Below are 72089 nucleotides of genomic sequence, written 5' to 3'. Positions count from 1 at the left end.
CAGGATGGGGAACTGATATTGAGAGAAAATGACAGATGGCTCAGAGTGGATTTCTCCTGCCAGAACTATCATGAGTCTTGATGCTTTGACGTTGTGGGGATAAAATGCTCCACAAACACAGGGTATAACCAAGTGTCAGGTGTTACCGTGGGAAACTCAGGTCAGTTCTTTTGTTTCCAAGGGAACTGGGAAATAAAGTACATTCCAAAAGTTTCATACTTAGTCATGTCTAAAATTTCATTTAGCAATGTTATTCAAAATCAATTTGTTTAAGAGTATTATGAAAGCTGCGAAGTATGTATTGTAAAACACCAAAAATTCCAGTTCTGCTAATTGAAGTCATTTAGAAAAGGTTTGAGTGGGAAGGTACTTAAAAAAAAAAAAAAAACCTAAAATGAAAACAAAATGGATGGGAGGGGGCTAAGTATGTCAGTGATACAGAGATGATGGAAGCACTGCACCTATCCATATTTGAAAATGTTTCACATGTTGTTGGAGATAAGTATTTATATGTAAATGTAATCGGCATGCTGGTAATAAAATGTTCCCACGTGTCTTTCAAAATAGTCGCAGATCAATAGGCAGTGGACAATATCTTATTACGCAAATGCAGCTCAAATTCTTTTCTACATAGTGAGGTGTTCCCATATGTAAATATCATCTTAATAGTTATTTTTTTTTCTACTGAGGATTAAAACCAGGGTCGTTCTGTCTCTGAGGTCACTCTTCCGCCATCTTTTGTTTTTGAAACAGGGTCTTGTTAGGTTGCTGAGAGTCCTCCTGCTATGTTGCTAAAGGCTGTTCTTGAACAATAATCCCCTGTCTCTGCCTCCAGAGTACTTGAATTACAGGCATGCACCACCATGCCTAGCTTTGATAGTATTTTTAACTAAAAATTGAAAAGAGATTGATTTGCTTGTTAAAGAAATTTTTTTTGTGATATTTATGACATAAATGTTCATGTATTTATTCAAAAAAAACTATCCATAGGCCTAGTGGTAAGATATATATGTGTGGAAAGCAAGAACTTTTCTTAATGGAAATAGTTGGGGTATCCCATTTTTTAGAAATCAGAAATTAAGAAATTTTTGAGCCATCAAGTTAGAAATGATTTAACTTATAATACCAAATCCATCATTTTGTCACATTCTCCAGTTGTGCTTTGCCATTAGCACAGGTCTAATTTAATACTTTTCCCCAATTTAAGGTTCAAAATAGCCAGCTCTTATAGTAAAAAAAAGATGTCTAGCTTTTATATCTCTTACTTACTTGTTATCATGTTACATACATTGCTTCTTTGAAACTTTACTTCCTTGACGGTGCTTTTAGATTGCTTGACAATGTTATTGGTTGGATATTTCCGTTACAGGTGGGGAAATTTCTTCTTTGAAAATGTTAAGGCTCTGTTATATAATACACAAAAAGACTTATTTACTCATAAAAAGTATTATTTTTACAGCCAAAAAGAGCTTGAAAAGTATATATACACATATATGTATACATGCATACATTTTTTTTTCCTTGCAGGGATGAATTGCACCCATTGCAAATCAAGATCCCAGTGTGCCCAGCTCTGAGTGGTACTTCTAGGACCATAGTATAATTCTGTTGCTGGCAATAAGGACTGGGGGAGGTTTAGAGGGACGAGAGACAGAACCCGGGGGCCAATTCTTTATCTTTGCTCTTAACTTCATTGCCCAGGATAGAAAGCACAGGTCTAATCATGAAATGTGCATACTTGGCTAAGTTGTTGAGAGAACCGGCCTCCTGGTACTCACTTTACAGCTGTTCTCTCTGCACTCTACCCTTGAATACCATGACCATTCACCATGTTCTTAGATGCCCAGGGATCCTGTGAAATGTCCCTTTCTCTTGTTCTTTCTCTAACTTAGTGTTTGGTCTGAACTTTATTTGCCTAAAGTTCTGTTTATTTATACAATTCTCTAAAGTATAGCCATCCCTTTTTATCCACAGAGGACTGGTTCCTGGACTCCCCACACCTAATACAATCCTGAATGCTCAAATCCTTTCTATCAAATGGTGAACTTTCTACATATAACCTATGCATATCCTCCTATATACTTTAAGTAATTGCTAGATGATATATACTCACGAATACAGTATGAATACAGTGGAAGTATTTATACTGTGTTGTTTAGGAAATAATGACAAGAGAAAAAGTCTGTACATGTTCACTACAGACATAATTCTGTTTTTCTGAATATTTATGTTAAATGCACAGATGCAGAACCCACGGGAGGGCTGTTAGTAATAGTCACATGTGTGATTATACAGTATACATTCTAGAGCAGTGCTGTACCATAGAACGTGGTGTGATTATGGACATTCTCTATCTCTGTGCTCTCCAGTGTGCTAGCCACTAGCCACATATGGCTAGGGAGTAGCTGAAGTATAGTACAATGAAGAAACTGAATCTATAATTAATTTTAATTAGTGTAAATGTGAGCAGCCACATGTGACTAATAATTGCTCAATTAGATAGTATTGTAGAGATCTAGAGACCTTACTGCAAAAGGTGATGGCTGTGGGGAACTGTACTTTGGCAGGGTGTAGGTGAGTCTTTGGCTACTCTGAGCAAATGCTCCATCTTAGAAAGCCATCTCTGAGGGGAAGCCAAGCCCTCCCCAACTGACTCATCCTACTTGATTGCTAGCAGCAGACCACACCCAGTAAGCGATATCTCAGGGAGAGGAAAATGCTCTCTAATGACTTGGATACCTTGATACCATTCTCATCCTTTTCTCCCCGCCCTTTTTCCCTCTTCAGGTTTCAAAAGAAGACTTTTTGAACTATTATGCTGGTGTTAGTGCTTCTATTGACACTGATGCCTACTTTGTTCTGATGATGAGAAAATCCTGGAGCTTATGACTGTTGTCCTAAGCATTTTCAGCAATCTGGAACTTGTGGAGAGTGGAATGAATCTGAAAGGAAATCCAGCACCATGGGTTTGATGAGATGAGAGCTGAAGTGTCTGAAAGACCTGACAACTTTAAAGCAGCAGATCTGCAGTAATCTTGCTTAATGACCGGAAATGCACTTATTTCCATAAATACTTGAGGATATAATTTTAAATCAGAAATAAAGGAAGAAAGGAAAGAAGAACTGAAGAGGGGAAGAAGGAAACTAAAGCTGAAAAGTAGTTCCCAGATAAAAATCGTGCTCTTGTTGTAGGTGTTTCTCTTGTAGGCACAATTGTAGATGTCACAACACACCTTCACTTTATTTGCTGTATTGGGATTCTATAGGACAAGGTAATAATGACAGAATTGGAGGAATGTCTGCCTTAAATTTTCTGCGCTGGCTGGGCTTGGTGGCGCACGCTTGTAATCCCCGCGCTTGGGAGGCAGAGCCAGCTGCGCGTGCTGGCTTAGGAGACCCTGTTTCCAAATAAAAAAATGTAAAAATAAGTCTGGGAGTGTAGCCCGGAGGTAGAATGGCTTCCAGGAACCCCAGTACCACCAAAAAAAAAAAAAAAAAAAAAAAAAAAAAAAAATTTCCTGCGGTTACTTATTTCGATGTTTCTCTTGGTGAATATAAATAAAAGAAAATTTATTCTGAAATGCATTTTTCTTGTTTTGTCTTCAGATTTCAATGCAAGGATTTAAATCCCAATTTGCATGAACAAGGAGTGTAAGGGCCCCTGGTGGGGACAGGAGGCCGAGCCCAGTGGGACAACTGGATTGAAGGCTGGGCTTTCACGGAGTGGGCCTACTTATTTTGTCAGCCTATTAGGATGAAAGAGAGGGCAAGGGAAAGAGGAAAGGCCAGCCGTGAACCTTGGGGGTTTTCTGGAGCTTTAGGGTAAACTGGAGAAATGAATTTCAAACCTGTTTGGGGAAAATTGGTTGGAGTCACTCCTAGGCTCCTCTAAATTTCATATGATGTCACTGATTTCTCTTTGTATACTAACTGCTTCTCAGGCAACAAAACCAGCTGTAAGTTGATTGTATATACTCAGAGTCCTTTCATCTTGGAGAGGGCTAGAGGGAGGGTGGGAAAGGAGACTAAGGCTGCAGCTGTGCTTCTAAAACTTTGTTGAGCCCACACACCACCTGGAGAGGGAGTTAACTGCTAGTTCTGATTCAGAAGTCTGGGATGGGGATTAAACTTCTGTCTGTTTAACAAACTTTCCTGTTGATGTTGATGAATGTCTCTGGTCTTCAGATAAAACTTTGAGTTTTGAAAGGTAAACAGATTCCAGCTTGTCTATTTCCACGTCTATTTTTGGGGTGTGTGTGTGTTATGGTTTGGATTTAGAATGTCTTCCCAGACCTCATGAATGCAAGGCAGCCATGTTGGAGGTGGAGCATGGTTGTTGATGAGGGTCCTTGGGAATGTATGAGGGTTCTTAGGATATATATATATATATATATATATATATATATATATATATATATATATATCTCATACAGTCTCTCCTCCCCTTGCTCTCTCTCTTGCTTCTGGCATCCATAATGTGAAAGCAGAGCCCTTGCGTGGGCATACACACACACTCTCTCTGCTCTCTGTGGCATACCCTGAGCTCTACACCTGGACTAACATGTACTAAGCTCCTGAAATCTCCAGAACTTTGAGCAAATAAATTTCTCTCCTCTAAGTTGTGGTGGTCAGGTCCTGGGGATTATAGCAGTGAGAATGCTGACTGGAATAGTTTGTGAATATTGATGGCAGGACCATCCTCTCCTCTTTAAAGTCATGAAAGTATGAAGGCAATGCCACATTTATACCTTCCAGGCATATGTATAAGAGAAATAATCTTCCAACTGAAGAATTACTCATAGTCTGGGACTGAGATATGCAGATCCCTAGCCTCAAAAATTTCAACGGTCAGTTGACTGGGAGTAGGTCTACCTCTCAAAAAAGACCTACATTGAGCAAGCTCATAGCAATTGATGCTAAAACTAGAACCTAAGCCACAGATTTACTGTGCTGACCACCATTCTCATGTCTCTGACCAGAGTGAAGAGCCTCATCTGAATGTGAGGATTTGAGAGGTAACAGCTTAGTTCTTAGTTCATGTTTTTTTTTTATTGGTTTATTTTTTTATTTTTATTATTTATTTATTTATTTATTTATTTATTTATTTATTTATTTTTGGTGGTACTGGGGTTCCTGGAAGCCCTTCTACCTCTGGGATACACTCCCACGGGCTACACTCCCAGACCTATTTTTTAACATTTTTATGTGGAAACAGAGTCTCTTAAGCCAGCGAGGCTGCCTTCGAACCAGCGCGATCCTCCTGTCTCCGCCTCCCAAGCGCGGGGATTACAAGCGTGCGCCACCACGCCCGGCTTTATTGGTTTATTCTCAGACACTGCTAGGCACAGCAGCATTACGATATGCCCATGGTAATAATGGCTGGTAGAACAAATACTCAAATTTATACAAGCTCAAATATAATATATACTTATTGTCTCACTTTTGAAACAGTATTATATATTATATGTTGATGTCAATGGACAGCTTTCCTCCATTCTAGCTGTTTCCTAGGATGTCATAGTCAATTATATCTGTGTGACCAAAGAGAGAGGCAGTATTGAGAAGGCTGAAAAGCTACAAAGCTTCCTGGAAATGACATGTGTACTTTATGCTTGAATTTCATTTGATGATAACTTGTCACATGATTACCAAATGCAAAGGGGACTAGGAAATGTAATCCTTGCAGGAAAGTTTCTTGCCAGTGAAAATTGACTTAATGGGAGCAAAGTATACATTTTGGTGGACAAAATGAGTAGTCTTTGGTCCTTGAACTCATGGTTCCCATTACCTTTCATTTTCTTATGGGAACATGCTTGCTGATTTAAGTAGCCCACATGGAGTAAGATACCTGTCAGACTGTATAAGTGTAGAACTAAGGTCTCTCTATCTGTAGCTATTTTAGTAACCAAGGAAACAACTTATACCGTATAAGGTAATAATCTTCCGTTCAGCAAGGCCAGTCGTCAGGGTCTCAGTGGCCTTATTTCAGGCCTTGAAATTTGTGACACAGCCACATGGAGGCAACTCATCTTTTGATCTATCATTTTACGATACAGGGCTCTCTGACCTCTGTATGCCAAGGAGCTTTCTGTGGGGAGCTGACATTATGTCCTGTCATACACGTTGCAACCAACTTATTCATTCATGTTGGTAAATTAGAACAATTTTGTCCTGGAGGTAGATCTCTCTTTGAAAGACTAATTATAATCGTGAGGTTATTTGGTCATTGGACTCAGAAGGGTCATGAAGATTAAAACACTGAATGAAAACACTAAGTATCCCAGTTGGCTTCTGATAGCTTAATTCATGTGTCTTGCTAGGGAGATTATTATACTCATTTCACAGTCTCTGGAGGGTATCAACAAAGATGACTTTTCTTTTTCAAACCTCCATAGCTGAATAACTACATGTAGGGAATACAAGCTCTTCACTTTAGGTTAATTAATTATATATTTTAATGAAATAACTTGGGATCTGGTCTATCTTGTCTACCTGAGGGTAGGGACAGGTTTGTCTTTTTAAAGTTCTTTAATATACCTTTTGTTATGATATAAATTTTGTATTCCTCCTCCAAATTAATACTTTGAACTCCTAACCCCCACCCCAATGTGATGGTATTAGGAGGTAGGAATATTTTGGAAGGTTATTAAATCATAAAGGTGGAGGCTTTATCAATGAAACTAGTGCCTTTTTATAAAATAGGCCCTACAAGCCAGATGCGGTGGCACAGGCCTATATGGTCCCATTACTTTGGGAGGCTGAGACAGGAGGATCACAGGCTCAAGGCCAGCCTCAGCAATTTAGTGAGACTCTCAGCAACTTAGCAAAGCCCTGTTTTTGAATAAAAAACAAAAAGTGTTGGGGTATAATTCAGAGGTAAATAATGTCCCTGGGTTTAATTTCAAATACAAAAAAAAAAAAAAAAAAGCCCCACAGGGCTGCACACTGCTTCCTCATGAGAGGACATAGCAAGAAAATGCCAACCAGAAGACCAGTACCTTGACCTTGGACCCCAGCCTCCAGAACTGTGAGAAATGAATTGCATTGATGAGCTGGCCAGTCCCTGGCACTTTCTATAGAAACCAGAATGGACTAAGACCGTCTGTTCTAATTCACTGCGTATGAAGTGATCACAGTAATCATGTTTCTCTGAACTCGATTGTATTTTCATGTTCTTTGGTGTGTACTGCAACACAGTCCTAATGATCTGAATACAGAAATGAGATGCGCCCTCACTGTCATATAGAGAGAAAACCCAATCAAAGGAGAATGATTTTGTCTGGAGATTATTAATTAGAATAACTAATCAAGAGGATTCAGTCAACTATAAGAAGGAGACTAAAGGGTTCATAATGTAGTAAACGTATAATTAAAGTTGGATATGTTTAAAAGTGGAAATGGTAGGTGAAAACAGAATTGAACAGAGTTAAACATAAGAACATCTTTAAGATAGTAGATCTAACACATATTGTCAGTTACTTAAAAGTGTGGGATGAAAGATTTGATGTTCTTCGGTTGCAAGAGCCCAGATAATAGACATCTGTCCATGTTTCTTGCTCTTATTTCAACATCAGCACATCCCAAGTGAAACTCACCATTCCCTCCCTGCCCGCCACTGACCCTACCCCATCTTCCACTGACATCATACATGCTTCTAGGTCTTAGGCTCTGAGCGCTCATCTTCCGACTGCCTGGACTAAAAACCCAAGGGTCTTTTTTTTTCTCTTTTTTACCAATAGGTAGAATAACAATGGTTAATTTTATAGAACAGGGTCTCACTAAGATGCTGAGACTGGTTTCAACCTGTGGTCCTCCTGTCTCAATCTCCCCAGTACTGGGTTTATAGGCATGCGCTACCACACCCGGCTTTCAGATCATATTTTAGATGACATTTCTCTTGCCCTCCATGGTACAGTTTCAGTTTGTCTCACTTCAGATATAGAAATAATTCCCAAGGGATTTTCTTGGCTATGGCCTTAAATCTCTCTATTTCTTGCACTAAGTTCAGAATAACTTTTTCTTTTCCTCAAGTTTACTTAAATCATTTCATTTCCTAGGACTTTCAATATCTTCCTAATCCTCACTTGTAAAGCTAGACATCTTAGTTGGCATTTAAATCATCTACAGTTTCCCCTGGCAGATTCCCCTGGGTCTCCCATGGCATTCTTCCCCCTTCCCTTGCTTCAGTTGTATGTGTGTGTGATGAACAAGCTTTCTGGGTTTTGTCTTGGGTTCTTGGCAGGGAGCTTTAAACATTTTTGGATTGCCCCAGTGTCTTTGTTATGCTAAGGTGATGAGTAAGGGTGAGAACCTAGATAGGACCAGAAAGCGGCCACTCACCAACATTCTGTTTGGTAGCTTGGAACTTTATTTTATTTTATTTTAATTAATTAATTAATTAATTAATTTGTGGCACTGGGGATGTAACCCAGGGGCATTCTACCTTTGAGCTACACTCCCAGGCCTATATTTTATTCTTTATTTTGAAACAGGGTCTCACTGAGTTGCAAAGGGCCTCACTAAGTAGCTGAGGCTGGCCCTGAACCATGATTCTCCTGTCTCAGCCTCCTCAATGTTGGGATTACAAGTGTGCACCACTACTCCCGGCTTGGTATCTTGGAACTTTAGACCAGACCAACCCCTGCAATGGAGATGGAATTCAGTCATACAGACAACCATTTAACCATTCACCTCTACAAAGTAAAACTCCAGTAAAATCTCTGATTCTGAGGCTAAGTACCCCTTCCTGGCTGTTGAATACATTGATGTGCTGAGTTGAAATGTCTTGATTTCAGAGAGAAGAACACTGCATTTCTCTCTTAGACACTGCTGTGCCTGAGTATTTGGTGAATCTTCAAGTGTGTATCCTTTATAGTAAAACCATAAGTTTCTGTAAGTTGTTCTAGCTAACCACTGAATCCTAGGGGATATAGAAATCTATACTTCTAAAGCTGGGCATGGTGGTGCATGCCTGTAATCCCAGTATTTGCGAAGCTGAAACAGAAGGATCACAGGTTTGCAGCCAGCCTTAGTAACAAAGTGAGACTCTCCACAATCTAGCGAGATCCAGTTTTAAAATAAAAGATAATTACAAAAAAGGGCTGAGGGTGTAGTTAGAAAGTAGAATGCCCCTGGGTTCAGTCTCTAGTAACACACACACACAAAAAAAAAAAAAAAAAAAAAAGAAAAAGAAAAGAAAAGAAAAGAAAGAAAGAAAGTGAGAAAAAGAAGCCTATACTTCTAACCAACTGGCTATACATTCAAGATTGCAACAGAAAAACCCTGCCTGTTTTCAACTTGCCTGGCCTGCCCTATAGAATCTGAACTCAGAACTGTAGTATCCATACCTGAATCCCCAGCCTGACTTGCTGAATAGATTTCAGACTTGCCAGCACTTGCAATCATATGAACCAGTTTCTTAAGGTAAATCTCTCTCTCCACACACGCTATAGGCTCTGGTTCTCTGAAGAACACTGACTAATACAGAAAAGGGAATGACCTGGGGTTCCCCAGGATAAGAAGAAAGCATGTGAAGCCTTGCTGGGGATTGTTCTCTTTAACTTTTGGAGTTTGTTCTAACTCAGGGTGGCTGATTTTAGAACTGAATTGCAGCAAACCCATTTGAGTTTGAAGCAGAGTAAAAGTCATCATTCAATAAAGTCATATTTTAAGGCCTAGTTCAAAAGCTAAAGCCTTTACAAAGCTTCTCAATCTTTCAGCAGAATCTGCTTGCTGTGTCTTTTATTCTTCTATGCCCTTTTTTGTTTGTTTTTGCAGTACTGGGGATTGAACCCAGGGGCATTCTTCCTCTGAACTACACCCTCAGCTCTATTTTGTGTGTGTGTGTGTATGTGTGTGTGGTACTGGGGTTAGTGGAAGCCCTTCTACTTCCGGGCTACACTCCCAGACCTATTTTATATTTTTATTTGGAAACAGGGTCTCTTAAGCCAGTGTGGCTGGCTTCGAACCTGCGCGATCCTCCTGTCTCCACCTCCCAAGCGCGGGGATTACAAGCTTGCACCACCACGCCTGGCCTTACACCCTCAGCCCTATTTTTTATTCCTTATTTTGAAGTAGGATCTCACTAAGTTGAGGAGGGCCTCACTAAAAAGCTGAGGCTGGCTGCAAACCTGCGAGCCTCCTGTCTCAGCCTCCCAAGTACTGGGATTATGAGCGTACACCACCATGCCCTGTTTCTATGCCTTTTTTTTTTTGATGAGTGTATATGTATTGCTATATCATCGTTCACTTGTCAGATGCATAATAGGTATTATTTTATTTCTCTAACTGGCATTCAGACTTTGAATTCCTACCCATCCTGGCTGGTTGATAGAAGGTGGCCCAAGTCTTGAGATGCTCACCTGAGCCTGCATTATCATTCTTGGATCTGAAGCAGGTCTAAATGCACAGGAGGAGGGGGAGCTGTGTAGCTTTGATTTACACAGGGTTTCCCTGTGATATCACTTTTTTTCTTTGCAAGGACCCTTAAGTCCACTGAATTTTTTTTAGAGGGATATTGGAGACTGAACCCAGGGGGATCGTACCTTTGAGCTACATCCCTAGTCCTATTTTACTATTTTATCTTGAAACAGGGTCTCACTGAATTGTAAAGGGCCTTGGTAAATTGCTGAAGCTGATCAGACATTCCTCCTGTCTCAGCTCTCTCTGTCTCAGAGGAGATTACAGTCACGTGCTATCATGCCTGGCTCAAGTTCACTAAATTTTATTAATTTCCCTACCATACCTGAGAAATACCAGTTTTGAAAAGTTGCTAATGGGGTAGATGAAGAACTTAGTTTTGAGATGTTTCTAAGATACTTAAGTGAGAAACCCACTATGTATTCACTATGTATGCCATTATTTATTCATTTAGTTGACCAACAAATATTTACTGAGCAAATATTAGGTGTTACCAGTGAATAGTGTTATGGCTCCTGGGATTTAGCCTTGAACAAAGAAATAGAATTTATTTTCTCATGGAAATTCTACCTAGCAGATATGATTTTAAAGTTTAAGGTATAGGTTAGATAGGTCAGAAAATCTTGAGGTTAAGAGTCAATGAACAGAGTACACAAAGCAAAGCCACAGGAGAATCAGCTGAGTGTGGAGGCAGGGCTCTGGAGTAGAGGGAAGAACAGAATGAGGGTCATTAAAGGTTGTTTTGGACTTCTCCAGACGGAAGGACATCTGATTCTTTGACTAGGGAAAAAGTTGGTTGGAGATTTAGGGGGATTTTAGAGCTTGTAGTTGAAGATAGGGAATAGAGGGGAAACTTGAGTTACAAAGTTCGAAGCACATTCTCAGTTTTTTTTTTTTTTTCAAACTGTAGGCAAAATCATTTGCTGTGAAGGGAGGGCTAGATTCATGGAGACCTTGAAGCAAAAGATGGAGTTCTGATAACAATCATAGAGGTCATTGGGAGAGGGTGCTGCAAGCACAAGTAAAAAGGAAAACTTGAATTTATATGGACATATTTGACAGCGTCATGAGATGTTTTGCAAAGACAGTGCAGTGGTTAAGGTGCAGGAGCAGAGACCTGTATAACAGGCACATGCTGTGTGAACTTATTCCATATGTCTGTTGTTGCAATGTACACATATGAGGTACTCAATAAAGTGTGATGAAATTTAATTATTAAAAGAGAGTAAGATAGAATCTTGAAGTTCCCCGTTGAATTATCTATATCACACAAAAATCAGATTATGACTCTAAAACAGCAAAATCTCATTTGTAACCAAAGAAGTCAGTATTGAGATTATTTTACTAAAAAAGAGAAATGTTAATTTCAATTAATAATTATATGGAAACACTTTATTCTTTTAATTATTTCTATAATAATAATATACCTATAATTCCTCCTTCTCCTCAAAATGAACATGAAGATAAACAATAAGTGGAAGTCCTCTACTTTCACGTATCTACCTACCATCTAATTCTTTTTTCCAATAACCACTGAAAAGATTTTGAAGTATTCTATTCCAGCTCTTTAAAAAAGAATTCTCTGATTCTAATATTTTCTCTTTATTTCTAATTAAAAGAAGTCTTCCAAGTCATGTATGGTGGCACATGCCTGTAATCCCAGTACTTAAGAGGCTGAGACAGGAGAATCACAGGTTTGAAGCCGGCTTCAGCAATTTAGTGAGACTGTCAGGAACTTAGCAAGATCCTATTTTCAAATTAAAAAAATAGGAATGGAGATGTAGCAGAGAGGTAGTGTCTGGGTTCAATCCTCATCACTAAAACAAGACAAAACAAACAAACAACAACAACAATAAAAACCAAACATAAAAACAAATCTGCCAGTCATGCTGGCACATGCCTGTAATCCTAGTACTTGAGAGGCTGAGACCAGGAAGATTGCGGGTTTGATGCCAGCCTTAGAAACTTAGCAAGGCCCTCAGCAACTTAGTGAGATATTTTTCAAAATAAAAAATAAAATATGGCCGGGGGCATTGCTTAGAGATAGAATGCCCTGGGTTTAATTTCTAGTTTCCCTCTTTCTCTTTTTCTCTTTCCCTCTCTCTCTCTTACACCAATTCTTTTTATAGTAGACATTTTTTTTTGTTTTTCCAGCATTCTTTGTTTTCTTTCTTCTCTGTCACCCCTATTTTGGCTAGGTATCTATCTCCTCCCCAGTTTCAGAGACAATGATCGGTTTCCAGGCCAATCAGTGATCATTATTAGTTCAGGGACGGGCGTACTCCAGTTGAATCAATCATGTTCAAGGGGAAACTTCTATTTCATGATAGAAAAAATGTAAAAATTTAAATGTAATAATTTCTGTAAGAAACAATTATATTTTTTGCTATTAGATTAAGACTTTCTTGAATATTGAAATTCTTCTAAAATTCAACTATTGTTGTTGTTTCACCCCCACCTCCCAAGGTTTCCCAATCCAAGTACAGACAAAGTCATTTCATGGTGGCCATGGTCTTTCTGCAACACAGATAAGACAGGAGGAATTTTCTTAGGTGGAAGGCAATGCTTGTGATATCCTTTAGTATGGCCTGAGCTGTCTGCAAGTTTTACTGTAGGAAATTTCACTGATGGCTTGACTCTTTCTCCTTTCTCTTATCTACCCACTTTATCATGTGGTTTGAAATTTCCTCATAAGAGCGATTCTATTTTTTTCCCTTGATTCTAAGTTTGGTCATATGACCAGCTTGGCCAATAGAATAGTTGGAAATGATGGGTGAGACAGCATTGCGTTTTTCTTCTTATTTTCTTGCACCTCTGCCATGAAAAAAAAGAATCCAAATTAGCCTGCTATTCTCAGGAGAATGATAGAAGATTCACAGAGCAGAGGCATTCCCCCAACTCCTGCCAAATCCTATAGTTTCAGATGCCTGAGCATCTAAATGGTGGTGGCAGAACCATCCAGCAGAGTCCAACCTTGATCATTTGAAATTTTCGGCAATGCATGTTGCTTAAGGCTTCTGGGTTTTGGTGTGGCTTGTCATTGAACATCAATGTGGCAATAGCTAACAGATACACGGCCCACTCTGGATTTTTCTCCTTATGAAATGAGAAAGGAAGGAGTAAGAAAGAGGTAGAGACTTTTGGAAAGTCTCATTTTCCTAGACACTTTCAAAAACATGGCACAGACACACTTCTTTATAAGACTATATTATAATACTCTAGCTCTTGTCATTTCTTTGTTAGTATTCCATAGCGTGGATATATGACTGTCTATCTAGATTAATAATTTTCCTCTACTATAAGTGTGTTAGATTTCCATCTCTGTGACAAAATATCTTTGATAATCAATTTCAAAGAAAGAAAGATTTATTTTTGGCTCATGGTTTCGGAGCTTCCAGTTCATAGTTGACTGTCTGCATTGCTCTTGGGCCTGTGATGAGGCAGAACATCATGGTGGCCCCTGCACAGGGCAGAAAAGTCGTTCATTTCATGGTGGCCAGGAAGCGAGCAGAGTCAGATGGGTCTGGGTCCCATAGCACCATCAACGTCATTTCTCCCTGTAGGCTCCACCTCCTAATGTTTATACCACCTCTCAGTAGCACCACAGGCTGGCGACCTACCTTCAACACATAAAGATTCAAGCAACAACAATAAGCAATGCTACATAAGTATTTTATACACATATTTTTGAAAACCTGTGAGATTGTTTCTGGCATAGTGGTACACATCTATAATTTCAGTACTTGGGAGGCTGAGACAGAAGGATCATGAATTTGAGGACAGCCTCAGCAAGTTTTGAGACTCTCATCAACCCAGCAAGACCCTATTTCAAAATAAAAATAAAATAGGGCAGAGGGTGTATCTTGGAGGTAAAACGCCCTTGAATTCAATCCCCAGTATTTAAATGAAAAAAAATGGAATTTCTGAGTGCATGCATTTACATTTTTACTACATATTTCCAAGTTGCCATCTTAAAAATTTGTACTAATTTATATTCCTACCAACATGAGAAACTTTACACTTCCCAGCACTGAAGTTTAGCACTCTTTTTCATTATTGCAATTTAAAAAGCAAAACATTTTTCACATTTACTTCATTTGCATATTTTGATTCTGAATGGGATTGACGTATTTTCATATTTGTAAGGTCAGTTTCAGTTTTTTTTTCTGTAAGCCTATTGTTAATATGCTTCATTTATTTCCCTCTTGGACTTTCAATTTGTGAGACTTTGAAGGTTAAAGATATTAGCATTTTTTTTTGGTCACAGGTTTACTAAATTGACTCAGCTTATTTTTATCTTTTCTTCTTTGTTGCAGATTTTATAAAAATTCAGTGAAGAAATTATCAACATCCTGAATTTTATATAATGCATTGATCTTTTTCTTTTATGGATTCTGGTTTCATGTCTATTTAGAAATACTCTCTGTATCCAAATATAGGATGATTTACTCATGTTTTCTAGTATAATTGTTTTCATTTAAAATTATTTATACCTTTAATGTTGGATTTATTTTGGAATAAGAAGTTAGATTGTATTACCCTGTGCTCATTTATTCAATAGTATACTTCCACACACTAATTAAAAATAGGTAAATTTTTTATAATTACTTGGATCTGGACATACAGGTTTTCTATTCTATGCCAATGATTTTTTTTGTGTGGTATGGAATTTTTTTTTGTGTGGGGATGGAATTCAGGGGCTCTCTGCCTTCGGGCTATACACTCAGACATATTTTATGTTTTATTTGAAAACAGGGTTTCATTAAGTTGTGGAGAGACTCACTAAGTAGCTAAGGCTGACTTTGAACCTTCAAAATCCTCCTGTCTCAGCCTCCCAAGTACTAGAATTACAAGCATGTGCCACCACACTCGGCTCTGCCAATGATTATTATGTCTACTTCTGTTGACTTGAATTTTAAAACAATTGTATAGCTAATCTCTTCTAAATTATTATTTTTTGGATTGTGTAGGCTATTACTGAACATTTGTGTCTTAATGTGATATTTAGAATAATAATGTATGTGTTTGTCAGTCTTATGCTATAGAATTTTTAGATTAGAATTCTGTGTAGCAAAGCTAATGATTCTGTAGGATCTAAAAGTAGTATTTCACTTTAACAACACTGAATAAGCTTAATATGAAAATATCCTCTGATTATCTTCCATCTTTTTTTGGCCTAATGCTTAGTGCAGTTAACACTTTGCAGAAGTAATATTTGGCATAAAAATGTCCTTTTTAGTCTCTACAAATTCTGCCACTCTTGATGAGAAATTGTCATCTAGAATAGAGGGAAATTAGCTTAACTAATTTACAGTTGAGGGATCCTCCAGATTAATTCAAGTATTTTAGTAGAATTCAACATCTCAACTTTATTATTTTCTTCTTTTTTTTTCAGTACCGGGGATTGAACCTGAGGCCTAGAGCATGCTAGTCAAGTGCTCTGCCCCTGAACTATATCCCAGCCCATCTCAACTTAATTTTTCAAGCCTCAGGAGTTTTGTCTGTTGCTTGCTTTGCATTTGGTTTTTAGCAGTATCTCAAGGTGTGTTAATGTGTTCCCTGTACCCATCAGGTTGTACACATCAAACTATCTTTGTTTGAACAGCTGTGCCATTTCAAATTATACACAAAGGCCACAAATCATTAAAATTCAGAAGTTAGAGTAAACTGCAGTGTGGATATAAAATAAACCAAATACACGAACAAACAAAATTATATGCAGATATTCATCAGAGAAGTGAAGCTTTGGAAAATTCTCACCCCACCCCTTTTACCTTCTATCATTTCCCCACTTTTGTGGTTATGGTGGTTAAGGGTGCAGCTGGCCAAGGAGCTGAGGATGAGGAAGGCAACCACCTCCTGGCATAGACGTGCTACTCTCCCAGCGAGGGAGCGCCTGCCTCAGTCAGAACGGGCTCGTTTGGCATTCTCCTGTCTTGATGGGCTCTTGTAAGTGATAAACAAGTTGGCAAAATAACCTTCTACTACTGTATTTATTCTTTCATTCTCTTGTTCCATGTTTATGATTGAAAACACGCTCGATTTTAGGGGCTGTGTTTGCAAGCGACGGCAACCCCAGGAAGCATCATTCTCTTATGCCGGAATTCTTAGAAGTGCTTTAAAGATGCCAGACAAATCAAGTATTTATGAATCAGTGTGGTTAGAGGAGGAGTAAGCATAATGCCCTAGGAAAGCACAGATGAGCCATCTCCTGGCTTATAAGAGAATGCCTTCCCTGGAGAAGGCAGAGAGGGACTAATGCACTAGCTGAACAATGGGAGTTAAGTGCAGAGGTCAGTGCTTGAGCGAGTCCTGGGCTGAGAGTCAGCATGGCAAGAGGGGAAGAAAGAAGGGTAGGCAGGAACTAGGTAAAGGAAGCAGAACAATGACCCACAAAGATGTCTGTGTCCCAATCCCATGGACATAGATACATGCTCCTCTGCATAGCCACGGGGACTTTACAGATGTGGTTATATTAAGAATCTCAAGATGGAGAGGTTATCCTTGATTGGCAGGGTGGACCCATGTAATCACATGCATTCTTATTAGAGGGAGGCAAGAGGGCCACAGCAAGGGAAGGCACTGTGACCATGGAAACAGAGGTTGGAATGATTCACTTTGAAGATGGAGGAAGAGGCCATCAGTCGGAAATGCAGGAGGTGCCTAGTAATGGGAAAGCAAGGGTTGATTCTCTGGAGCCCCCAGAAGTTACACAGCCCTGGTGACACCTGAGTTTAGTCCTACACAGCTCATTCTGGGCATTTCACTGCCTGATCTATAGAAGAACAAATTTGTGTTGTCTTAAGCTACTAAGTTGGTAATAATTTGTAACAGCGGCCATGGGAAATTAATATAACAAATCACTTCTTTGCCATGCTAGGTGTTAACCTCTACAAATGTGGTTCTTAGTATTAACTAGGAGAGTGATGTGATCAGGTTTTCTCTTTAGAATGCCCCTGTCCCCGAGGAGGTGGGGATAGAGCATATGAGAGCCAGGCATGGGCAGGGACAGAGGAACTTTTGTGATTCTCTACCCACTTTGAAGATACTATGACCAGGACAAAAGTGAGCCTAAGGCCAAGAGAAAGCAGATCTTTGTGTCAGCTTCCTCTCCTATCAGAGAAGCAATTCATTTTCTTTCTCTCTTCAATTTACTAGTGCTTACTAAACACTGCTTTAATCCAAGAATGAAAGATGGAGGAGCTTGCCTGGAACTTGAATTTTGGAAAAGATAGTCAATAACAACTAATAAAAACAAGTAAGGTAATTAAGATTGTGAAGTAGATTTTGGAGGAAATAAACAGGGAGTCCTGGAAGAGAATTACAGGAGAGTCTTGTTTTTGACAGCCTGACCTCTGTTAGGGATCACATGTAAGCCCAAACCTGAAGAATAAAAGCAGGCAGCCATGCAGTCAAGCGCTGGACAGAGAACAGTGAGTGCAAAGAGCTTGTGCCTGAGAACTCTCTGATTTTAAGTATTTGGAGCATATGAGGTGATTTTTATGTAGGCCAGAGTCTGAAAGTCATTGCTTTGCCATTCTCAGTTTTTGTCAGTGAAGTGAAAATACTGGTGTTTTATGTAAGTTAATATTTTACTAATTGATGAATAATGGGCAGTGTGTGCTGTGTTTATTTCCCAGGCCCATAGAAATTCAGCATTTGAATTAAGAATTGTATTCTAGGCACCATCATAAACCTGATGGCTGCTGCAAAAATTTTAAATATATGTTGAAATTGCAAAGTACCTTCAGCCTTTATAAAAGTGGTTCTCAAGCCTGGATGAACATATGAATCACATAGAGGACTTTTAAATTAATATGGATAATAATTTGGGATTCCCACCGGACCAATTAAATCTGACTCTTAGGGATGGGGTCCAGGTACCTCAGCAGGCAAAAAGGTAGAGTTCAGGGTCCCAGGGAGGCGGTTGAGGGAAGCAGGAGGTCAAGAAACATGCAGTGGAGACTATAGTACAATCCCCCAAACATGTGTGCATGTACACACACACACACACACACACACACACACACACACACACACACCTGTCTATCTAGTGTTTGAAACTAGGTATAAGGAATGCACTGATGGCTAGTTAGTGTTAGCCAGGAAAGTAATGAAAATCAATGAGAGCTGGATAGACAGACATCATTTACTTTTTCCAATTCCTGGTTCTGGAGGGTCTGGATCAAAGAAGAAGGAAGAAGAGGGAGTGGAGGAATGTGAGAGGGAAGAGGAAAAGCAGCTCCTCAAGGCTGGCACCAAGGCAGCAGGAGAGAAATAGCCAAAGAATGGATGGGCATTCTCAGAGATTCTTGGGTACTCCCCAGGGACACAGGCTCGTAGCCAAATCTTTCCAGGCTTCAAGGAGCAGAGGGGACTGAAGGATGAAAGAGACCTCACGGACAGTACATGGAGACCCAGTTAACTGTGTGAGGATTCTGCAAATCAAATGACATGATGGGGCCTCATACTTTAGCACCAGATGCAATGAAAAGGACAATATCCAGGGGCAAGACTGGAGACCCAGGGCTCCGGGGAGTCCAGAGACGTCACATGGCTCCAGGTACCTTTTTCTCAGTACTGTGTAAACTAGTTTTCTAGGACTCTTATAATCAAGTGCCACTGGATGGGTGGCTTCAACAAGAAAAATGTACTGGGGGCTAGAAGCTTGAGGCCAAGGTGCTGGCAGGGTCAGTTCCTTCTAGAGCTAGGAGGGAGTGTCTGTGTCATGATTATTTCTTAGCTATTGGTGATTTACTGGCGATCTTCAGCTTGTTGTTCTTTCTGGTAGAAATATCACCCCTGATCTTTGCCCTTCTCTTCACATGGTGTTCTCCCAGTGTGCATGTCTGTTGCCAGTTTTTTGTTTTTATAGGAACACCAGTCATACTGAATTAGGGCTCACCTTAACAATCTTGTTTTAACTTCACTGCCTCTGTAAAGAACCTATCTCCAAACATTGGATGTTAGGATCTCATATGAATTTTGGAAGGACACAATTCAACCCATAATGCTATGTGTATAAAATCCTAGGGAAAATGGAAGGAGAAGAAAGCTGAATTTTTTTTTTTTTCTTGGTGGTACTGGAGTTCCTGGAAACCCTTCTACCTCCGGGCTACACTGCCAGACCTATTTTATATTTTTATTTGGAAACAGGGTCTCTTAAGCCAGTAAGGCTGGCTTAGAAAATGTGCGATCCTCCTGTCTCTACCTCCCAAGCGTGGGGATTACAAGTGTGTGCCGCCACGCCCAGCAGGAAAGCTGAATTTGACTGAAGAGTTTACAGAGAGACCGTGTCAAATACATGGATACTTACATTAAGATTTGTCTGCAGACTGTTCTCTAATGCACCTTGGACACCTGCTCCCTCCAGTGACAGGGGAACTCACCTGAGTTAGTGATCTGTGTCCCCAAACTTGTGGAAATCACTAGAACGTGTTATTGTAATTGTATTATGCAAGCAACAGTAATGTGAGTATGCAAGGAAAGACAGCTATTGTTCTTTGAGAACTACTTCAGAAGACTTGAAAAGACTCCATGACGGCATATTGAAAGATTGTGGCTGACAAATTAGGGTGGAAAAGTGATGGTAGAAGATATAAAGTTGGGAATCTTTAAAAGTCTAAGTCTCTAATTTAGATAGATTTCTTTGCAAGTGTCCTTCAGGACTTCAGTTCTTTCATATTTTTTTAATTTTTTTTATTGGTGCATTATATTCATACAACTTATTGGGGTAAAAAAACTTGTGTGTACAAACATGTACTCATCGCTGATTTAACCCCTACCCAAATCCCACCCCATTCTCTCCCCGTCCCTCCCTCTCTTGCTTGGCTTAGTGATTGACTTCGATATGTTTAAGTACATTGTGAGCTTTAGAGATTTTCCTCTTTCCCCTTCATTTCTCCTCCTTTAGGTTGTCTTGTTTGCTCCTCTTTTCTCCCTAACTCTCACATATTAGGGAAAGCATCTGATTTCTTATTTTTGTGCCTGACTAATCTCACTTAGCATAATGTCCTCCAGTTAATTCTATTTCCCTGAAAATGATGTAATTGAGTTTTTTTTGATGGCTGAGTAAAATTCCATTGTGTACATATCCCACAGTTTTGTAATCCATTCATCTGTTGATGGACATCTTGGCTGGTTCCATAGTTTGGCTATGGTAAATTGTGCAGCTATGAACATAGATACACATGCATTAGTTTGGTAGTTTGGTTTCTTTTCTTTTGGGTAGATACCCAACAGTGGTATTGCTGGATCAAATGGTAGGTTTGTTCCCATTCTTCTGAGGATTCTCCATACTGTTTTCCAAAGTGGTTGCACTAATTTTCAATCCCACCAACAATGTCTTAGAGTTCCCACTTCTCCACATCCTCGCCAGCATCTGTTGTTGTTTGTGTTTTGAATGATGGCCATTCTAGTTGGAGTTAGGTGAAATCTCAGGGTAGTTTTGATTTGCATCTCTCTGATTGCCAGTGATGTTGAGCATTTTTTCATGCATTTATTGGCCATTTGAATTTCTTTTTTTGTGAAGTGTCTATTTAGTTCATTTGCCCATTTTGTTATTGGATGCTTTGTTTTCTTAGTGTTGAGTTTCTTGAGTTCTCTGTATATTCTAGATATTAGTCCTCTATCAGTGGTGTAGGTGGCAAAAATCTTCTCCCATTCTGTTGGCTCTCGATTGAGATTCTTGATAGTTTCCTTTGCTGAACAGAAGCTCTTCAGTTTCATGCAATCCCATGTATTGATTCTCCTTTTAATTTGTTGTGCCTTTGGGGTCTTGTTGAGGAAATGTTTGTCTGTGCCTATGTGTTGTAATGTTGGACCTATGCCCTCTTCAAGGAGCTTCAAAGTCTCTGGTTTAATTTCCAAGTCTTTGATCCATCGTGAGTTGACTTTTGTACAGGGTGAAAAAATGGGATTAACATCCAATTTTCTGCATATGGTTAACCAGTTTTGCCAACACCATTTGTTGAAGAGGCTATCTTTTTTCCAGTGTATGTTTTTGGCCTCTTTGTCAAAATTCAATTGGCTGAAAGTGTGTGGACTTGTTTCTGGGTCTTCTATTCTGCTCCATTGGTCTATATATCTGTTCTTTTGCCAGTACCATGCTGTTTTTATTACAATGGCTTTGTAGTATAGTTTAAAGTCAGGTATTGTGATTCCTCCTGCGTGGTTTTTGTTGCTGAGAACAACCTTGGCTATTCTGGGCTTTTTGTTATTCCAGATAAATTTAAGGACTGATTTTTCTATGTCTGTGAGGAATGATTTTGGTAGTTTAATGGGCATTGCATTAAATCTGTAGATCACTTTTGGGAGGATGGCCATTTTAATGATATTTATTCTGCCAGTCCATGAACATGGAAGGTCTTTCCATCTTCTAAGATCTTCGATTTCTTTTTTCAGTGTTTTATAATTTTCTTTGTAGAGATCTTTTACCTCCTTGGTCAAGTTTATTCCTAGGTATTTTATTTTTTTGTGGGAGATCCTGAGTGGAAGTGTTTTCTGAATTTCTTTTTCAGTGGATTTATGGTTGGTGTACAGGAAAGCTTCTGATTTTTTAAGATTGATTTTGTATCCAGATACTTTGCTGAATTTGTTGATCAGTTCTATAAGCCTTTTGGTTGAGTTTGTTGGGTTTTCTAAATATAGTATCATGTCATCTGCAAATAGTGAAAGCTTAAGTTCTTCTTTTCCTATTTGTATTCCTTTGATTTCCTTTTCTTGCCTTATTGCTCTGGCTAGAGTCTCTAGTACTATATTGAAGAGAAGTGGTGATAGTGGACATCCTTGTCTCGTTCCAGTTTTTAGGGGGAATTCTTGAAGTTTTTCCCCATTTAATATGATGTTGGCAGTGGGCTTATTGTAGATTGCCTTAATAATGTTGAGATATGTTTCTTCTATTCCAATTCTCTGCAGTGTTTTTATCATAAATGGATGTTGAATTTTATCAAATGCTTTTTCAGCATCTATTGAGATGATCATGTGGTTTTTGTCTTTGATTCTGTTTATATGATGAATTACATGGATTGATTTTCGTATATTGAACCAGCCTTGCATCCCTGGGATGAACCCTACCTGGTCATGGTGAATGATTTTCTTGATGTGGTTTTGAATGCGTGTTGCTAGTATTTTGTTTAATAGTTTTGCATCCAAGTTCATCAGAGATATAGGCCTGTAGTTTTACTTCCTTGAACTGTCTTTATTCGGTTTGGGTATTAGTGTGATGTTGGCTTCATAGAATGTATTTGGGAGAGTCCCGGTTTTTTCTATTTCCCGAAATAGTTTGAGTAGTATTGGGATTAGCTCTTCTATAAAGGTTTTATAGAATTCACTTGGGAAACCATCTGGTCCTGGCTTTTCTTTGATGGTAAGCTCTTTATTGCTATTTCAATCTCTTTGATTGTTATTGTTTGGTTTAAGTGTTCTATATCTTCTTGACTCAGTTTAGGAAGGTTGCATTTATCTAGGAAGTTGTCGATTTCCTCCAGATTTTCCATTTTGTTGGAGTATAGTTTTTCAAAGTAGTTTCTGATAATTCTCTGGATTTCTATGCTGTCAGTAGTAATGTCTCCTTTTTCATCCCTTATATTCATAATTTGGGTTGATTCTCTCTTTTTTTTAGTTAGGTTGGCTAGTGGTTTATCAATCTTGTTAATTTTTTCAAGAAACCAGCTTTTGGTTTTGTTGATTTTCTGTATTGTTTTTTTATTCTCTATTTCGTTAATTTCTGCTCTAATTTTAATATTTTCCCGTCTTCTGCTGGCTTTGGGGTTCAATTGTTCCTGCTTCATCTAATAAGTTTGGGTTTGAAGTCTAACTTGTCTGATATCATAGTTGCTACTCCTGCTTGTCTTCGAGTACCATTAGCATGGATTACCTTGCTCCAGCCCTTTACCTTGAGTTTGTTCCTATCTTTACTTGTAAGGTGTGTTTCTTGTAAGCAGCGGATGGATGGATTCTGGCTTTTAATCCATTTTCCACTTTATGTCTTTTTATTGGGGAGTTGAGGCCATTTACATTCAGTGTGATTATAGAGAGATAATTTTTAATTCCCAACATGTTAAGGTCTTATTTCTGTTTGAGATACTGTTTATTCTTCTTTGCTTAGTTGTCTGCTGGATGGGAATTCTTGTTTCTTTGGTTCTGGCGTGTATTACCCATTTCCTTTTTGCAGTTAATCTCCTTGAGTATTTTCTCTAGCCCTGGTTTTGAAGACATAAATTCCTTCAGTTGCTGTTTGTCATGGAAACTTCTTATTTCCCCATCTAATTTGATAGATAGTTTTGCTGGGTAGGAAATTTTTGGCTGGAAGTTGTTTTCTTTCAGAGTTTGGAATATGTTACTCCAAGCCCTTCTGGCTTTCATAACTTGGTTTGGGAAGTCTGGAGTGATTCTAATTGTTTTGCCTCTGTATGTCACGTGGCCTTTTGTTTTTGTTGCCTTTAAGATTCTCTCCTTGGCTTCCATACTGGTCATTTTGACAATTATTTGGTGTGGGGATCCTCTTCTCTGATCCTGTCTAAAGGGAGTTCTATAAGTTTCTTGGACCTGTGTATCAACCTCTTGCTCTATGTTTGGAAAATTTTCTGCTATTACTTCCTTGAAGAGATTGTTGATCCCTTTGGTTTCACCTTCTTTTTCCTCCTCTATTCCAATTATTCTTAGGTTAGCTCTCTTGAAATGGGCCCATATTTCTTTAATGTCAGATTCCTGCTGTCGGGTTTTTTTTTTTCTAAATGAGAAACTATGCGTTCATTTTTAGAATGATCATCTTCAAGAAGCGAGATTCTATTCTCCATGTGGTCTAATCTGTTGTTTATACTTTGAATTGAGGCCTTTACTTCATTAATTGCATCCTTTATCTCTTTTTGACTCTCTCTAAATTCTGTTCGAAAGTCCTCTATTATTTCTAAAGTTATTTTCCTAATTTGATCTTCTAGAGATCTTTGGATTTCTGTGTTATCAGATTCTGATGTTGTGGGGTTGTTGGCATTCACTGCTCCATGTTATTTCTCTTTCCCATGATTTTGGAAGTTTGTGCCTTCTCTGGGTTCTTCCCTGAGTCACTATGAGTTCACTTAAGATGCTTTGGATCTCGAGTCTGTGGTATCTCAGTCACCACTACTCCTTAACTAGGTTGTATCACAAAGTCTCAGACCCAGGGAATCAATCAAGGCTGCTTAGACCGTAGGGGGTGCCAAGTTGGGCGTTCTCCAGTGGGGAGTTGTGACTATGGTATGATATCTCTGCCACTGCCACTCCCCCACTGGGCTGCACTGCTAAAATCTCCGACCCAGGGAGACTATCTGCGCAAGTCCCTGGGAGTGCAGTACTGGGATTTCTCCCCTAGGGGCCGCAATTTGACTCACGGTTGTTGAGTGCGCTGATGGGGCTGTAGTGAATTCAGTGGATTCGCTGCTGCCGCCACTGGCAATATGGCACCACTGCCACGCCCTCGGCCGTGATGCAGCATATTTCTTCTCTGGTTTTGAACTCCGCTCTGAGTCCCTGCCAGGTGTACTGTGCCCGGCCCTTGGGAGCTTTAGATGTTCCCTGCACCAACAAAACTGCTGACTGCCGCCTGGCTGTTCAGCACCTGCTCACCTCGGCTTGCTGTCCACCCCTCCTCTCAGGCACCTGGTGGCTGGTTGAGTGGGTTGGTCTAGGGCCGTCCGGTGAACTCGCCGCTGCCGCCAGTAGTAAGACGCTGCTTCTGCATCCTAGGCCGCGAGGCCAGAGTACCTCCTCTCTGGATTTGAGCTCTGTTTTGATTCTCCCTCCTCTCTGGAGCCTGGTGCTGCTAGGGGAGATGTAGGCCGCACCATTCCGGCCGCTCTGCGCTGCAGCTCTGGCTGCTCCGCACCACGGGTCTGGCCACTCCGGCCGCTCCGGCCGTTCCGCGACGCGGCTCTGGCTGCTCCGGCTGCTCTGGCTGCTCTGCTCGGCTGCTCTGAACCGTGGCTCCGGCTGCTCTGCACCATGGGTCTGGCCACTCCGGTCGCTCCGGCCGTTCCGCGATGCGGCTCTGGCTGCTCTGGCTGGTCAGGCCGCTCCGCTCCTCGGCTCCCCCTATCCGTGCTGCTCCAGCCGCTTCGCGCCACGTGGGCGTGGCAGTTTGGGCTAGTTTTTTTCTGGTGTCTTGTTTTTCCAGCCCTTTTTCTCTGTCCCTTATATTTACCGTTTTTATTTCTTTGCTGGTGGTGTTTTCTGGCTCTGAAAGGCGCTGGTTTTGTGGTAGTAGAGTTGGATTGTTAGCGGGACTTGTAAGTGCCGCTTTCCTCCATCGCCATCTTCCCGGAAGTCCCAGTTCTTTCATATTTTAAAGAAAGTGAAATCAGAAAGTAGATAAGTTATTTGTAGGTATGAGCTAAGAAAGACAAAGAAGAAATATAATCAATGACCTTATGTCCCAAAGAATGGCTTTGGCCTATGACATGCTATGATCTCCATTTTTGTGTCCTCTCGAAATTCTTACGTTGTAATATTAACCCTAAGGTGATGTTATTAAAAGGTGGGACCTTATAAAGAGGCCTAAGGGTGCATTTTCCCTCCCACTCTTTCTACCACTGAAGGATACACTGAAAAGTCCATAGTCTGCAGTCTGGGTGTAAACACTTCAGGACCTGACAGTACTGACATCCTGATCTTGGACTTTCCAGGTTCTAGAACCTCGGGAAATAAATTTCTGTGACTATGGCATTTTGATACAATCACTCCAATAAAGTAAGACATAATGAGTAAATGATTAGTGATATACTGACATGTTTTAAATTAAGGTAAATGTTCAAGATAAACAGATTTTTTTGGAAGTACCCTTGATCTGACTTTCTGGAGTAATAAATAATACATTACTGTTCCCGAGTGAGACAACTAAGGACAGTCACCTGCCGTGCTGGTCACTCCCCAGCTGTCCTTTTCTCATAGCTCCATGATTGTGAACATGATTGTGTCAGGGGAGCCCTCCCTGCCCTGCTGGCTGTTAGCTGGCACACTTTGACTTAACCTCACACTCTGCTGTGAGGCACACGCTGATGCCCTAAGCCACAGTATCAAGTGTCATCTCCCTCGCGTTGCTTCTTCTTGACCTTGTTCCCCTGTTGCATCCTCTCCCCATTTTGGTTCTCTTTCTCTGATGAACCTCTGTTTTGTGTTTTGGAAAGGTCCCACTCCAGCAGTGCCTTCCCCTTACTGTAGATGACACACATGCCATTTCCTCTCTTCTCGACTACCTAATCACTAGGGTCCGGGCGTACTGGTAAGGCTTTATGGTCATCAACTACAGGCTTCCATGCTGCCTTTACCCCAGCAGCCAGCGAAGCTGCTGGACACTGCTGAGAAGACACAGTGGCTGGCTAGGCGGCAGTGGCAGAGGGGTTATTTTCTGATTCTAGAGGTGACCACAACAGAAATACAGGTGCCTCTGTGGCTCTCAAGACTGGCTCTTTGACCTTCCAAGATATTCTGTAAACCCTCTAATAGCCTTTAATAAATTCTTCTGCTCCAAATGAGCCAAAATGTGCTTTTATTGATTAAAGTTAAAACTCCTGACTGATAGTTTGTCTTCAAGCAATGGCGTGCCATTCTAAGCATGCCTAGGTATCTAATAGTGAGCTGAGAATGTCTCGTTTCATCTCACTAACCCTAGCACTTAGCGCAGTGTGAAGTGCTGCAGAGAGAATCCTTAACAAGCTGCTATTGTTAACTACTTAATTGATGAAAAAGATTTCCCTGGAAATCCAAGCCAAAAGATGATAGCAAATGACATCAGAATGTTTTCAGTGGCTGAGGGGAATGTTGGTCCATTCTGAGTATCCCTCTAGCTATAGTTTTCACAGAAAATAGCACAGACATAAAGGACACCATAGCATTTAATTAAATATGAGATAACACATATTATATACGTATACAAGTAGCAGCTCTGCAATGTTAGTAATGGATGTAAAATATAGTCAGACCAGAGACCTTCACTGTAGTGAATGATAGATATTGTTAAGAATAACCCCAAAGGAAAACCACTGAGTTGGCAAATCTAATGTGTGTCATTTCCAGGCTCTCTTCCACATACTTTCTTAATCTTCTTGGCCTTTTCCAAGCCTTGTAGCATTTCCAGAAGAGCTAAGAAAACACAAGCATGCACAATTGAAATAGCCAGCACTTGGATTTTCTGAAGTAAATTCCCATGGAAACCACGCTGAATAGAGAGTAACAAAGTTTGTAGAAAATCAACCAAATTATCCATGGTCCTCTGCGCACCCAGGTACAGTTGTTTGACCAAATCAGTTGCCAATTTCTCAGCTGCCTTTTCATCCTGTGCTATATGGAACTGGTAGTTGACATCTCTGGTTCTTCATGAAATCCTAAAGGGGGTTGGGCAGAACCCACTAGCAATCTTTCATTATAATATCACCCTTGAGTATATAATCAAGTGTTAGCAGCAGTTATGATTACATGAGTATAATAAATGGATTTTAAATGCCTTTAGTAACAGACATACACACACTAAATTCAAATAATGACCAATGCCAAACAATGCTGAAACAGGATTTTAGAGCTGAATAAGAGCCTCAATGATTCTTTAGAGTTATCTCCCCCTTTCTTTAAGAGATTGTCTACTTACTTCAGGGATACAAAAGTATGGTTCCCAGTTTTCACCTAAGGTGTGAGGGTGAATAACTTACCTGTTATCTGTGTCCAATTTCCCCACAAACCAAAAACAACAACAACAACAACAACAACAACAACTGCAATAACAATAATAATAAATCCTTCAAAGAACCTTTGTAGATAAGGTATCAGGGACCAAGGTTGAACATGAGATTTTGGGTGACCTCCTCTTTGAGATCTTGGCTTCCACATATACAAAAACACCTGCCCACCCAAAGGAAAATATCTTTTGCTGCTTATACACCAGGTAGATTCTACTTTTCCTCCAGGCAAATTTGTTATTTATTTATTTATTTATTTATTTATTTATTTATTTATTATTTATTTATTTTTGCTGGTCTGCGGATGGAACTCAGGGATATTCTACCTCAGAGCTACAACCCCAGCCCTATTTTCTATTCTATATTTTGAAACAAGGTCTCACCGAGTTGCGAAGGGCCTCACTATGTAGTTGAGGCTGTTCACAAATGGTGATCCTTCTGTCTCAGCCTCCCAAATGCTGGGATTACAAGCCTGCACCACCACCCCTGGCTTGTTATAGCATTTTGTATTGCTGTAATAATTTGCTTATAAGCTGTCACTTTGTTAAATTTCATACTTTATGAGGCAGAATCCCAGTCTCTGTGTCCTCAGATCTCCTGTGCCTAACACTGTGATTGGTCTATAGCAAGTTTTCTACAAATGCTTGTCAAGGAGATGAAAGAGAATGCTTATAAAGTGCTTTGAAAAAAATCACAAAAGCACCAAGCAAAACTAAGTATTTATGGTATTAGGTTCATTCCTACTAATACAAAGGAAAGTACTTTGGAAAGCAAGCCTTTCATCTAAAGAGTAAAATGGTTATTACTAGGTCTTTTTAAGTCAATTGGTTTTGTCTGTTAGTCTACAACTTGAAACCCCATTCATAGCATAGAACAAATATAAAAAAAAAATCAGTCTCTCTAAACAGAGTAAAATCAGAACAAAGAAGAAAATTTTAAAAACTCCAAAGAAAGACCTGAACTTAGGTCCTTTTTTACTTCTCTTTGCTGTATGCTCTGTGTGGTTCCATGGATCGCCAGGGTCTGGAGGTCTGTGCGAGAGGGGTTAGTTGACATTGCTTGACTTGGTTTGAACTGGCCATTAGAAATGTATCTCCACCAAAAAAGGCAAGAGGACAAATGTCAAATGTTAGCGCGATCTTCTCTGTATCCTCAAGGATGTAGCCACAGTTGGGCACTCATGGTAACATCCAAGGGTATGGAACTAGGGACCATCAGGGGCAGTGTCTACACATGCAGGAGGGTTTGTTCCTCTCCTCATCCATCAATGTACCACTGTCTAAGGCCAGCAATAAATTTTCTGTCATCCTGGATAGATGCAGTTGGGTGGTGGCAGCAAAAGCATTGTGATCTTGCTAACTAACAATAAAAATTCCAGACTTCTCATTTATTCCATCTTGAGCTCATTTTCAGAAAAACAAAATCAAACGGGCTTTGTGTCTTCTACTTGCCTTCTTCCCCACTTTTGTGACATGACTGGCTAGGGTCGTTCACATTTGTCTGTCAGTTTCTTTTTTCATGGCCTTAATTTAAATTAAGGTGAACAGAGGTCCACATGTGTCTGGCACCATCCCCTTTTATGCTTGTTGTTCTAGAGTGATTATTTATAACTTCCTTTTTCACTTTCATAAGTGATCCAGTTGGAATAATCAATTATATAATCACCCAATTGTTAGAGAGGTTTGGCACTTAAGAACACAACTACTAGTTCAGAGAAAGGCTGAGGGCTCCAGGTTTCAGACTGCAGGGAGGCACAGGAATCAGATTTCAGCTCTGGTTATGGACATAACACTCTGAATGCAGCTCATCTCTGATCTTTGACACTAAGTAGGATTCAGCCTGGTCAGAGCTTGGATGAAAGATTTCAGGTCCACTCTGCATTGAGTGAGCAGCTGGGACAAATTACTGAAACCTTAATTCTTAATTTTACCATTTATAAAACAAAGAATAATAATAAAAATAACTGTACCCATTTCCAGGATTATTATGAGGATAAAGAAAGACAAGTTGTGTAGACCACTAGACAGTTAAGCCCCAAAGAGTAATGATGATTCTTATCCTCCTTCCCATCTTTCTTCCTTTGCTCCCTTCCTGCCTTCCTCACTTCTCCATTCTTTTCTTCACTCTTTTTAAAATTTCTTTCTGCTCTTTTCTCCTCTCAAGTAATTAATTCACTGGGTCACCTGAAGCCCTTATGACCAAATCAACCAGGCAGAAACAGGATGTTCTTGTCTCATGTTGAATGCTAATGAGCCAGGAGGTCAGAGATATCCCAGAATCCTGTAGAACGCATAGTGGGGTTGCATAATGTTGTTTTCTTTGTGCTGGGAGGGAGAGAAAGCACTTTAGATGACTCCTCAGGGTCTTTTTTTGTCAGTTGTATTAGAGACAGTCTTGGGCTTCTCACTGTTCATTGATTTTGGTAAAAGCTGGACATGGTGACATATGCTTCTTCTTGATTGGGTCCCAGGGAAGTGAGGATGGGCTGTCCTTGGGGGACTGGGGTCAAGGTCAACATTCTTGACTGGAGTCGAAATGGTGGGGGCAGGGTGCTGTTTGTTGTTCCAGGATTAAGCAGCAAACCCTGGTACACATGAGGCTCGTTCTTTCCACCCTCCCTGCCTTCTGGGGACCTGGGGGAGAGGAGTACAGGGACATCACTGACATTCTCAGCCAGGCATCTGATGGGAGAATCTCCTCTGAAAGGTTCTGGGATAATGGCTGCAGTCTCAGCTGGCCAGTTGGGGCCCTGCACACCCGCTTCATCTTCCTGCTTCTCAGGTTCCTCTAGTTGTGCAGGGGGAGTATCTTGGAGAAAAGCTTCTATTTCATCTCTAGCTTGAATGCCATCCACTGCATGAATCTGGCAGTCCAAGAAACTTTCAGGATTGAAACTCACATTCAGGTTCTGCATAGAAAAGGAAAGAGATATTAAATGGCACCAGAGTACTGTTCCAAATTTCACTTCAGGGAAAGGTCTAAGGAACTTTCTGATGAGTTTACTTGGGGATGTCAGAGAACTGCCCATGTGTTCTCCAGCCGCCTTGACACTTCAGGGTTTGAAGTGGCCACTGGTTGTGCTCCCCAACCATGAGAGGCCTAGACGTTCTGAGGTTTGTATCTTGTTTTAGTTCCCTAACTCTGGGGATTAACAGCTAGGATCTTACAAGGAACCCTAGTCATGGGATGCAAACAAGGCCCAAAATTGAGGTTCCTATGTTATTCCTGGGATATCATTCTTGGCTACTGGGATGCCACCAACATAATGCTTCTTTAAGGAGCAGATAACTTACCTTTTTTGGTTTTTTACACAGTTGCTCCAAAGTCTTTTTATGATCAGGGAGACTGGGCCATATGATAGGCTTAATCCTGTAATCAGAGGACACTGCTCAGTGAATGGCCAAGGGAACATACACAGTTGATCTTTCTACTTATTCTGAGCCAGGAATCAGAAGAGCAATGTTCTGGTCTTGGCTCTGCTACAACCAGTGGGTGACCACTGACAAGTGACATGCTTTCTCTGGGCCTCAGCACTCTATCAATACAGAGAGGGATTAGATAAAACATCACTCTTATTAGTCTACTCTAAGACATAACAATGGTAGACCTTTGGGAAAAAGCCCCAGAGAAGAGGGATAATGAGGTTTGAAATTTGCCTTGATGTAATTATGAAACTAAAGTTTGACCTGATCATTTATTTCCAGTGTAGATGTTGACATTTTATTCCTTCTCTTCACTGGTGGTAACTCTTTTGGTCTCATTTTTGTGGAAGTGAGGAATATGTTCTAAGTTATTTCTGGAAACTGCATTAAGGCAGTGCTTTTGAAATTGGGATATTTGCAATCAGGGGATATATAGCCTCATGCTGAGGGCATTTTTTTTTTGGAACATTAAGTAACTTTGTTGCTTTGTATTTAAAGTTAATTTTATGATGAAACATTACTCTTTTATAGGGTAGAATCCTAAAGTCCTATGGGTTAATGTGCTGAATCAAGTCAAAATATCAAACACATTCTGCACTGTCATGGGTGATCGCTTCTATGCTGTTTAGGAGGCTTTAGAAGAACAGTTTGGGAAACACTGGTTAAACAATTCTTATTTGGGCAGGGTGTTTGCTTTATGTTCAGATTATACACTTTTTTTTTGCTCCTTATGAAACAAACTGTGTAAATTTACTGGCATTTGAGAAGGGGATTGTGTTGGAAACTCTAACTCCTCAAATGTCTAATTTTCTTTTGCAGTTCTTATCTATAAGTGGGGCTCAAGTTCTAACTGTCTAGGATCCCACACAATCACCCTCTTGATTAATTAAAGAAAGTCACCTTTTTTCCCATAACAACACACAGGATAAGATGACCAACAGAATCACAGAGACAAAACTCACAATGCCGAGAGTTAGTAAAACAGGATTCATTTCCCCTGTAATACAGGAAGAGATCATAGTTCAGTAAGCATGCAGTGGGGTAGACTTTCAGGATGCTTTTAATTTATTTAGTAACAGGGATTGTTTATTACTTTTTTGAAAGTTGTTCTTTAGTAAATAGGATGATGCACCTGACTTAAGTGGTACCAACTTAGGTGACCAGGGCAAGAATATCAGGCACTTGAACTGTGAAAGTAATGGAGCATCAAAGGTCCACCACCCTCTTCCTGACTCTTCCCACGAAGGAGAAAGAGCCAAAGCAGGGAATGATGAGATAAATAATCACCCTCAAGTTTTTAGTGAGTCCAGAGTGAGGCTAGGACACTAGTATGGTAGAAAGTGTCCTAAGGTCTATGTGAGTGCACTGGGAACCTTTCTGAGCCATATTCTCTGGCTCCTCTGACCATTATTATATCCTGGCCCCATGGATATCTTTATTCTTCTGGAAAAATAGATGTGGGACAGCCACATTGGCCTGCCTACTTGCTGCCAACAAAATTTTTCTTAGAGGGGGCCTTAGAGTGACTTCTAGCCTAAATTGGCAAAAGAGAGGATGTGGGTGGGACTTCTGTTCACAATTAGTAGGAACTCCCAGGCACAACTGAGGCACTAGTGTCACAGCAATTGGTACCAGTTATCAGCCACCAAGGACCCTCCTTCCACTGCTCCTTTATTCTTTATTAAAAGGGCAAAGATGGCAGGCAGACCATTCTCCAAAGAACATGGAAGGACCCCATCCAGGGGAGTCCTAACCTGTAGGCTAGTTGCATCAATCTCCTCACTTCATTCCCACACTGTGACACACTTCGGGAGAACAGGGATCCTCCAGCCCCTCCTCACCTGCAGGATTGGCCTCCGGAGTTCTGAAGTGGGAACTTGGACTCCAATCACTCCAGAAGCCATGAAAATATTCATTGGGAATGGATCGAACTTTAATCTCATACATTGCATTGGGTTGTAGCTTCCTTTGCAGGAGCATCAGCTTTGTGCTGGATAAATTCATGTGCTGAAGAATAAAATTTGCCATGACATTTTTAGGATGGAAAAAGAGGTGTTGACTAAATCTTCCAACCCATTTCAAGTTGAACTTCTTTAGCCATAGAGGAAACCTCTTGAAGTCCTCTTATATTTGTTAGACTAAGGAGCTTAGCAGGAGAATCAGAGGTAGAGTCTATGAGCTCAGCAATGATGTCATGGATGCCCAAAGAGACCAGTTATAGGTGATACTGGGTCTTTCTTCAGGTGAACTGAGGTCTCCCTCAGTTTTCAGTTCCCCCAGGCTCCCACCTTTCCACACTCCAGCATCAGCTAGTGTAGACGTGACAAGCGGAGATGAAAAGGGTAGGCTATTGAGCAAGAGTAATTTCTCTCCAGAAAGACACCATTTTACATTGTGAATGGTAAAATAGAGGTAAATCTCTCCAACACTGTATTAATCTTAAGGAAGGAAGAAAAAGGCTCTAGCAGTTGTATGGGTAAAAAGTACAATTTCATTGTTATGTACATATATTTATTTGACTAGTTCTCAACTATTTATAAAATCTATATATTTATCTATGAAAATTTCCCAGGATTTTTGCTCTTTTCCTATTATGGTATTTGTCTCTGTTAATTACTTATAAGAGCTATGTATATAGATAGTAACCATCCATCAGCTATCGATTAACTGATTAACTGATTGAAAGTTAATTTTTAATTTTCCTATAATTTTGATTATTATATGTTTTGACACAGATAAGTCTATAGTGGACTTTTAACTTATTTTTTCCTTGGCAGTAAATTGATTAGTTTGGAATCATTTATCCAATCCTTCCTTTTTCCAAATAGTTGCTTTTTCATTAGTACAATCTTCAGATGAATAATGGAAGAGGGTAGGATCAAGGCCATCCTATCTATCTATCATCTATCTATCTATCTATCTATCATCTATTTATCATCCATTATCTATCTATCTATTATTTATCATCTATATATCTATCTATTATTTATCTATCATCTATCATCTATCTATCTATCTACCTATCTATCTATCATCTATCTATCATCTATCTGTCATCTGTCTATCATCTATCTATCCATCTATCTATCTATCTATCTATCTATCTATCTATCATATATCTGGGAAAAGGAGGGAAATGACAGGCAGAATATTTCTGTAAGTAGCAAATTGCAAACACACAAGGATGATCCTGGCTTGAGCAAAGAGAGTGGTAGGATAAGTGAGTATTCTTTCAGCCTTGAGAAAGAGAAATCACCATGTCTTTAGTTTGTGTTAAACAGAAATGACAGAAGTTAGGCTAGTGGGTTAAAAGAAACCTAAGAGACTGGAGTACCCTACTTTTCTAACATCTCCTCAGCAAAATAGATTTCACAAACAGCCAGATCATTCCAACCTCTGCCAAACCATGAAGAAAGAGATTGAATATCCATTTGATTATGAAGAGTGAATATTAAGTTGTTACTTCAGTGACTAAGACTCTGAACTCTCAAATAAAAACAAGACAGAATCAAATTTTATGTCTCCTCTTCTCTTTACTCATGTTCCTCTCACAAGTCCCCAAAAGAAACTGTGGTCACGCTTTGGTGCTACAAACCCACAGGTGTGTTTTGTCTGATTTATGTAAGAACATCGTGCTTTTTTTTTGTGGTCCTGGGGATGGAACCCAGGGGCCTCTACTTCTGGGCTACGCCCCTGACTTATTTTATATTTGGAAACAGGGTCTCACTAAGTCGCTGAGAGCCTCACTACGTAGCTGAGGCTGGCTTTGAACCTGTGCAATTCTCCTGTCTCAGCCTCCCAAGTAGTGGAATTACAAGCATGTGTCACCACGTCCAGAAGAACATTGTACTTTTTAAGAATACTTTTGGAGGCCTTTGAATAGTGAAGATCAGTATGATCTCAATCTGTTGTTATCTAAGGAACATTGTAAAGACAAAAAATAGAGCCAAGGGAAACGTCAGAGCTAGATTGGGAAAGGCAGGGAAAGATGCATGTTTCATGGGGGCTGAAGCTGATAAAATATTGGGCGCTGCTCTCAGTGAAGGGTATCTGCAGAAAACAATATCATTAATCCTTCCCAAGGCAATAAAATATACAATATAATAACAAACTATATAACATTAGAAGTGTTTATTGTGGAAGAGTAAAACATAATGACATTAAAAAGTTTTCATTTCATAAACATGACTGAGATACATACCACCCAGTTATTTCCATCTTTCTCTCGGCGGTAGGCCACATTATGCATTAATTGCTTTACATACTTCTTTTGTGAGTGCGATGTATTAAATGTCACCTCAAAGTCATTTGCTTCCTCACGATAGGTGACTTTTATGTCAAAAGGAGCCTCAGGTTTAACTGGAAAGAGAAAAAGAAGCCTGTCTATAGATTCATCAAGGAAATAATTATAATTTTAAAAAGGCTATCCCCGGTGAAAATCATTCTAACCCTTTTTGGGTCAGAATGTAACTGAATGATCAGAAAGCTATCTCTTCTTTTTCTCGGGTTAAAATCAGGACGAGCTGGGCGTGGTGGCGCAGGCTTGTAATTCCAGCCCTTGGGAGGCTGAGACAGGAGGATCGCACGGGTTGGAAGCCAGCTTCAGCTACTTAGTGAGGCTCTCAGCAACCTAGTGTGACCCTGTTTCCAAATAAAGTATAAAATAAGTCTGGGAATATAGCCCGGAGGTAGAAAAAGCCCCTGGGTTCCACCCCCAGTACCACGAAAAAAATAAATAAATAAAATCAGGACTACACTTCCCAGACTCCTTTGCAGCCGGGTGTGGCCATTTGAGTGACTGCACCAGCTCCAGTCCCCTCCTAAACCCTCTGGTGTGTGATTCCCATGCTCAGTCCCCTTCAGCCACCTGGGGACACATGTTGAGAATGGAGGAGCCTCAGGATGGAGGGAGCCCTAAATATTAGAGAACTGTCCACAAGGTAGGAATATCCACCTGGGCCCTGATGGGATAAAGCAATAAAACATTAGGATGTTAGATATAATATGTCTTAGGGCTTTGTTGTTGTTATAGCAGTGCGTATTGTTAATTTCATATTAAAACACATTCTATTTGCTTTTGGAATACTAGAGAACTTGTTACTAACTATCCCCCAAGCAGGAATACTTAAACTCTGAGCTTTCATTCTTCCAATAAAACCACATTATAACAGCATCTTTGCACTTCATCTTGGCTACATAGAAGTGAAGGGTCTGGCTAGCTCCTGACTTCCACAGTGGCCTCAAACCATCTCTGTCACTCTCATCCACATTAACTCTGACCTCTTTGGGAATCTCTTTCTTCTGCCTGCCTGCCTCACAAAGTAGTTGTTAAGATCAAATGTGCCATGTAGGACAAGCCATAGGAGGGAGGGAGGTATTATCTCAGGTAGAAAAAAAAAAAAACAAAAAAAAACCAGAAACGAGTATAATTTCCTAGGAAAGCATCAGCATCAGGCCCCCTCCCACCTTGGGCCTGACACCTCCTTGTCTTGGTGGTAGCTTCTCTCTTATTAGTCTGGAAAGTTAGCTGTCTAGCGATAGATGGGGGCTCTACTTTATTGCATAACTGATTTCAGCACTGTTGTTAACAAGAGGGTGTGTGCCCATCACTCAGTAGACTGAGCTGGATTCTAGGCTACCCCAGCCAGACTTGAGACTGACTTCTTGGTTCAATCAAATAAACCCCTCTGGTGGAGCGCAGTCCAGGTATTGTGTTCACCTGTGCTCTTGTGGTGACTGCCCACATTTCTTCTGCAGTGCCCTAGAGGTAGTGATAAATGGCTATTCTTTGCCATTGAGTATCTTGTAGAAGGGGCAATTTATCTCTTTTTTATTAGATGGACTATATTAAGGGAAGATGCTCTAGAGGGAAGCAGGAGGAAAGGCAGTCAGTGTAATAGAAACAGCCCAACAGAGAATCCCTGGGGCCCCTTACATCCATCCTTCATGTCATTCTCAGCAAAAGCTTCTTTGACTAATTCATGTGTGGGCTTATCTCCCAAGTATTCTCAATACCAATGGGGGGACTGAGGGAAGAACAGAATAGAATAAACATTGATTGCATCCCTACTGAGCACTGAGTGCTTTGCTTATCCTGCCCTTCTCAATTTTTTTTTTTATTGTTTCTAGGGATTAAACTCAGGGACATTTTATCTCTGAGTTACACCCCAAGTCCTTTTTACTTTTTATTTTTGAAACAGGGTCTCAGTAAGTTGTGGAGGGCCTCACTAAGTTGCTGTGGCTGGCCTTGAATATGTGATCCTCCTGTATCAGCCTCCCGAGTCCTGGGATTACAAGTGTGCACCACTGTTCCTGGCTCCTTCGCTTGTTTTCAAACAATAGTTGCTTATCATCACTATACTGTGAGGGGACTGAGTCTCCGAGAGCTTAATTAACTTAAGTTCTGGCCTGTGTCCAATGGTTTAGTAAGATTTAAGTCCCATGCTGTTTGCGTCTAGGGTTCACCCATCTTCCTTTAGCTCTGCTTCCTCGTCCCATTATCACACATCCCCTTGCCTAAAGCCTTCTGGACAGATGCCTCTTTCCTAAATGTGTCTTTGAGCCAATTAGGAAAAGTTCCTCATTCCTCAAGCACCATTTATAAAGATAAATCTGTTCTTGTACAATCTGAACACTCATCTCTCTCTTCTTCCAAGCGATGTGGGGGAGCAGGAAGCTGTCCTCTTTTTGGGAAGGGGGGCACCCAGAGAAGAGGAGCAGGAGAGGGAGCAGGGCTTGCAGGGGGCTATGGATCTGGGATTCTTAAGTTCAAACACACTGAGTGTTGTGTGCATGTATGTTTCCCTCACACTGAACCTCAACATGATGTACAATTACAGTGCACCAATGAAAGTATATTAGAAATAAAGTCAGTTAAGTGGTCATCCCACTAGGGCGATGTCACGTTAGGAGCTGGGGCAGTGCAAAAACTCAACATCTATCCATAGAAGTCTGGTCTCCATATGACCAAAACCCAGCTTGCTCGTGCCCCAAACTCAGAGATATCTTCTTATTACCCAAGACAGCACTTCCTTACCCAAGAGATCTCTTGGGTAAGAGATATCTTACCCAAGGCAGCACTTCCCTGCTGCGCCCAGCATTACTGTGTGCTCAACACGTGCAAACATCTTCTAATGTTCCTTTTTTTAAAAACTACTTCTGCTTCCTCCCTCCCAGATAGTTATTCACACATGGAACTTTTGGTTTCATTCTTTGTTCTGTCATCTTGGTTATGCAAGGCTGAGCTAGGGTTGTTACTCTCTTGTGTCTCTAGTCAGTATTAGAGTATTACTCTCTTACCTTTAACTTTCTTTTTTGGGTAGCGAAGGGGGTTGGGAATAAGGAAATAAAGAGCCACAGTAGCCAGGCGTGGTGTCACACGCTTGCTTGTAATCCCCGCGCTTGGGAGGCGGAGACAGGAGGATCGCGCAGGTTCGAAGCCAGCCGCGCTCGCTTAAGAGACCCTGTTTCCAAATAAAAAATATAAAATAGGTCTGGGAGTGTAGCCCAGAGGCAGAAGGGTTTTCAGGAACCCCAGTACCACCGATAAATAAATAAATAAATAAATAGCCACAGTATTTAAAACTAGCAAAAGAATGCATCTTCTCAGGCATTTTGAACAATCTCCCAATACATATTGTTTTATCTGTGAATCTCCAGAGGTAAAAGAGACACAAATAGATAATTTTTTATTATACCAATTCAAATTGTAATTCATTTAATATGTATTTTTATCATCCATTTTTAGCAAAATGTAAGATGTGCGTGCTATTCAAATCAGATTTGGCTATGCTTCACTGCTCATTAAGATCCTTATGAAGATATGATAAGTTGGCACTTAGCTAGGTTATGGCGCTCTGTTGTTTGGCCAAATACCTACTAAGGGTATTGTTAAAAATCCATCATTTGAGTGAAGCAGATGACTTTCTATAATGTGGTGGGCATCACTTAATCAGCAGAAGGTCTTAAGGATAAAGACTAAGGTTCCCTGAAAAAGTGTTTCAAGAATACAAGATGGAAGAAAATCTGTCTGTGTCTTCTGTCCTGAAGAATTTGGACTCAAGACTGCAAGATCCACTCTTATCTGCATTTCCAGCCTTCTGGCTTACCCTTACAGACTTTACATTTGCTAGCTGCCACAACTGAGAGTCAATCCCTGAAATAAATCTCTGTCTTCTAGCTATCTCTCTATCTCTTTCCCTATCCGTCCATCTCCCTTCTACTGGTTTTCTTTCCACTAGAGAAGTCTGACTAATATGAAAGACATGTTTACTTTGTAAAATAGCTTGACAATTTAACTTAACACACTCAGAATATTGTGTGGCTATATGGAGAAGGAAATCAGGAGGAGGCAGGTTGGGAAGGAAAGGACATGCGTGGGTGGACGAAGGAGGCTCGGCCACAGTTGGACTCTTCATACTGACTTGCTCTTCTCTGAATCTGTAGGTGTCAAACACACTCTCACAGCTCAGCTTGAAGATCCTCTGAATTCTCTAGCAGTAAAAATTTGTCGTGTGTCAAATTTTTCATCTATTAAAACTTCAAATTGCATCAGGGAATTTGCTGTTGTTTATTGCAGATCATTTCCACGATTTGCCTACTTTTAACATACAGAGATCTAACATAGCGTCAAGAGATATGCAAAGTAAATGACAACCATATCCCCGCATGCCACTTCTTACCTATATTGATTATTTTCATTTGTTTGCAAATTTTATTCTTTCTTCCAAGCTTCACACATACATTACTGTCTCCAAGAAGTAAAAACCTCTGTGTCTTGACGAAATATTCTTCTTGCCGCTTATTGAAATTTAGGCACTGTATCCCCACAAGGTCCCCGCTATAGAAACAAAAAAAGCAATCGGTCTTGATTCAGGTAGGAATCTTGGTAGAAAAATGTGCCTCTGTGTAAGTGTGCTTACACACACACACACACACACACACACACACACACACACACTTAAGTCATAAAGACTGTGTTCTAGAAAGGTGTAGAAGGTATGGATGTTTTTATGTGAACTTGATGTGTATATACTTTTCTCTGCATGTATTCATATGAGTCCTTTATAGGACAGTTTCTGGACTCTGTACAGAAACAGGAACATGTGTGTGTGTGTGTGTGTGTGTGTGTGTGTGTGTGTGTCCAGCTTCAGGATGGAATTTTGTACTCTTGGACTACTGTAGACTTTGAGTGAGTGGTTAAACTCCTGCGACTACAAAAACCAGAGACTGGTGAAGAAATTATAAGTAATTGATTGAATGTATTTATTATTTGTGGAACATTACTTAGAATGACCTCTCCCACAGCTGGGTGTGGTGGTGCACGCTTGTCATCCAGCGTTTGGGAGGCTGAGACCAGAGGATCGCGGTTCGCCGACAGTATCAGCTACTTAGTGAGGCCCTTCTCAACTCAGTGAGACCCTGTTTCAGAAATAAAAAAAAGACCCAAACAAACATAGGGCTGGGGGTGTAGCTTGGAGATACAATGCCCCTGGGTTCCATCTCCAGTACCGCAAAAAAAAAAAAATTACTTCTCTTTCTTCATTATATATGCAAATATCTTGGTAAGCCACCACCTTCTTGGGTTTGCAGTTGTTCAGGTTTTGAAAAGTGTTGTGTGTGTATTTAGTTTCTAGAAGAATGTGTCCTTACTGGGCTTTCCCACTTGGGATAAAGTGAAAATAGCAAATTTTAAGGTAAGCTAAATGGATACCAGGGAAAAAGTTTGAAGGAAATGTTGGGTGCAAAAATCTGAAGGTGGAAACTTTGTCACCAGGAGACGGATAAGGGTAGAAGGTGACTAATGGGAGTAGGGCCCTAATTCAGGGCCTCAATTTTAGGTACCTCTGTGACGTGGAGAAACCAAAAGGACAATGGCTTTCAGTTCAATCCTTGAGTTTAGATTACATTAAGAAGTCAAGCATATGTGACTATTCAGTTACGGATCCTAACCTGTAGTACGTTTCTGGTACTTCAGGAGTTTAAGAAAGATTGAAAATGGTAGCTCAGCTCATTCCTGGTTTTCAGAGAATGACATCAGAGGATCACTGCATGGCTGTCTGGTGAGCCTGAGCACCCTTTCAGGGCTGTTGAACTCCAGAGCTGCCCCCTTATAGAAAGCAAAGTTAGGCTGTGAAACTAAGATAAGCCGAGAAGATTACAGCAAGGCAAAAAAGATGCCTTGCTTTGAACCACTGGCCCTTATTTCAAGTGGTTGGAAGAAAAAGTATCTCTGTGAGAAGTCTTACTTAATCCAATTCTATCCCATTCAATTAAAACAATTTACCTGCTTGCTAACTGTGTATTACTTGAGTTAGGATTGTTCTAGGGCTTTACTATCCAACACAGTAATCAAGCTTGAAATATGGCTAGTACAAATCGCAATGTGATCGCCTAGCGTGGTAGCCCACGCTTGTAATCCCCGCGCTTGGGAGGCTGAGGCAGGAGGATCGCACAGGTTCGAAGCCAGTCTCAGCTACTTAGTGAGGCTCTCAGCAACTTGGTGAGACCCTGTTTCCAAATAAAATATAAAAAAGTAGGTCTGAGAGTATAGCCCAGAGGTAGAAAGCCTCTGGGTTCTACCCCCAGTACCACCAAAAAAAAAAAAAAAATTGCAATGTGATCTAAGTGTAAAATATATACTAGATTTTTGAAGATTTAGTATAAGAAATAGTATAAAATATTCTACTAATATTTTGTTCATATTGATTAAACATTGAAATGATAGTATTCTGAATACATTAGGTTAAATAAAATATATTGTTAAAATTAAAGTTTTACCAATTTATTTTTTCTTTTTTAAAAATGTGGCTACTATAAAATTTAAAATTACTTACATGACTAACAAATCTGTGGATTACATTATATTTCTGTTGGTTGTAGCTATTCCATGGTGTGTGTGTGTGTGTGTGTGTGTGTGTGTGTGTGTGTGTGTGTGTAGGGTATAGCAAATATCCAAGTAGTAATTGGCTGGTAAATTTGATCCTGTAGGATCTCCCTAGGAGACATTGACCCTGGTCCACTCATACAAATCTCCTGACTGAAAATAGGGTGAGACTCTTGGGAACCAGGTAACTTGATTTTTTTTTTTTTTTTTGTGGTACTGGGGGTATAACCCAGAGGCTTCCTACTTCCAGACTATACTCCCAGACTCATTTTATATTTTATTTGGAAACAGGGTCTCACTAAGTTGCTGAGAGCCTCACTAAGTAGCTGAGGCTGGCTTCGAACCTGTATGATCCTCCTGTCTCAGCCTCCCAAGTGGAGGGATTACAAGCATGTGCCATCATGCAGGGCAGGTAACTTGATTTTTAACTCCTCCTCCACATCTGCCAATCTTGCTTGTATGGTTTAGTACAGAAGATGCATTTCTCTTGTTGGCATGAACAAATTGGCATGAACTTCTTTTTTATTTTTTCATATGAATCACACTGAGATCGGAAACAAACGAGTCTAACCTCAAAATAAAAAAAATATTCTTTGTTTTGTTTCTATATTTACTTTTATGTGTACAACCTTTAAAACATATTTTCAGCCGGGCGTGGTGGCGCATGCTTGTAAACCCCACGCTTGAGAGGCGGAGACAGGAGGATCACACAGGTTCGAAGCCAGACCCGCTGGCTTAAGACACCCTGTTTCCAAATAAAAAAGTATAAAAGTAGGTCTGGGAGCATAGCCCAGAGGTAGAAGGGTTTACAGGAACCCTAGTACCACCAAAAAAAATTATATATATATATATATATATATATATATATATATATATATATTTATTTATTTTCAATGAAAATCAAACCGCACCCAGAAAATTAAGTATGTTTTACAGGCACCTATCATATGGCAGATGCTCACCCCTTGTGTCCCAATGCAAGGTAATTGTTACAATGGTAAACCTAAGTATTTCTCTGGATCACAGAGCTGGTTCACTGTTGCTAGTTGATTCTATCCCAGGTAACTTTTTCTAGAGCCTCTGCTTTGACACTTGAGGATTTTGAGATCTGGCTAGAGTTTTGGTGAATAAAAATATTTTGGAAAAAAATTGGGGGGGCAGTTCCCAAAAGATGAATTTATATTGATATGCCATCCACTGGTCCTCTTGGTTCTCTCAAACCTCTGCACTCCTCCCCATTCGCACTAACTCTCATAGATCCTAAGCCCAGCGTGAATATTTATATCTTTAGGATTATATCTGTCAATGTGAAGTAGTCAAACGATGGGCTGGTAATCCAACTCTGTGAGCTTTATTAGTCCAAGTCCATCCATGAAATCAACTCACTGAATTGTAACTAACTCAACTTCTCAGTCTGGGAGACTGGTGGCCAGATCAGGGCAGGTGGTAGATTTATTGCCTCCTGAAATATGGCACCTGGCATCTACCAACAGTTTTACTAGTGTAGCAACTTCATCAGCATGTATTACTTACAGCAAATCCCAATTTTTTATTTACAAATTTATATTCACAGGAATAAATATTCCCCCCAACGATAGTTTCATTGTGGAAAAGAAGCCTAATTAGCAAATACACTGCTCTGTTTAGGTGAATTCAATTGCTTGTTCTGAACTGTGGAGGTGCTCAAAACTCCTGCCTAAGGTACAAATTCCTCTCATGAAGATGTCCACTCTGTAGAAGTACTTGATTTACTGAGAATTTCATAGTTACTATTTCACACTAACATGCCCTAAGGTAATTCCTTCCCAACATAGATATCTGAATCCAATTGGAATACTCAAATGGATGTTCTTGAACAGACTAAACTGTGCTGGGCGTGGTGGTGCACACCTTTAATCCCAGTTGGGAGGCTGAGATCAAAGGATCACAGATTTGCAGCCAACCTCAGCAACTTGGCGAGGCCCTTTGAACGTTGTGAGACCCTGTTTAAAAATTAAAAAAGCCGTGCATGGGCACATGCTTGTAATCCCCGTGCTTGGGAGGTGGAGACAGGAGGATCACGCAGGTTCAAAGCCAGCCATGCTGGCTTAAGAGACCCTGTTTCCAAATAAAAAATATAAAATAGGTCTGGGAGTGTAGCCTGGAGGTAGAAGGGTTTCCAGGAACCCCAGTACCACACACACACACACACACACACACACACACACAAATTAGGGATAGGGGTACAGCTTAGAGGTAGAACACTTCTGGGTTCAATCCCTAGTACCACCACCCCAGCAACAACAACAACAACAACAACAACAACAACAACAACAACAACAGAATCAGACTTGCTCTCAGAGGAAGTAGGCAAGTTTGTTCAAGAGAATGAGGAAACAGTCAAATACCATGAATGAAAGTGGATAGAAAGGGCAGCCTCTGCTTGGCCAAGAGAAACCATGGTGATCATCAGCAGTCTACCCACAAGCTGGTTGAGAAAACCAAAGTCAAACCTCTGTGTAAGAGGACATTTTGCCCATAGAGTGAGCTCATCATTTGAATGAGACCTTTAGCTGTTTTAGCATAGTCTAGTTGCAGTGTGGATGCGGGAAATTGTAGGCTGTCATCTCTGGAAAATGTTACAGATGTAAGCCAACAGAGGCCAACTGAGAACACTCCACAGTATCCCCATTTGTGACCACATTCACCCAATGACTGCATAAACAAATACTAAAAACTGTAAATTAAAGTGAGATGCAAGTCAGAGCTTATTTGGACTGTGTATATGGTGAGGAGTTGCCTCAGCACCTGTGGATTTTAAAAGTTCTCTTTTAGCAGGGCATGGTGGCCCATGTCTGTAATTCCAGTACTTGGAAGACTGAGACAGAAGGATTGCAGCTTTAAAGTTAGCCTCAGAAACTTAGCAAGTCCCCATTTCCAAGTAAAAAATAGAATAGGGCTGGGGTGTAGCTTGTAGGTAGAATGCTTTTGGGTTCAATCCCAGCACCACACACACACACACACACACACACACACACACACACACACACACAAAACAAGGCTGAGAGTGTAGCTCGGGTGGGTGGGTGGGAAAGTCCTCTTCTACTACTAGTGGATCTTGATTTTCCTTATTAGAAAAGTAACTAAAAATTGGGTCATCTTAATGTAAATATGAATTTGAAGAGCCCTTTTTTATCTTGGTAGTAAGTTGTGACTTACTTTCCTTACTGGAAATGAACCAGAATTAGGGTCATCTGATATGAACTTGGAGATAACCACAAGCTAAGATTCATGTGATAGTATATTTTTCCAAGTCACCAAAGATAGCAAAACTCAGCAACACAAGATGATTGGGGGGGAGGGAGCAGAGAGGAGAAGGTAAGTTCCTTACCTACTGGCAAACTGAATGCTTTCTTTTTCTTTTACTTTTTTTACCCTGAGGCCTTATTAAACCCAAAGCCAATTTATTCCTGAAAATTTCTAGAAAATTTACATTGAGTGAATCATCCGAATCCAAGCTATGTCAAGAGGGTAAAAGTTTTAGGTGCATATTCACAGAATTATGATTTAATGCCTCTTCTCCATTACTCATTATATACTAGATGTTTATTCTGAGTACTATACATGTATTGAACTTTTTAATCTTCATAACCTTTCTATGAGATGGTTTTCTGATTTTATAGGTAAAAAAAAACCCAAGGTATACATTAGTGATATAACTTGCCAGGTCAAGAAGTTAGTAAGTGCTGGTACTGGGATTAGAAACCAAGCAACTTGCCTGGAAAATGTAACTTGAAGATACCAGCCTGCCCTAAATTGGGCAAATATATTTTGGGGGAGGGCATTGAACCCCGGGGTATTCTACCTCTGAACTATACTTCCAGTCCTTTTTAATTTTAATTTTTTGAAACTGGATCTCATTAAGTTGCTGAGGACCTTGCTAAGTTACTGAAGCTGGCCTTGAATTTGTGATTCTTTTTGCTACTTTGCCTGGCACAAATAGATTTAAAAAGAATATCCTAAGACAAATAGGATTTAAATTTTGCTGTGACACTAGGAGGGATATGGAATCTCCAAGATCTGTAGTGTTATTTGGCTGTAACAGTCTTGGAAACTGGCAGGGAAAGAGTGAGCATTGCTCTTTTTTAGTCTTTTAGAGAAAGACAAAGTATTCTAGGAGACTATGGGGAATTCATTAGATTTTAACATTTGATAATTAGGACAGATATTTCTTCCTTTGCAGCTACTGAAAAGAACACATGGAAAGAGGGAGAGGATTTATTTCTAGGCACCGTGGAACCAACTTTCTCACCATATTTCAAGTTCCAGATTGGTGCTGTTGATGTCCCGGTCATCAAAGGTGCAGGTTAGCACATGCTGGAATCCATCCACTTCTAACTGACTGTAGCAGGAGAATGAGTAGTCATCCGATTCTGCGTCTTCCAAGTCTCCTGAGGAAGAACAAACACGCAGCTGTTAATGAGGCAAATAAGTATGTTCTTTTAACATATGCTAAGACCTTAATAAAATGGCAGACATAAACAGATGACTATATTTTAGCCTAAGGAAGAAAATTCCAAAGGCAAATACAAGATAAAGGTTTCAGAACAAAATAAAAACAAAGATCCAGTGTTCAGTGTTTTCTAACAGAAAAAAAGTTTGTCATAGTTAATAACGTTCAAATATTTTAACCATTGAGTTACTACATTAGAGAACTAGAAGGAGGCACTGAAAAGACTCCTGTATTTAAACTAAAGTTTCTTCTACATTTGTTGCATTGGAACATTTGTATAGCTCAGGAAAGACACACTGGAGTCCCATCATTCAAGTGCGGCCTAATCTAACCTTTATTATCCAACCTTTATTGATCCAGTTTCAATATTAGACTCTATTACCATTTTTATTTATTTCCTCCCAAGTATTTTTTTAAATAAAAAAGATACTACCTATCTATAGTCAGAAGTTCACTTGTTTAGAGGAATTTCTTCTCTTTGCCTACAAAGGCATCTCAAATAAAAGAAGTATTAATATCTGCATTGTTTCACAACTTAATACAACTTGTCTTGAACTACTTACCTTGGCAAACATATTAGGTAAAATTAGATCCTGTGAGTGTTATACACAATGCCTCTGTTCTTATATACTTTTTAGAATTAATATTATTTCTTACAATGTCTGGGATAGTAATATTCCAGAAGAAATTGAAGATTCAATCTTTCTTAATCCATTTTTGGTTAAGTACAATCTACAATGTTTGATTTCTTAAGCCTAGAGTAGTAGATCCTATGACTAAGTTGACATCTCACATGTATATTTTACAATATTTAATAGAAAAGTGAGGCTAAAAAATCTTCCAGCATATATACCCCAACTAGGGCCACAGGAAATCCAGAGTAAGCCATCCTCAGAGGGCCTAGTTTGTGAGCCAAGTGTGACTAATTCTAAATATTTTAATCCATCAATATTAGACATGTGATGCTTCTAAGACTTTAAAATGTACCCAGAATATACTAAAATGGGACCCCCGGTGAGTTTCCCAGAGACCCTGGGAAGTCCAAACTATACTCTTTCTACTTAAAGAACCCAGTAACCCTGTGGGAAGGTTAATAATCTGGCTGTGAATGGGCCAGCCAATTGAGTGACAGGCCAGTTCAGTCAAAGCAACAAATCTGCACCAGGCCAGTATGAGGGGGGCTGTGGCTGCTCCTCACGTCCACAGGCAATTCTCTTTCTGACCATTCCCATTCCACTGGCTCCTGGTGACAGTGCCAAGTGCTCAGCCATGTTCATTTCTAATTCGATAGATTTTGTGTCTTTCCCTAAGAGCCGGCCCCTTCCTAAATGGCATGATTTGGGGTGGTTTTAGCCTGCCTTTACCTAGCAGTTCTCGTACACTGTCTTGGTCTTTTCTCTTCTCTGGACTTTCTACCAGTCCTCTATAATTGAAAACAATTATTTGAATTCAGACATTTTGTGGGTTGGCTTCATCTCCATGATTTTTCAATATATAACATAAACCATAAAGAACATATATTAGCAGAGAACCAGGCACTGGGCAGGTAAAAGGAGTCCCACTGGCCTTAGCCATCCAGTCTGACAAAGAATGTTTGCTGTATATCCAAGTCACTGCTTGTCCATATTTTTCTGCACTTAAAATGGCAATGTTCTAAGAAGCAACTCTTTGGCTCTTTAGCAGGTGTTACTGGGCGAAATATCTTTGTAACCAAGAAAATTCCCTCCACCTACTTGTAAAGTTGCATGGCACTGAGCACACATTCTTGATGTGAAATGAAAATTTCTTCATGGAAAGTAGTATAGTCAGTGGCTAATAATTTTGGTGTCATTGCTGGACAGATGTGGGTTCAGCAATGACGTAAAAAGAAAACAACCCTGGCTAGTCTGAGTAGCTGGTTCTCTGTTAGTTCACCCAACTTCCCAGAGCCTCAATGTTCTGATATGTAAACTTAGGTTATAGGAATTATTGGATGGATCTATACAATGACTTAAAGTACAGTAAGCACTCAATAAGAGCTGTGACCAGCATTGTATTTTTGAAAAATAAATAATGAAAAAGCAAAATAGGAATTCTAATTCTAAAAATGAGCATGAAACATTTGGAGTTCTCTTGAAAAGAGATAGTGGTGGTCTCACTATGGTTTTGAAATTACATAGAACTTTTAAACATGGAGTTACTCTATTATTCTTTCAGTGCTCTAAAACCAATGTTATTAATATTAAGTAAATACCCAAGGATAAAAATTAAAAAGTTCTGATTATGGAAATGTTATCTTTTAAATATATATTATAGACAGAGTTTAGAGACTTCTCTGCTGAATAAAATTAGCTGAATAATGGTTTAAGTAGTTTGGATTTCTAAAAAGTATACTTTTCTTCCTTTGATCTTTGTGGTAATCAGAGGACTAACTTATCTTTCAACAAACAGCAACTGATTATTTTGTGAATTCCATACAGGCTGAACTGGGAAGTATTTTGATATGATCATTTTCATGAGTCATGATGTTTCTAAAAAAAATTTGAAATTTTAAAACTTGAAATGAAAATCCAGCTTATAATTCTTTCTTTCTTTCTTTCTTTCTTTCTTTCTTTCTTTCTTTCTTTCTTCTTTCTTTCACCAAAAAACATTTTTATAAAGAATACCCACTAGAAATTTTACAAATATACATGCAGCATATATATATGTGTGTGTGTGTGTGTATATATATATATATATATATATATATATATATATATATATATATTGCATTTGCCTTATCAGTAAATTTTTAGAAAGTCTGGTTGGATTGATGCTATCATGGTAAATAAATATCAACAAAAGAATTAATGAATGTCCACAAGTTTAAAATATTTAAAAATAATATTTTCAAATTATAATTTGTAGTTTGTACAATTTTTAAAAAGGGAAGGGAAACAACTTTCTTTGAAGCCTAATTTGAAAAGTAGTGTTCATGTTTCTGATGCATCTGTCTTTGTGCAAACCCATGGAAACATTTAGCATAGGATAATGCTCATCCCTTACAAAGTGATTCACACATGGTCACACTGTCAAAAATATCACCCCTCTTGCCATTCCCATCATGAGAAAATAGAAGGGCTTTCCATCCTTGGCAATTAGCAAGTAAATTGACTCAAAATAGCAAAACAAAAGAAGCATGACTAAGGAAACATTTGTGGACAAATGACTTGAAATCTCTAAGCTGAGTCATTAGGTTGGCGTGTTGATATTGTCTGCAAGGAAAATATTTCTTAACTCTTAAAGTGAAAGGGCTTAACTGGTAAAAATGAACTGGTGGCTCCTGCTGCTACCAGATAAGTTTGTCTACAGTTTTGTTTGACTCACCATACATTTATTAAATAGTCTGGATCTGCTTCTAGGTCCTAAGCATTTTAAGCATTACAAAGAGAATTATTACATATGATCAATTTGTTGCGTATGGAGGCAATTACATGTATTTCAATGAGACAACTCATTCTAATGTCTGTTTAGTTGTTCACAAAGAATCTCACACAAATCTGTCAAAACCATTTTGAAGAAATGGTCACATGTTCATCAAATGACTACTTTGTTCCAGACTCTGACTTAGGTGCTGAGATATAGCCTTAGTCAACGTATGCAAAGCGATTGCTCTGAACACGATTGTTCATCATGAAAAGTTATGCTTTCAGAGAATCTTAAAAAGCCAAACAAAACAAATCCATCTTGATTTCCTGACAAGGTTAAATTTTGTTATAGATTTCTCAGTAAGCCTAATTGTAGCATTGACCTGAATATTCTAACAGCAGAGTCATCAATCAACATTGAAGATCTGAATTTCCAGAGTCCAAAACATTCCTTTCGACAGCCATGAGGTGTTTTAAACCACCCACAGTATTGTCCCCAGGATGGAGGTTAGAACGTACAAAATGACTGGATACATGCTAAGTTCTTAAATTCCACAAAGACCTGACACCTAGCTCAGGTCTCCCAAGGAACTGAGGAACCCAAAGCACACATGAGAAATAATCTACAATCCTTAAAAAAGACAAAAATGACTCACCGTTCTGCTCATAGCCACTCTCTCCAGAAACGACTTGAAGAAAATAGAACACCATGCCAAAAGCTGTACTTAGAATTGTCATTCTGAGAGCGAAAGACAGAGACAGAGCGCACGCAGAAGTGTGAACCTGTGTGTACAAATGAATGAGAGAAAGAGAGGGAGTCTAGGTCTGCAGCTCTGTACTTACTTAACCACAGACAGAGGGAAGTATAAACACAGCATAAAAAAAGGCAAGTGCTAGAAACAGGAAGTTTGAGGAGAAGGACTGCTGTTGTAAGCTGAGTGAGAGGAAATGGAGAGAGAGAGAGGGAGAGAGGGTTTTGAATGACTGTACATGTCGGGGTATTCTTTGTAGCGCCCAGCCTCAAAGTAAGGTGGTAGCTTTCATATCTAGCTTCAAGTGACCGAAGGCTAGAGTTGTAAAGGCTCATGAGGCAAAAATCAACTTACCAATCAATTGGTTATTTGGGAGTAAGTTTAAAGAGAGATTCTAATCTCTTTAAATAAAAGTAATTAGCTGGGTGTGGTGACACAAGCTTGTAATCCCAGCATTCAGGAGGCAGAGACTGGAGGATTGCGGTTTGCAGACAGCCTCAGCTACTTAGTGAGGCCCTTCGCAACTCAGTGAGACCCTGTTTCAAAAAATAAAGAATAAAACATAGGCTGGGGGGTGTAGCTCTGAGGTAGAATGCTCCTGGGTTCTGTCCCCAGTACCGCAAAAATGAATGAATAAATAAAAGTAATTAAAATGACTTCTTTAATTAGAGTTAAACAAAAATAAGAATAAAATTAAATTAAAAATTTAAAGTAATTTATTATGGGTTTATTTTAAAAAGCTTACCTCCAACTTTTAAGTTTCACAAGAATAGCAGTTTTTTTTTCTATTTTTGTTCTCTGTGCATTCATAGTTTTTATTCATACTTTACTCCTCATAGTAAACATTCAAGAATTGTTTAATGCAGGTGTTGGGAAACCATGGCGTAGGCTCCAAATTTGGCCTAGCACCTGTTTCTGTAAATGACATAAACATTTGGGACATAGTCTCACACATTTGCTTATTGCTAGCAGCTGCTTTTGTGCTCAGTGTCAGAGCTCAGTAGACAAGACAGAGATTCCCTGATGTATAAATAGTAAAATCATCACCACTTGATTCTTTGTGGAAAACATCTGCTGATCTCAGTTGAAAGAGAAAATAGTTACTCTCTCGTCATATTTAAAACAGGATTCGAGTTGTGAAAATTGGATTTCCACAAAAGTTTTAAGGAATGCAGAGTAACTACAAATCATGTTGATATCTAGGTATACAGGGCAGAAGCCTGATACAGTGGTATAAACAGTTCAGACCTCCCTAAAGCTGTGTGTCAGCCATGTTGTGTGACCTCATGGCTTCATGGCTCCAGTGGTGATGTTTGTCAAGCCTGGCTAAAGTCTTGGTAATTGTTGGATTTTTTTTTTAAGCCATCATCAAGACTATTAGGGTCATAGTAGTCCTGTTGTTAACAGATAATGCTTCCCATAGGACACACTTCTGCTCAGATATTCAAAAGAATCCTGCAACCTGGCTTTAGGTCACAAAGCAGTGTTCTCTTGATTCACAGTGACTCTGTTTTAGAAATAAACTGCAAGAGTTGTCATCATGAGACCATGAGTTCAGACCAGCTGAGTGGAAGGGAGCCATGAACTTCTGTTTGATCCATGTCATTGGTATATTGGTGCTCCGGGCCTATAAAAATGGCTAAATGAATCAAAATGAACAATATTTCTCAAGATGTGAAGAAAAATAGTCTCTGGAAGTCTCATTATTAGAAATATTCTAATGTTCTAATAAAATGAGAAATCAGGGGTAGAATATTTGCACCAGCTTCTGGAAACTACTTGTCAGGTTTTTTTTTTTTTGAGATGCTATTTTTTATTTTTTATTTATTTATATTTGCATTTTTAAATTTAAATTTTATTTTTATAAGTGGAACATATTGAGAGTGGTGTACATTTACATTGTGCTTCATGCCCTTCCCCCTGCCTTTCTCTCCCCCCCAATAGAGAGTGTCCAGGTTAATCATGTTGTATTTATGCTATTACACATATTCGTATGTAGCTCCTCCATTGAACAACCTCAGCTTTCTTCCTCTCCTATCCTTCCATTCAAGCTTTGCTGAGATTTCCCCTCCATCATCTGGAGTCCCTCTGGTATTACCACTACTCCCTAGCTTGGACATATTAGAGAAAACATATGTCCCTTCTCTTTCTGTGCTTGACTAATCTCACTTAACATAATATTCTCTAGTTTCTTCCATCTTCTTGAAAATGCTATTATTTTATTTTTCTTTATAGCTGAATAGAATTCCATTGTGTGTATTTCCCATAATTTTGCAATCCATTTATCTGTTGATGGAGATATAGGTTGGTTCCATATTGGCTATTACAAACTGTGCTGATAGGGGGCTAATATCCAGAATATACAAAGAGCTCAAAAGACTCTACACTAGCAAAACAAACAACCCAATCAAGAAATGGGCAACTGAAATGAATAGACATTTCACAAAAGAAGAGATACAAATGGCCAATAGATACATGAAAAGATGTTCAACATCACTAGCCATTAGGGAGATGCAAATCAAAACTATGCTGAGATTCCATCTAACCCCAATCAGAGTGGCAAACATAAAGAAATCAAACAACAACAATTGCTGGTGAGGATGTGGGGAAAGAGGAATTCTTTTATACTGTTGGTGGGAGTTCAGAGTAGTTTAGCCACTATGGAGATCAGTATGGAAATTCCTTAGAAAACTGGGAATAGATCCACCATTTGATCCGGCTATACCACTCCTGGGTATCTTTCCAAAGGGGTTGAAATCAGAGAACTACGTTAACATATGCATACCCATGTTCATAGCAGCACAGTTTGTACTTGTCAGTTTTGAGGCAGACTCAGAGACAGATGTGGTTTGTACCTTCATTATCCCACACTGAATAGCAAGTCCAAGGGATACTTCAGAGAAAGAACCCAACTAAAAGAGACATATTCAATCTCTTCCATTTGTTTGGACTTTTCTTTTTTAGGCATTTCAAAACACCTCTTAAATCAAACGAAGAGTGATGATTTTGTGCATATTATAATAATTTGTGCCCACCTACCTAATCTTATTTTGAAAATTTGGTTAGAAAAATCATCAGCTTTATTCACAAAAATCGGTATGTCTTGTGCATTTAGCTGAACATCCTTTCTAGAAAGCTGTAATTGTATTTTCCCATGAACTAATTAAGCATTCAAAGAGAAGTCACAAGTTATATTTATCCAGTGACCCAGATCTCATGTACTACTCTAGGATTGCCACTCCCTGGATGAACAATGGGGTTGTATCTCTTTAAATTCTCTTGTTTATCATTTATGTGGACTACCATTTTGATTGTATCTCTTTCCTTTAGTTGTAAAGATGTAAAGGAACAAAGTCAAGACACAATATTTTGGTACAGCATGTGCTAGTTTGCTCAGGGGATTTCCACTGGTGTGCTTACCCTCTACGGGTGGGGCAGGAGATGCTGAAAGGGCCTCGGAGAGAGACCTAAATTAAGTGAGGTGAGCTCAAAGCAAATGAGAGGCACCACTGACTGAGTCTTCTAGAGACTGTCGAGGGACCAAGGTGCTGGCTCTTTTCCTCCAGCTAGGACTTGTTAGTCCTTTGAGACTTAACAAACCCGAGGAAGAACAGCCTGGCTCCATTTGTTCCCTAGATGCAGGCTATTTTCTATATTGCTTTGTCATTACTATTTGTGAGAGTAGTGCTGGAGAGGGACAGACAGACAGACAGACAGGATTATGAAGACTGCAGGGCCTGCAACTGTGAAGTCAGAACCTGGCCTCAGACTGTGGGAGAAGCAAGTCCTTGAGCATGACATTGCTCCACCATACAGCTTCTGCTCTCTCATGACCTGCTACTCCTCTTTCCCTTTTTTTTCTTTATTTGTTGTCTTCTTTTGTCTCATAAGTTCCTTGATGTGATGAACCATTACAAATGAAATTTATTTTATTGCTTCTCACATACAATCAGAAAACACTGGTCATAAAAGTCCTAACTAACCAATAACAATTGTCTCCTTTTCCCTCTTCCTCCTCGTCCTCGTCCTCGTCCTCGTTCTCGTCCTCATCTTCCTCCTCCTCCTCCTCCTCCTCCTCCTCCTCCTCCTCCTCCTCCTCCTCCTCCTCTTCTTCTTCTTCTTCTTCTTCTTCTTCTTCTTCTTCTTCTTCTTCTTCTTCTTCTTCTTCTTCTTCTTATCTTCCTTATCCTCCTCCTTCACTTCTCCCTCCTCCTCCTCCTCCTCCTCCTCCTCCTCCTCCTCCTCCTCCTCCTCCTCCTCCTCCTCCTCTTCTTCTTCTTCTTCTTCTTCTTCTTCTTCTTCTTCTTCTTCTTCTTTTTCTTCTTCCTCATCCTCCTCCTTCACCTCTTCCTCCTCCTCCTCCTCCTCCTCCTTCTCCTCCTCCTCCTCCTCTTCCTCTTTTCTTTTCCTTTTGTATTGGAAAAGCTTATATGGTATTCCCATATAACTGGTAGGGCACCAAAGTGATCAGAAAGCTGATCTGTTAGTGATATTTCAGGTCCTGGCATGTCAGAAGAATGTGTGAATTCTTTATTGATTGTTTGTTGTTCATTGTTTGCTAACTCAAAGTCTAGTCCAGAAACACCCAGCTCCTCAATCTTTTCCCCAATCAGTAAGGGCAAAAGCTTTCCTGGGTAAATTCACGTTGAGCATCTTTAATTCTTACTAGTCTTTACCATTTGGACGTATCCCTCAGGGACAGAAATTTCATTTGTTTTCTTTACAGAAGTTATAAATTGAGTGGGCTAGATAGCAGCACATTATCCTTTATAGCACCCAGAGGAAGTGAACTGTTGCCAGAGCCCAAGTAATTTTCCGAGTCAGTTTTCAGGTATAGTTCAGGTTTAGTTCATTAAGTGGCCCTTACACGGTTAAGTAACTTGTCCAAAATGGGAATGGTTGATAATAAAGTGAGCTATTGCAACAGAAATATCCTGGGGAAAATCTAACATTCAAAAAATACTCAAAAATTCTACATTCTATAAAATTTGAGTTAAACTGGGCATGGTGGAATACACCTATAATCCCAGTACTTGGGAGACTGAGACAGGAGGATTACAGGTTTGAGGCCACCCTTAGCAGTTTAGTGAGGCAGGCCCCATATCAAAATAAAATATAAGCAGGGCGTGGTGGCGCACGCTTGTAATCCCCGCGCTTGGGAGGCTGAGACAGGAGGATTGCTCAGGTTCGAAGCCAGCCTCAGCAGGTTTAAGAGACCCTGTTTCCAAATAAAAATATAAAAAAGGGCTGGAAGTATAGCTCAGAGATAGAATGCCCCTGGATTCAAGCCCCAGTGTCACAAAATACATACATACATACATACATACATACATACATACATACATATGTCAATAAATAAATCTGTGTTAACTGTCCAATCCTACTGACAATTTACTTTCCTTAGTTAACCGATTCTCTACTTAAGGTAAAAAATATCTTAGGTAGCTCCCTTCCTCCTGGGGGTGCAGGCTTGTTCAGTACAGTGAATAGTGATTCCCCCCAAAAAGAAACACAGGCTCCCAAGATGTCTCAGTGAGGGAGGCTGCAGAGAAACCTCCTGTTCTTGCCATAGTTGTGTCTCTGATTCCGTCAGTGTGTGCTGAGTCAGTCCCCAGGGTGCGGAGGGGGGGCCCCCGCACGCTCAAGTTTCATTTCCAGGAGCACAGCGTTTTCCTTGTTGTGGCTTGTTTTCATTTCCCTTTCCTCCTTACCCCACGACTTCAGCCCCAGGTCTTGCTGATGTTTGTGTTCTTTTGGGGCAGAGTTTTGAAATGTCACAGTTGTTTTGCCTTTAGAAGATGTTAGCCTCTATCTTCGATGCAAATACGATGAAATTTTTTTACTAGTTGCTGAAAACATTACTACCAGAAAGTGAATATTTTGACTGCAGAGCATGCCCAAATTTTGATAAAAATGTGAACCAGAGAGCTGGTCCATGGGGAAAGCAGTATATCCAGAGAGAGAGAGGCCAAATCTCAGTGCTCCCGTGGGCAGCTGCCGTAGGGCTGGGCGTCTGTCTAGCTCAGTCTTGGGCCCTTGACAATGCTAGTATTGGGCATAGCACCCCAAAGTGGTTGGGGGAAAAGTCTTGGCTAAGTGACTACAGGCAGTGCAAGGGCCTGTGACCCTCCCCAGGGTCTCTTGTCTGTCCTTCTAGAAAACACTTGCTGAGGGATTACAGCTGATCATCACACCTTGCAAATCATATCACAGCCCAGACCTCTGGGAGCATCCACGGGAGCCCCCAGTTCTACCATCTTGAAACTCAACACTCTGTCCTAATGGGAGCCTCCAGAATAGCTCTTGTATCCCATAATTTCCTGAGAGAGCTATGCAGAATTAACATTCAAAGTGACCCAAGTGAAAAAGCTCATGGAATTGCCACAGAGAATCAGCATGTGTCCCTAAGACAGAAAGAACAAGGGATGGGTCTGATGCCACGGTATATCACCCTGAGCTATGTTCTTCAAATGCAATGGTTTCAAGTTTTAAGAAACTGAAACTTTCCAAGAAATCGTGTAGTATTGCTTTCCCACATATAAACTTTTATTATTTTATTTTGGTCTCAGGAAACTTCGATTTATTTTTAAAAGTTTATTATTATTATTAGGTATTGGGGATTGAACCCAGGGGCATCCTACCTCCAAGCTACACCCCTAGCCTTTATTTTTTTTTTAACTTTGAAACTTGCCTTGCTAAGTTTCTGAGGCTAGCCTTGAACCTTTGACTCACCTGTCTCAGCTTCCAAAGTACTGGGATTATAGGTGTGTACCACTTTGCTCAGCTTCAAAATCTTTTTAGTTCAATATAGAACTTTTATTGTTGTATATTTTAGCTAGGCAATGCTGCAGAAACAAGGAGACCCAGAACTACAGAAGCCTTAACAAAGATGCAAATGTCTTGCTTTTTCATAGTATATGATTTTCAAAAGTGGGCAGCTCTATGTTTCTTCAATTAGCCCTGGTGGTTGCCCTTGTCTGCATACTTGGGGTTGGCTTATCAGCACCATAATCCCATTCCAGTCTTGGGAAGTAGGTCAAGGAGAAAGTGAAGAGAAACCAGCTTCCTTTTCAAGGACATGATCTGGTAGTTACTTCTTGGTCATAACTCCCTAGCCAGAAGGTAGACGTTATGGCTGTTTCAGCTTCAGGGGAGGGAAACGTAATCTAAAGAGGGGTGTCAATAGTCCTCTCTGAAGCTGGAGCAAAGGGTAGAGTGGCTGTTGGAGAACACCCAGCTTCTGCAAGGACTGTCCACTCAGTCGCTGTGTAAGTGTGTGAGTCATGAGGATCACAGGCAGCGGTCACTGTGGCCATCTGTGGGAGGAGAGAGGAGGAATTTGAATTTGGAATAAAGAGTAAAAAAATGACCTGTTGGTGAGTGAGCCTTGCCCTGGGGAGGGTAGAGCTGGTACTTGGAAAATAAAGACTTTTTTTTTTTTTGGTACTGGAGGTTGAATTCAGGGGCATTCTACCTCTGAGTTACACTTCTAGTATTTTTTATTTTGAATTTTGAAATAGGCTCTTGCTAAATTGATTTCTCCCTAGGTTGCTAAGGCTAGGCTCAAACCTGTGATCCTCTTGTCTCAGCTTCTCAAGTACTAGGATGACAGGTGTGAGCCACTGTGCCCAGATGAATTGAGATTTTTAATATAGATTCCAGAGCTATTTTTGCTGATCATAGATCTCTGATCCCAGGAAGTTTAAGAGATAATCAAAACTCTTAAGCCAGTGTTCCAAATTTGGGTTCTTCACAAGTCCCCTGAAACTCTGGATAAGGGTAAAATATTTTTGTTTTTATTATACCCTCAAAAAGGGCTGTGATATCAATTTTTAATGCAATACATGAACCCTTGTAGGTTGATACCTTGCTGAAACTGCTGAGTGCCACAGGAAATAACTGACTGAGGAACTGGTGTAGCTGTGTTTGAGACTCCAATTGAGTGTCTGTTTTGGGGATACTGCAGGATCCTGGCCAGTTCTCCCACCTCTATGTAGTAGGTGAGGGAGAAATGTCCAAGAGCCCAGTTCAAACGTGTGTGGGTGCTGGTCTCTACCTTCCCTTCTCAGGACCAAGTGGGAGAAGGCTCGCCCATCTTCCTCTGTCCTCAGTATCTGCAAGGAGGTTGGCTTTGCTCCTCAGCCAGCTTCCGACCACTTTATCCTTTCTGAGTTCTGCCTGTGCCTTTTGGAAGTATTCTCTTCTCTACCAACAACATAGTCTGTTCACTGCCCCACCCAAGTCTTGAGCTTTCTTAAAACTCAAGCTTTCTTAAAGTCTTGAGCTTTCTTAAAACTGTCTTCCACTGCTGGAAGAGGAAAAGAGGAGATTTAAATTTACTGAATGCAGAGTAATAAAAGTTTGGGGGTGGGGCAGAGCCGGGGTGTAGCTAAGTAGTAGAGTGCTTTTCTAGCATGCCACAAATGAGGCTCTGGGTTGGACCTCCAATGCCACAAACAAACAAACAAACAAACAAACAAACAGATTTGGGGGCTCAGGCAGGAAGCCTTAATCTTTGAACTAGAGCTCATCTTGTACTTAGTTTTTTTTTTTTCACTGAAAGAACTCTCATCCTTTGTGCTTCATAAAGGAAAAAATGTTGCTTATACTGGTTATTTCCCAACATCACCCACAAATGCAAAAATCTTACTTTAAGTAAAATTTCCATGATGCTGGGCAGCATTCTGTGCCTGTGTCTTCAGAGGGGCCTCTGAAGAGGCTGTAAGGCCGCCAGAAGACGTAGGAGAAGGAGGAGGCTGAGTCAGTGGGTCGTGAGTCGTGATCCAGCATGGTGATATTTTGGAAATATTAATCACTGTCCCCTCTCGTCCCCCACCCATGGGTTTTGCTTCGCTTTAATGCTTTTCTCACCCTCACCTCCTTAGTTCTCAAGGAGGGGCCGGCATTATTAATCTTTGACTCAGGGAAGAAAGGTGTCCATTGCAAACACTGAAGAAAAGACTCTCTTCCTGGTTTGTAATTAATAAATTAGTTAATTAATTTGTGATGCTGGGGGTTGACCCCAGGGGCATTCTATCTCCAAGATATACCACCAGCCCTATTTTATTTTAAATTTTACTTTGAAACAAGGTCTTGCTAAGTTTCTGAGGGTCTCGCTAAGTTGCAGAGGCTGACCTCAAACCTGCGGTCCTTCTGTCTCAGACTCTTTAGTACGGGGATTATAGGCATTGGCACCATACCTGTTTCTTTCTGGCTTTTAAATTTCAAAAGTCTAAGCTTTGGGCTGCAATGAAAGTTATCAAAAAAGAGGGTGACAAAAGAAAGGACTTTCGGCTTCTCTTGCCACTAAAATACCAACCCCTCCATCTCACCAACTAGAAAAAGGCTTATATTGGGAGGAAAAAGGATGCAGAGGAGCGAGGGAATGAGGACTACAACTTGAGGCCAAGACGAGGCAACTGCATGGAAGAGCAAGATGGAGAGTAACAGAGCCCATAGCTAGGAAACACCCACCAACCCTTGGATCCTCCAGAGACAACCAGGCCCCTGCATTTCTCCGTTCTTCAGCACCCTACGCTGACATCCTTCAGACCACTGCCAGGTCTCCCACCCTTCCCATGGGGCCTGCTAAGCATTTTACTTCAACAGAATCTCCAAGAGCCCTGCTGACTGCCCCTTAGGGACAGTGCTCCAGAATTATCTGGATTCTCCCTTAACAAAGTTTTTGGTAATTGCAAGTCCCAGAGAAGAAAAGTAAAGACTTAGCCATCAAGTGGGGCCAAGAAATGAGGAAGAGAAAACCCTTCTGTCCTGATCCCCACCGTGGATCTGCATGTAAGGGGCTGGGAGAAGCAGTGTGAGAACGCATTGTGCCTGGAGAGGGCAACTTCTTAAATCTATTTTCAATTGTAGTTCTCCATGTAGAATTGTGTTTGGGAAATAAATAAGTCCTATTGGTTAACATTTTAGAAACTGAATTGCAAAGACTGGGGCATGGACTTGGAATTTTCTGGGCTCCAATTCTATCTCTGCCAGCACCTCTCCTCTGCATTTTCCTAATCTGTAAAGTGGCAGAATACTATGTAATTCTGAGAGTCATCCAGAAGAAGAAGTACATGATTCAGTGTCTGCAGGGAGAAGGGACCCAGACAGGCTCTGGAGATGCAAGAGCAGAAGACACCAAGCTTACTCCTCCCGATCCTGCTGGGAGGTGGCTGTCCCCACAGGGCTTCTAGACCACCAGGGCCCTGGAGGACACAGGACTTGGGCTGGCCGTCCTGAGTGTCTGTGCTTAAGGCCTCAGGGAGAAGAGCCAAGCTTCTTTTCTGCAGTGCTGAGGGTTGTAGGGTATAACCCTGAGATGTGCTAGGGTGAGGGGCTGCTTTCAACAGATTCCATATGCCTGAAGGTATTGGGAGCCACATTAAACTGAGGCAGGGAGAAGAAATAAAAGAAATAGGTACAGAGAAGACATAAAGGAAGAAGAAGGGAAATGTACCTTGAATATGGATACCTGTGGCAAAATCCTCCAATATTCCTAATCCTCGCCCAAACTGTGAGTCTTGGAAATTTCTGGGGAATTTATAAGTCTTTCATAATAATTTCAGCACTGCTAACTATACTCAGAGGGGTATCTCCTGATCAGACAGCAGAGACCACACAAAAGATCTGGGAAGGTGGCAGATGGACACCATACTGGGAAATCAGTTATAAAATACCTTGAACTTAATTATTCAACCCAGGAATAGTTAGGCAGGAGAAACATCTGTTAGTTAGAGGAGAGAGCACAATAGAGTCATCTCCATGGGCCCTGTTAGCCATACCGCCTGTAAATGGTTTTAATAAAAGAGTAATTTCCTTGGGCACTGATAGCTGTCCTTGAATAGTTTAAATAAGAAAGATCCCGTTGAGAAGAGAGTGACTGTCCCATCAGGCCCTAAGATGGCCAAAACTTCTGAACTGTTTTGTGACCACCGGAGTGATGTCATCTTTACACACATCCTCCTGCCCACCCTTCATAAAAGTCTCCTTACACAAGAGGAGCTGTGAATCCTCAAAGTATCTCTCACTCTTGAGGTGGCCTGAATTCTCCCTTGAATGTGTATTTTTTTTTTTTTTTTTAATTAATTTATTTTTTAAATTGGTGCATTGTAGTCATATATCAATCACATTGGAGTACAAGACTTGAGAGGATATACAAGCACACATCATCCAATTAGCCCTCCTCCAGCCCCCGTCCCATTCCCTCCCCCTCCCTCCATCCCACACTTCTTTGGTGATTTACTTTGATACATTTGTTTATGTACCTCCTGCATTTTAAAGAGGCTCTGTCCTCCAGTATTACATACCCTCTGATTGATCACATTAGTTGCTTCACTATAGGGCCCTTTCTATAGCTCAACCTCTTCCTGTTGCCCTTTTCCTCCTAGTTATTGCTGATTAAGAGAAGCGTCTGATTTATATTTTCTGCGATATTTCTCTGTGCATGCTGCGTTGCAAGTACCAATCCCACTCTTGATGGTCCCAGTAGTGGCCTGGCTACTCAGTGGACTGATCCAGACCTCGCTGGCTCACGCAGCGGCCTTGCCTCATGGGAGGACCCAGTTCTGGTCTCGCTGGCCCCTGAACCGGTCAAACCCCTAAGCTGGCTTTGGTCCCGACCTTGGAGGCCGCAGGAGTGAACTTGCCTCACGCCAGGCTCCGATGCTGGCCATTGGCCCCTGCACCGGTCTAACCCCTTGGCAGGATTCCAATCCCGGCCTCGGAGGCCCCAACACTGGTAATGCCTCACGGCAGGCTCCGATGCCGGCCTCACTGGCCCCAGCACCGGCCTAACCCCTTGACAGGCTCTTATCCTGGCCTCAGAGGCCCCAGTACCGGCCTTGCCTCACGGCAGGCTCCGATGCCGGCCTCGCTGGCCCCAGCAGCGGCCTAACCCCTCGGCAGGCTCCGATCCCGGCCTCGGAGGCCCCAGCACTGGTCATGCCTCAAGGCAGGCTCCGATGCCGGCCTCGCTGGCCCCAGCACCGGCCTAGCCCCTTGGCAGGCTCTTATCCTGGCCTCGGAGGCCCCAGTACCGGCCTTGCCTCACGGCAGGCTCCGATGCCAGCCTCGCTGGCCCCAGCACCGGCCTAACCCCTCGGCATGCTCCGATCCCGGCCTCGGAGGCCCCAGGACTGGTCATGCCTCACGGCAGGCTCCGCTGCCGGCCTCGTTGGCCCCAGCACCGGCCTAACCTCTCGGCAAGCTCTTATCCTGGCCTCGGAGGCCCCAGTACCGGCCTTGCCTCACGGCAGGCTCCGATGCCGGCCTCACTGGCCCCAGCAGCGGCCTAACCCCTCGGCAGGCTCCGATCCCAGCCTCAGAGGCCCCAGTACCGGCCTTGCCTCAAGGCAGGCTCCGATGCCGGCCTCGCTGGCCCCAGCAGCGGCCTAACCCCTTGGCAGGCTCTTATCCTGGCCTCGGAGGCCCCAATACTGGCCTTGCCTCACGGCAGGCTCCGATGCCGGCCTCGCTGGCCCCAGCACCGGCCTAACCCCTCGGCATGCTCCGATCCCGGCCTCGGAGGCCCCAGCACTGGTCATGCCTCACGGCAGGCTCCGCTGCCGGCCTCGTTGGCCCCAGCACCGGCCTAACCCCTCGGCAAGCTCTTATCCTGGCCTCGGAGGCCCCAGTACCGGCCTTGCCTCACGGCAGGCTCCGATGCCGGCCTCGCTGGCCCCAGCACCGGCCTAACCCCTCGGCAGGCTCTTGTCCTGGCCTCGGAGGCCCCAGTACCGGCCTTGCCTCACGGCAGGCTCCGATGCTGGCCTCGCTGGCCCCAGCACCGGCCTAACCCCTCGGCAGGCTCCGATCCCGGCCTCGGAGGCCCCAGCACTGGTCATGCCTCAAGGCAGGCTCCGATGCTGGCCTCGCTGGCCCCAGCACCGGCCTAACCCCTCGGCAGGCTCCGATCCCGGCCTCAGAGGCCCCAGTACCGGCTTTGCCTCACGGCAGGCTCCGATGCCGGCCTCGCTGGCCCCAGCACCGGCCTAAACCTTCGGCAGGCTCCGATCCCGGCCTCGGAGGCCCCAGCACTGGTCATGCCTCAAGGCAGGCTCCGATGCCGGCCTCGCTGGCCCCAGCACCGGCCTAGCCCCTTGGCAGGCTCTTATCCTGGCCTCGGAGGCCCCAGTACCGGCCCAGCCTCACGGCAGGCTCCGATGCCGGCCTCGCTGGCCCCAGCACCGGCCTAACCCCTCGGCATGCTCCGATCCCGGCCTCGGAGGCCCCAGCACTGGTCATGCCTCACGGCAGGCTCCGCTGCCGGCCTCGTTGGCCCCAGCACCGGCCTAACCCCTCGGCAAGCTCTTATCCTGGCCTCGGAGGCCCCAGTACCGGCCTTGCCTCATGGCAGGCTCCGATGCCGGCCTCGCTGGCCCCAGCACCGGCCTAACCCCTCGGCAGGCTCTTATCCTGGCCTCGAGGCCCCAGTACCGGCCTTGCCTCACGGCAGGCTCCGATGCCGGCCTCGCTGGCCCCAGCACCGGCCTAACCCCTCAGCAGGCTCTTATCCTGGCCTCGGAGGCCCCAGTACCGGCCTTGCCTCACGGCAGGCTCCGATGCCGGCCTCACTGGCCCCAGCAGCGGCCTAACCCCTCGGCAGGCTCCGATCCCGGCCTCAGAGGCCCCAGCACTGGTCATGCCTCAAGGCAGGCTCCGATGCCGGCCTCGCTGGCCCCAGCAGCGGCCTAACCCCTCGGCAGGCTCCGATCCCGGCCTCGGAGGCCCCAGCACTGGTCATGCCTCAAGGCAGGCTCCGATGGCGGCCTCGCTGGCCCCAGCACCGGCCTAACCCCTCGGCAGGCTCTTGTCCTGGCCTCGGAGGCCCCAGTACCGGCCTTGCCTCAAGGCAGGCTCCGATGCCGGCCTCGCTGGCCCCAGCACCGGCCTAACCCCTCAGCAGGCTCTTATTCTGCCCTGGAGGCCCCAGCACTGGCCTAACCCCTCGGCAGGCTCTTATCCTGGCCTCGGAGGCCCAAGTACCGGCCTTGCCTCATGGCAGGCTCTGATGCCAGCCTCGCTGGCCCCAGCACCGGCCTAACCCCTCAGCAGGCTCCGGTCCCATCCTCGGGGGCCCCAACACTGGCCTTGCCTCACGGCAGGCTCCGATGCCGGCCTCGCTGACCCCAGCACCGGCCTAACCCCTCAGCAAGTTCCGGACCCGACCTCGGAGGCCCTAGCACAAGCCTTGCATCATGGCAGGCTCCAATGCCGGCCTCGCTGGCCCCAGCATCGGTCTAACCCCTCTGCAGGTTCCAATCCCGGCCACGGAGGCCTCAGTAGTGGCCCTGCCTCACAGCAAGCTCCGATGTCGGCCACTGGCCCCGGCGCCCGCCTAACCCCTCAGCAGGTTCCGATCACAGTCTCTGTGGTTAGTATTTCAAAGGTTCCAGTTGTAATGTATCAGATCTCTGCCTCCCCCGAATATTGGCCACTGGCATTGCCACTGCCTCCACCGTTTCAAATCCTTCCCAGGCTCTTTTTCCACTCTGAATGTTGTCCAGTGTTCCTAAGCATGCGTGATGGTAGCATTCGACATTTGGTGTAATTTCTCCAAAAAAATAAAGTTGGTAAGATCCGGTTTCTGCTTCTCCTGAATACAAGTCTCTACCACCATCGCGAAGAACTCTTTCAGCACCGCATTTCTCCTTGGTCTCCGCTAAACTCTCTCCTTATATGTGATGTCTAGATTCTTAACAATATAGAGAAATAGCAGTCCTCTTTCACGGCGAATTTTTCCATAAGTTCCAGTGCATTTAGATAAGTTTTGTCTGCATCTCCAGTGTCCTGGCATCCATAACGGCTTTCTTACCACCTCTCCGATATTTTTCTTTATCTTTTTCTGTTCTGGGCCCGGTTTCTCCAGGGGTCTGGCGTGCTACTCGCAGTTCTGCCTGGGGCCCAGAGTCCCGCAACCCGGGCCCCATCTGGCGTGCCCAGCCCGCGACCCCTGCCCAGAACCCAGCGTCTTACTGGGTCTGGTTTCTCCAGGGGTCTGGCGTGCTACGCGCAGTTCGGCAGGGGCCCAGAGTCCCGCGACCCGGGCCCCATCTGGCGTGCCCAGCCCGCGACCCCCGCCCAGAACCCAGCGTCTTACTGGGTCTGGTTTCTCCAGGGGTCTGGCATGCTACGCGCAGTTCGGCAGGGGCCCAGAGTCCCGCGACCCGGGCCCCATTAGGCGTGCCCCGCCCACGACCCCCGCCCAGAACCCAGCGTCTTACTGGGCCTGGTTTCTCCAGGGGTCTGGCGTGCTACGCGCAGTTCGGCCCGGGGCCCAGGGTCCCGCGACCCAGGCCCCGGCTTTTGTGCGCCGCGCGCGACCCCTGCCCAGAACCCAGCGTCTTACTGGGCCTGGTTTCTCCAGGGATCTGGCGTGCTACTCGCAGTTCTGCCTGGGGCCCAGAGTCCCGCGACCCGGGCCCCATCTGGCGTGCCCAGCCCGCGACCCCCGCCCAGAACCCAGCGTCTTACTGGGTCCGGTTTCTCCAGGGGTCTGGCATGCTACGCGCAGTTCGGCAGGGGCCCAGAGTCCCACGACCCGGGCCCCATTAGGCGTGCCCCGCCCACGACCCCCGCCCAGAACCCAGCGTCTTACTGGGCCTGGTTTCTCCAGGGGTCTGGCGTGCTACGCGCAGTTCGGCCCGGGGCCCAGGGTCCCGCGACCCAGGCCCCGGCTTTTGTGCGCCGCGCGCGACCCCTGCCGTGTATTTTTTTTTTACTTTTCTATATAAATCTCTATCTGTGTGTCTGGCTTGTGCTGAAATTCTTTTCTGTAAGCCCAGGATCCCCTGTCTTGCATTGTGTTTCTCTCTCCCCACTGGGAATTGCTCCTGGTCTCTCACGAATCCTTGGATTCCTCCTCCGATGCTGCTGTGGAGAAATAATACGAATGAAGTCCAGCAGAGATAGCACATCCCGGAAGGCACCAGGACATCACAAAACCATCATTCATCTCAAACTCTAGACAAAAATGAAACATCCACCACACAGAAAGAGCAAGGGCGGGGGACAATTCCAAATTAATAAGTTTTAAGTAAAGCATATAAACTCTATTCTGCATTGGCCATGTCAAAATTTTCACTGTTGGGTAGAATAGTTGATGGAGAAGGGTTGATTCCTCAGTTCAGGACTGGCTGGGCCCTTGGCTTATGTGACTGAAGAGAATTTCAGCAGGTGCCGGTCAGACATAGAAATTCATTTAGGAGAGCCAGGCGTGGTGGCGCACGCTTGTCATCCCCACGCTTGGGAGGCAGAGACAGGAGGATCGCACAGGTTTGAAGCCAGCTGCGCGCGCTGGCTTAGGAGACCCTGTTTCCAAATAAAAAATATAAAAATAGGTCTGGGAGTGTAGCCCGGAGAAGGGCTTCCAGGAACCCCAGTACCACCAAAAAAAAAAAAAAAAAAAAAAAAAGAAATTCATTTAGGAAAGTAAGCCAGACATGTTCAAGAGAGAATGTGGGCCACCTCTAGAGCAAGAGAGGCGACTTTGGGAGTGCAGGGCACTTCTTTTGTAGGGGATCTTTTTGAGGGGTGGGCAAAGGGTGAGTGTGTGTGTGTGTATGTGTGTGTGTGTGCGTGTGTGTGTGTGATATTTCAATTCCCTGAATTTACTGGACCTTTGAAGAATTTCTGTAGAGAAACAAATAAGAAAATAAGCAAAGGAGTTTGTGGTGCATAACTTTCTTCTTCCTACTTATGTGTCCCAATGAAGCCTCGTCAGATTGATTAACTTCCACTCAGCTCAGGTCATTTTCCCTGGCCTATCTCAAACCTCATCGGCACACCCACCCCAACCCAACCCATCTTCCCTGTAGACCATTCCTGCCTGTTTTCATTTCTTCAGGTAACGGAAAAACCCTTCCTCACCACATTTCACTCCCCAAACAAACTCCATCAGTAGAAAGTAGCTTCCCTCAATGTCCTGGGTCTGTCAGGGTCCCTTGAACTAGCAGTGTGAGACCGGGGCAGAAACCTCACATCACTGTCCCCCATCTCCCTGCTGGCTGCTTCATCCTGCTCCTGCTGGTGTCCTGCTCCTTCCTTCATCCTACGTCAATGTACCATTGTTTTCACATGCGTTGTTGTCACAGGCCACACAGCCACTCTCGCCAACATGGTGTCAGGGACTCTTGGAATTAGGATTTCCAACTAAAGTATCCTCCCTGCACTTTGTCCAGAGGCAAGCATGCAAATTTGTCCACATGTTGGTTAAAGAAGAACTGAAGGTTCCACATCACTAATAATCAATCACATGTCTTTTTTTCTTCTCCTTTCCTTGTGCTGGGCTATGTACTTTCTCTATCCTCCAGCATCATCTTCTCACTTGTTCCCTTCTTCAGTGCCTGGCTGGCAGCCTTTGGTGCTTACTGACAGGTCTTATTGTTGGAGATCCTGGGAACACCAGTAGTACCAAAGCTGTCTTCTCCACTTCTCTAAGACGAGTCACATCAAGTACAAAATAGAGACCTTTTTTTTTTTTATGGTGGTGATGGTACTGGGGTTCTTGGAAGCCCTTCTAACTCCGGGCTACACTCCCAGACCTATTTTTACATTTTTATTTGGAAACAGGGTCTCGCAAGCCAGCGCACATGGCTGGCTTAGAACCTGCGCGATCCTCCTGTCTCTGGCCTCCCAAGCGCGGGGATTACAAGCGCGTGCTACCACGCCCGGCCGGGACCTTTGATCTTTTGCATGAGTCCATCCAGTAGATGAAAAGGTTATTTGTTAAAAGGATTGTTCTTTTTTCTTTCAATTATCTTCTTACTCTTGTCTAAAATCAATTAGTCATACATATAAGGTTATTGTTTAGACTTTCAACTCTAGTACATGAACCTATCTATCTGTATCAGCAGCCCATACTGCTGTATTTTTATTACTATAACTTCATAGTATTTTTTGGAATTGGGAAGTGTGAGTCCTAGAGCTTGGTTCTTCTTTGTCACAACTGTTTTGGCTGTTTTAGATTCCTTTCACTTCCAAATAAACTTTATCATCAGTTTGTTAATTTCTGAAAAAAAAAGCTGCTGGATTTTTATGGAATTATAATGAATCTAAAGGTGAATTTGGGGAGCATTAGTAAAGTCTCTATGAACATTTTTTTTGTTGTTCTTAAGGTTTTTTTTTTTTTTTTGGCAGGTCTGGAGATGGAACCCAGGGGCATGGCCTCACTAAGTAGCTGAGGCTGTCCGCGAACCATGATCCTCTGGTCTCAGCCTCCCGAATGCTGGGATTACAAGCGTGCGCCACCACGCCTGGCTCTATTCTTAAGGTTTTTAAAAAGTTTCTTTCAACCATGTTTTGTAGTTTTCAGTGTATGAGTCTTATGCTTCATTTGTGAAATTATGCTCAAGTATTTTTCCTTTTTGATGCTATTTCAAATAAAATTGTCTTTGTAATTTTCATTTTGTGCTATTGAGTGTGTATAAAAATACAATTGTGTTTCTTTTATAAATTTTATATCTTATTAGTTTTAATAGGTTTTGTTGTGGATTCTTGTGAATAGAAAATATCTTTCTCTACGATATGGAAATGCTCTTCTTTTTCTCTCTTCCTCCTCCCCCTCCTCCTCCTCCTCCTCCTCCTCTTCCTCCTCCTCCTCCTCCTCCTCCTCCTCCTCCTCCTCCTCCTCCTCCTCCTTCTTGTGTTACTGGGGAATGAACCCAGGGACATTCTGCCTATGAGCCACACTCCTAACCCTATTTTTTCTTTTGAAACAGAGTCTTACTAAGTTATTGAGATTTTCTATTTCTTTTTGAGTAACTTTTGGTAGTTTATATCTTTCTAGTAATTTGTCTACCATCTAGTTTATCTAATTTGTTGAAATACAATTCTCTTATAATTAGTTAATTTTTTGATGCACTATAATTATACATAATAGTGGGTTTTGTTATATATTTGTACATGAGAATAACACAATTAGTTTTATTATTGAAGGTCATATTTCCTCTTTCATTTCTGACTGTAGTAATTTGAGTTTTCTTTTTTCTTCATCAGTCTAGTTAATGGTTTGTGTCAGTCTTGCTGTTATTTTCAATGGTATATTTCTAATATACCATCTCTATATATGCTACAATACCATATAGAACTATGGAGAAGAGAGAAAGAACACTGCTTTTGGTAAAAAATATCTCTTAAAGTCCCATTCTGGTACAGCACAAATACAGAAAGACGAATCATAGTATCAATGATGTGATTTGAATAATTTCACATTGTTCATGGTACTCCACTGAGATTGATATAAATCTCTTATTTGGCATTGTGACATGTTTATAGTGGTGCATGTGGGCAGAGAACTTTCTTCTTCGATACTACACTCTATTTCATGGTAGCAGAAAGGGCAATGGGCAGCATGTTTGACTAGGAGGACCCTGAGATGTTTTCTTTGGATGTCAGGGATTGAACAAAATTGCTATGTAGTTGAAAGAACAGTGGTGAAGTCCTCCAAGCCTGTGGTTAGAAGTAATGGGTGGTCATGTGTAGCTACAGCCTGGCTTAGAAATGGTGGACAGTTTACTTGATTTGAAAAGGACTCTTAATGTGCATATGAGTGGGAAATATGGATATGGGTATCATTAGATTGTGCAGTTAGGGAAGATAAAAGGATTAGGGACTAAGGAAAGAACAGTGAGCTGATAAGGCACCTGCCACATGGCATAGCATAGTTTGAGAGTCTTAGGATATCTTACTGTGTGTTATCCTATATGATAGCTCTGCCCATATTCTCTACATTAGTTACCAGTGTCGTGTGTCTGGGGTGGGGGGAGAGAAAGAGAAAGAGAGAGAGAGTGTTGGTTTTAGAGTTGTCATATGGCAGAAAGAAGGAGGTTATAGAAAATACTTGCTGGTTTTCATAGAATCTTCAATTACTAAAGAGGTCCTCAAGAGACACCGGGAGAGGGTTGCAATGGCACTACCTGTCTCCTTTATTATTAGTACAAATCTCTTGTAATTTTTTGACATATGGCAACTCTTTAAAAAATTTTTACTCTTAATAACTTTTGTCTGAAAAATCTTGGAGCTACATGAGTTCTAATGTAATTTCTGTAGCTTTCTAGAGTAAATATAAAAAGATTAAGGAAATAAAAACTACACTTAACTTTTTTTATGGTGGTACTGGGGGTGGAACTCAGAGGCTTTCTACCTCCAGGCTATACTCCAGACCTATTTTATATTTTATTTGGAAACAGGGTCTCCCTAAGTTACTGAGAGCCTCACTAAGTAGCTGAGGCTGCCTTCGAACCTGTGTGATCTTCCTGTCTCAGCCTCCCAAGCCTGGGATTACAAGTGTGCGCCACCATGCCTGGCACTACAATTACTTAATTTTTAAACATTTTAAGTGGTTTTGTTGTTAGTAACAGGTCAGGGAGAAACAGACAAGGCCAGTGCATACTCAAGAAGTGACGAGTCAAACAAAATCTTGAAGAGGCAAAGTTTATTTCTGTAATTCATCTATCCTGGCTCTCATTTCCCTGCCTGGACTTTCTCCTTTGTTTGACAGAAGCTTTGGATTTTTTTTTTTTTGTCTTTACATCTGCATTCCTTAGCATTTTATCATTTTCCCACATAAAATGCAGGAGGTACAGTAGGGTCAATAACCCATTAAATTGACCTAGCAAAATCAAGCTCAGCTGTCCTTTATTATTTATTTATTTATTTTTTGCTATAACATTGAATATATTCTCTCCATAGTTGTGTGTTAACAAGGAAAACAATAACAGTAACAATAACAATAACCATGTGTAATAGATGCTTTCTTATTTGATCTTCCCATAACTGATTTTCAGGGATGCTGACTTTTCAATGAATACTGCTCTTACCAGGGGAAGTGATTATTTACCAAAGGCAGATTGTGTTTGTGAACTGGTTTATGCCAGATGTAATTTCTATCTTAATTACACAGGCTGAAAGCTAGATAAGCTGATGAACTATCAATGTAAAATAAGAGTAATCAATTCTATGACATGTTTGAATTATTTGAAAAAGGAAGTTGACTCTTTCATTGCACTGGAATATTTTAACAAATAAG

General features: G+C 41.7%; 1 protein-coding gene across 1 annotated transcript; it reads right to left on the bottom strand.

Moving 5' to 3' along the window:
• Positions 1-30534: 30534 nt before the first annotated feature.
• On the bottom strand, positions 30535-51050 carry IL7R (interleukin 7 receptor; the record flags this gene model as incomplete). The annotated part of the gene is made up of 8 exons (XM_080698496.1): positions 50966-51050; positions 46723-46861; positions 40228-40385; positions 35748-35905; positions 33388-33553; positions 32447-32543; positions 31418-31493; positions 30535-31032 (listed from the first exon to the last, which is right to left on the bottom strand). Exons 1-8 carry the CDS (start codon positions 51045-51047, stop codon positions 30535-30537), a joined length of 1374 nt encoding a protein of 457 aa, XP_080554622.1. The 5' UTR covers positions 51048-51050.
• Positions 51051-72089: the final 21039 nt, after the last annotated feature.

Source organism: Muscardinus avellanarius (assembly GCF_963383645.1).
Source record: "Muscardinus avellanarius genome assembly, chromosome: 1".
NCBI classification, from domain to species: Eukaryota; Metazoa; Chordata; class Mammalia; order Rodentia; family Gliridae; genus Muscardinus; species Muscardinus avellanarius.
The sequence above is the reverse complement of the archived record's forward strand: the minus strand, read 5'-3'. Positions and strand labels throughout refer to the sequence as shown.